The 60,948-nt window shown below is 41.7% G+C and overlaps 2 protein-coding genes across 2 annotated transcripts; both read right to left on the bottom strand.

The window, feature by feature from the left end:
* Positions 1 to 216: 216 nt before the first annotated feature.
* On the bottom strand, positions 217 to 40,154 carry LOC309569742 (high affinity immunoglobulin gamma Fc receptor I-like; the record flags this gene model as incomplete). The annotated part of the gene is made up of 8 exons (XM_082275728.1): positions 217 to 756; positions 3,936 to 4,211; positions 4,340 to 4,621; positions 16,992 to 17,267; positions 28,149 to 28,397; positions 33,235 to 33,495; positions 35,697 to 35,717; positions 40,124 to 40,154. The coding sequence occupies 8 exons, from the start codon at positions 40,152 to 40,154 to the stop codon at positions 620 to 622; spliced, it is 1,533 nt and encodes a 510-aa protein (XP_082131854.1). The 3' UTR covers positions 217 to 619.
* A 12,591-nt stretch (positions 40,155 to 52,745) lies between these two features.
* LOC309569741 (high affinity immunoglobulin gamma Fc receptor I-like) lies at positions 52,746 to 59,457 on the bottom strand. Its single transcript, XM_082275727.1, has 4 exons — positions 59,392 to 59,457; positions 56,224 to 56,505; positions 55,795 to 56,070; positions 52,746 to 52,935 (listed from the first exon to the last, which is right to left on the bottom strand). Exons 2-4 carry the CDS (start codon positions 56,477 to 56,479, stop codon positions 52,784 to 52,786), a joined length of 684 nt encoding a protein of 227 aa, XP_082131853.1. The 5' UTR covers positions 56,480 to 56,505; positions 59,392 to 59,457; the 3' UTR covers positions 52,746 to 52,783.
* Positions 59,458 to 60,948: the final 1,491 nt, after the last annotated feature.

The following is a 60,948-nucleotide window of genomic DNA, read 5'->3' as shown; positions in this document are numbered from 1 at the left end:
GTACCATCACGTTCTCTGCTCCTGGTCCTCAGTAGCACATTCGGTGCTGGTATTCTGGGTCCCAAGTCACCCCCCAGTCCACCAACGCTTGGGGATTCATTTCTTTGCTTGCCATCATGCTGATATTGGCCTGTCCTCATGTAAGTGCTCACTAATAAATTTTTGTTTTAATATTTTCTATTCCTGACCTGGCGCCGTTGTCTTCTTTTTTGGAAATAAGCTTTAATACTTGATATTTCACATAACCTAAATTGTTATCTTCAAAAATCCCCCATCCTCTTTGTTCCTGAAACAAGAGACTGCCAGAGCTACATATGAGAAATCACAGGTCATCAGACACAATGAAATTCAAGCAATATATTTTAACATGACGTTTGTTCATACTTTCATCTCTTATTTCTACAGAAAGTGCAGGGAACTACTATGTTAGTCTGTTAGGTCATTTCAGCTTCCGCAGTAGAATTGATGGAAAATTATTATAAGATATGTACAGACATTGCCTATAGCACAGTTTAAAAATAGCTTGTTATTCTTTAATTAAACTGGTGATCCAAGAAGATGTTACTATTGTATGTAGACGCAATCTGACAGTCCAGTTGGTAGTAAGCCATCATTCTTATCACAGTCTTGAAGACCTGGGTTCAAGAGATTTGATAAATTTTATGTGATAAAAGATGAAAAGAAAAGAAATTATCAACAGAAGTCCTGATAGTATTAGCCGGACCATGTTCTGTATCACTGCTGAATTATATTCTCCTAAAAAAAAAAAAAAAAAAAAAAAAGTTGAGCTCTCCAAAAATATTACCAAATAATAACTTGCACTTCGTGTGAATGTGATGTTTTTGTGTAACAGGAAATGAGGAGAAACTCTGCCAGATAGGCAACCAATCAGAAGCTGTAATCCTTGACCACCTAAAAAAAAAAAGTGTTATCTGTAGGTGAGCTGTAGACTTATATTGTCCATTATTCCACCTTTTATGACCAAATCTGGTATCATAATGTCTGGTGGCACAGAATGCAAATTTGCAGAAGGGGGCTGATTCCACATGCTGAAATAGGCAGCCATTTTGCCAAACTGGCACTAAGATCCTCGCCATGGGGGTGATTTGGCGACATTTTGTCCCACAACAGCAACAGGTATGTAAAGAAAAGGCCCCTTGCAACATGTCTGTGATCATGCTATCTAATAATTCTGCTGACTCCTCATTGCCATTCTGGGGCTATGGTAGGATTAACAGAAGAGAAGGAAGAAGAGAAAGGATTTGTCTGCCACTTCCTTACCTCCTGTGTGTCCTGTACTGTATAGTAAGGTCCCTTTGAAATACAAAAGACATGCTGTAACTCTAAAGATGCAGTCTGACCGCCTCTTTGTCCTGCAGAACCTGCTTTCTGCCAACTAGCTTCTTGTGTAGAACTTTGGTCTTTTACTTTAGACATGCATGACTTATTTTTTTAATAAAGGGGACTGCCTACATTTATTGGCAGCAAATGGTAAAGCGGGATATGTGGTGCATTGATACATACTACTTTGGTGCACAAGTATGCAATAAAATGCTGCAACAAAGGGCAACTGTATCACAACAACAAGTGTACACTATAGTCTTATAATAAAAAATATACAGCAAAATAGAAAAAGAAATGCCTAATTTGGCTATAGGAGGCTAGAGTTAATGTTTACTACTGTCTGCTCTTCCTGGTTGTAGGATTTCTCTCTTCTATTTGCTGCTGTCTGCCCTTCTCCATGCATTAAAGGAAGGGCATGCTTTTACCCTTCAGCCATGCCTTCAGTGCCCTGATTATAATGAAATTAATAAATAAAAATAAAAAGTAAAACCTACAAAACAAATTGTTTAGTGGAATCTGTCACTCCGGGGCAACCCAGGCCAGGAAATTCAGCCGTGCCTTCAGTGACCTGACTATAATGAAATTAATAAATAAAATAAAAAAATCAAACAAAACAAATTGTTTCTTGGGAATCAATCACTCTGGGGCAACCCATGCCAGGAAATTTCCACTGGATTATATAGGGGATGGGTTCAGTGCAAATAACTTGGACAAACTGGGGCAGAGACTGCCAGACTGATTAATAGTTATAGTGTATCTTTTTCTGTTTTGCCATCTGCATTGTTCAGTCACTGTACATCATTTGTGACTGTTGTCTCTCAAACAATACACACTAATGTCTATTTCAAAATAAAACATGTTTTATCTATCCCTCTTATATTGAGGCATAATCAAGCTGCTTACATAATGTCCAGCCACTGCACAGTATGTGTGGCTATTGTTTCTCAGATAATACACTCTAATTTTTATTGCAAGATAAAACCTTGTCTCCTTCTAACGCATAGCTGAAGTTTAAATTTTGAATATTTTTTGAATAAATGGGAAAAGGAGGGTGGGGGGAAGGTGAGGATTATGGAGTTGTGGTTGTAAAGTGTGTTTTGTGCACTCTGTTTTGACATTTTATTTATCTTTTAGGAAAATGCAGTGTGGGGCTATTAAAAAAGTAGATCAGTTCACATATGTGCAAATTGGATGTGTTTTTAACCACATCCGATTCATATAACATGTAAATCAGATCAGCTTTCAATGGAAACGGTTCACACATGTCTGGGGCAGCTGCGGTCTGTTTCTGAAAAGGGTCCTGCGCGATTTTGGGTCCAGTTTAGGTGCAAAATCAAATAAAAATTTGCACCTGAATCGCACCTAAACTGGTTAACAAAACCGCACTGGACTCCGGACTGCAAACCACAGCCAGACGTGTGTGTGAACATAAACACAAAAGAAGGGCGCACCAGCCTAGCGCATTATCCTCAGTAGGCTTTTTATTAATAAAAGATTAAAAAATGTCTACTCACAAACCTAGTGATGTAAACCAGCATATCAGATCCGACTAACAACGTCCATAGTATTGGAGTCCACAGTCTTAGTCAAGGTTATCGGCTGACACGTTTCAAGGCAATGCCTCTTCCTCAGAGCCTCACGTGTGAGTGAACCTAACATTACCCTGTTATGCCACTGGCCAATTTGTATGAAGTTGGGGGCTAAGCTTTATTTTTTTATGGGCGAACTTTCATATAGCCGTTAGATCTGTTACTAGCCAGCCAGCTACTTCCACCGGTCAATTCAGGCTTTTTACTGCTTGAAAACAAAAATCAAAACTATTCAAAAAAGAAAAAAAAAAACAACCTTTTTCTCAGGTTGAAATGAAGGAGAGGGGCGTGTTACTGCCGTATTTAAGCCAAGCTAAATGTAACCGGTAAATTAAAATCAATCACACATCCAAATTATATGATGCCAGAATATGGTGTCACTGATGCTGTCCATGAAAGTCGTACTGTTCTGTAACACCACAAAAAACGTACATACATCTCCCAAGCATGAAATTGAAAAGATTGGTGTTATGTTAAAAGGACCCCCCCCCCCCCCCCCCTTCCTCCATTCTAGGTATATTTAGAAGTGTTTTTTTTTGTGTTGTTAAATACTCCACATAGTAGTGCCAGGCTCTCCATGTCCTATTTGACAATAGCTTGCCTATTAGCCTAGAAATTGGTCAGAAATATCAAGATTCCACTCCCTTGGCCTTCAATAGGGTTTATAGTGAAGCTTCGGTTTTGCTGATCCTAGGAAGGATTCTATGGGCCTCAACACCACCAACCATGTGAATCAAACTCAGGCTGATTTGCTCTAATCCTTACTGTATTCTCATTTGCAAGTATGTAACATTTCATATAGATATTGCATATTTACCAATATGCAGCATGTTGTGCAGCTTCAAAAGATGGCTCATTCCACCTACTACCCTAAAAAGATTTGACCAATTTATTCATGTTAGCACCTCTATGCATGTTTTGCTTTCGGGATGGTGAGCACATCATGTATATACTGTAGTAAACCATTATTGAGGTCTCTATTTGAAAATAAGTTATGATCACCTTGTATTTTTAAAGGTAATTCCCCACTCTTCTTTTTCACATTCTTGGTTGAAGTTCTTACTTCACAATAATAATTACCGGAATCCTCCACCTTTGCCAATGGGGCTTCATACTGATGAGATGAACTGAATTCCTGAATTTTCTGTCCATTCTTGTAGAAAGCAAATTGCAGGTCAATGCCCTTTCTCATTACACTTGTTCTACATGTTAGGATTGTTTGATTGCGTTCCATGTCCACGTCTTGGATCAACTCAATTTCTGGCTGAGAGAAAAGCTCTGTATAGAAAAGTAATATATCTGTATGCATATCAGACAAGATCAGCATACAGAATCATATATGATTTACAAATGGACAGTATAGTAAATAGTAAACTTATTTAGACAGTGGCACCTGATCTGCTCACCTTGTATCTGGACGTATAACTCTTCACTGCTCCTGGTTAATTTGTTGTTTGAACTTCTCACTTCACAGGAATATTTCCCAGAATGGTTTGGCTGAGCAGACTGGACTCCATACTGATTAGCTAAATTGAATTCCTGAACATTTTTTCCATCTCTGTAAAACGCATATTCCAGACCTGTACCAGGAATGAGTTCACTACGTATTGTGTGACAGGTCAGGGTCATATTGTCTCCTTCTGTCATTTGATTTGGGGTCCTTATGATTTCTGGTTTAGTGAAGGGCTCTGAAGGAGAAAATAAAAGAAATAAAAACAAAATAGTTGTAAAATATGACCTATGAGAAAAGCTCACTTACATATGTTTTAGGGTTTCAAAAACAAAGTTTTAAAGGGGTTGTAAAGTCAGAAGATTCTTTATCTTAATGCATTCTATGCTTTAGGATAAAAAGCCTTCTGTGTGCAGCAGCCCCATTAAGCCCCCTAATACTTAACTGAGCCCCATGAGACACAGAAGTGGCACCATTGGCTCTCGCTGCTGTCAATTAAACTAAAATAGCCAATCAGGAGAGAGAGGGCGGGGCTGAATGACAGCTCAGTGTCTGAATTGACACAAGCAGCTGCAGTTCGGCTCGGGGGACCCCGTAGCAAGCGGCTTGCTGTGGGGCCACTCAAAAGGAGGGAGGGGCCATGAGAGCCAAAGAGGACCCGAGAAGAGGAGGATCTGGGCTGCTCTGTGCAAAACCAACCGCACAGAGGAGGTAAGTATAACATATTTGTTATTTTATTAGAAAAAAAAATAAGACATTGCAATCACTTGTGTAAATGTCTTGTGTAAGGGGCAACCAGATTTGCCTTTTATTTGTGTTTGAAGTGATTCTTGTCTAGCAAAATGTCCTGATGGTGCTTGACTCCTCATATGTTAGACAGTTGAGGAAATTGTAAAAATAGAACTGGACCCATAGGGTATTGTTATCTTTGATGTAAATGTAAATGTATATATTTTTTTTAGTTTAAGGTGATGAGTAGGGTTGAGCGGACACCTAGATGTCCGTGTTCGACGGGTTCGGCCGAACTTTAAAAAAAAGTCCGTGTCCGTGTCCCGGACTTTTACCGAACTTTTCCCGGACACCGAACCCCATTGAAGTCAATGGGGACCCGAACTTTAAGGCACTAAAATGGCTCTAAAACACCAATGGAAAGGGCTAGAGTGCTGCAAATGGCAGCAAAACGTAGTTAAGAGCATGGCAAGTGCTCTGCAAACAAATGTGGATAGGGAAATAACTTAAAACAACAAAAAAAAAACAGAAAAATAAAACAATGTTCTTCATCTCTGAAGGACGAGGCCCATATGGAGTAGGAGGGAGGTTGAGGTGGTGGTGGATGTGGCGGTGTCATAGGCGTGCGCACAGGGTGTGCCTGGTGTACCTGGGCACACCCTAATCACCTAGGGCACATAGCATTATCGCTCTGTTTGCCAGTGAGGAGATGGGAAAGATCTCCCTCGGACCTGCTCTGCTCTATTTCTCTTTGCCAGCAGGGAGAGTAATGTATCGGGGCCATGTACATGTAGGCAAACACATGCATGTGTATTTCAACTTTGGGGTGCACACCCTAATGCAATAGGCTGCGCACACCTATGGGCGGTGTAGGTGGAAGCGGCGGTGGAGGAGGACCAGGGCCGGATTAAGAGCATCATGGTCTTGGTGCTGAGGATTTTGAAGGGCCTTAAGGGCCGTGCCTTAGCATGCACCCAGAGGAGGAAGGGTGCAGCCATGCATGCCTAATTCAACATGGGATGCTGTCTCTGAAGCCCATAAACACATCCATGCATCGGCAACTGTCCCTCCTTGTCCGGCCTTCGCGCTGTGTGGGGAGGTTCTGAGGGTGCTGCCTGGGGAAGCAAGCATAGAAGCCAGACTTCTGTGTTTACAAGTGACAGAAGAGCGGTAACAGTGAATATGGCCAACCCGGGGCCTATATAAAAGGTAGGGGCCTGGAGCTGCAGCTCCAATAGCCCCTACATTAATCTGGCCCTGAGGAGGAGGACGAGGTAGCCAACACTGCTTCTTTTCACAAATTTTAAATGAGGGTACACCCCAAAAGAGTGAAAAAGAGCAAAAATGGAACAATGGGTGGGTAAGGTCGGTATCCATTGCTATTCTGCATAAGGTACGGAAAAGTCCCGTGGGATCCATGCCTGGTTCATTTTAATGAACGTGAGCTTGTCCACATTGTCTCTGGACAGGCGGCTGCGCTTGTCTGTTATAACGCCCCCAGCCGTGCTAAATACCCGTTCAGATAATACACTGGCTGCAGGGCACGCCAGCACCTCCAAGGTGTAAAGGGCAAGCTCAGGCTATGTGCCCAATTTGGAGACCCAGAAGTTGAAGGGGGCAGACCCCTCATTCACTACATGTAGGCGTGTGCACACATACTGCTCCACCATGTTGGTAAAATGCTGCCTCCTGCTAAGACGTTCCATCGGAGCTGCTGGTGCTGCTGTTTGTTGTGGCGTGCTGACAAAGCTTTTCCACATTTCGGCCATGCTAACCCTGCCTTCTGAGGTGCTGGCGGTGCCCTGGTTGCGTTGGCGACCTCCTCCTCCTCCTCCCCTGCCTTGTGCTTCCACTGTGGCCCCGCTGTCAGATGGGAATGCCAGCAGCATGGCGTCTACCAGCGTGTGCTTGTACTCGCACATCTTGCGATCGCGCTCCAGTGAGTGAATTAAGGACGGTACGGTACGTTCCAGCAGCGTGGCCACCCAGTAATCAGCACAAGTTAGAATGTGGGCAACTCGGCGGTCGTTGTGGAGACACTGCAGCATGTAATCGCTCATGTGTGCCAGGCTGCCCAGAGGCGACGAAAGGCTGTCCTCTGTGGGAGGTGTATCGTCCGTGTCCTCTGTATCCCCCCAGCCACGCACCAGTGATGGCCATGAGCTGGCCTGGGTGCCACCCTGCTGTGAACATGGTTCCATCTCCTCCTCCAGCTCCTCCTCCTCCTCATCCTCCTCATCCTCCAGAACTGTGCCCCTGCTGGACAATTGTGTCCCTGGCGTTTGTGTGTGCAGGAACCCACCCTCGGAGCCCCTTGAGAATGACTGCCCTGAAAGCCTTTGAAATGTTACCTCTTCATCCTCCTCCTCCTCATCCTGTGCCACATCCTCTTCCATCATCGCCCGAATTGTTTTTTCAAGGAGGCATAGAAGTGGGATAGTTAAGCTGAGAACGGCGTCATTGCCACTGGCCATGTTGGTGGAGTACTCAAAACAGCGCAACAAGGCACACAGGTCTCGCATGGAGGCCCAGTTATTGGTGGTGAAGTGGTGCTGTTCCGCAGAGCGACTCACGCGTGCGTGCTGCAGCTGAAACTCCACTATGGCCTGCTGCTGCTCGCACAGTCTTTGCAGCATGTGCAAGGTGGAGTTCCACCTTGTGGGCACGTCACATATGAGGCGGTGAGCGGGAAGGCCGAAGTTACGCTGCAGCGCTGCCAGGCGAGCAGCAGCAGGGTGAGAACGCCGAAAGTGCGCACAGACGGCCTGCACTTTCTGCAGCAGCTCTGACATATCGGGGTAGTTTTTAAGGAACCTCTGCACCACCAAATTCAGCACATGCGCCAGGCAAGGGATGTGCGTCAAACCGGCTAGGCCCAGAGCTGCTATGAGATTTCGCCCGTTATCGCACACCACCAGGCCGGGCTTGAGGCTCGCTGGCAGCAACCACTCATTTGTCTGCTGTTCCATGCTCCTCCACAACTCCTGCGCGGTGTGCGGTTTGTCCCCCAAACAGGCAAGTTGTAAAACTGCCTGCTGTCGTTTAGCCCTGGCCGTGCTGAAGTTGGTGGTGAAGGTATTACGCTGTCTGGATGAGGAGGCGGTAGAGGATGAGGTAGCGGAGTAGGATGAGTTAGGAACAGGAGGCAAACTGAAGCGCCCTGCAATCCTCAGTGGTGGAAGGACAGGCGCCAAATTGCTATCCGCCTCAGGCCCATCCGCCACTGCATTTACCCAGTGTGCCGTTAGGGAGATATAACGCCCCTGACCGTGCTTACTGGTCCACGTATCGGTAGTTAGGTGGACCTTGGCACAGATGGCGTTGCGCAGTGCACACCTGATTTTTTCCCCCACTTGGTTGTGCAGGGAAGGGATGGCTTGCCTGGAAAAGTAGTGGCGGCTGGGCACGACGTACTGTGGGACAGCCACCGACATAAGCTTTTTAAAACTGGGCGTCTAGCAGTAGCAGGCGTAGTGTCTAGGGCACGGCCGCTCCGCTTCTGCACCCTGCTCCCTCTTCTGCAGTGCTGGTGGCTCTGTGCGACCACCGCCTCTTCCTCCAAACTACTCAGGTCACCTGCATGACCTTCATTCCATGTAGGGTCGAGGACCTCATCGTCCTCCACATCATCTTCCACCCAGTCTTCACCCCTGCCCTCCCTGTCGGTCTCCACAATGCTGAACGCCGCAGCAGTTGGCACCTGCGTTTCGTCATCATCGGAGACGTGCTGTGATGGTCCTTCCATGTACTCATCTTGAGAAATAAGTGGTTGGGCATCGCTGCACTCAATCTCTTCCACTTCTGGGGCAGGGCTAGGTGGATGGCCCTGGGAAACCCTGCTGACAGAGTCCTCAAAAAGAATAAGAGACTGCTGTATGGCTTGGGGCTCAGACTGCTTGCCTGATTTGCAAGGGGGTGAGGTGAAAGACGGTTGGACATTGGCTGCAGGTGCCAACTCTGACCTTTCTGCAGTAGACTGGGTGGGAGACAATGTGAAGGAACTGGAGGCACTGTCAGCAGCAAACCAATCTACTATCGCCTCTACGTGTTCTGGCCTCATCACTTCTAGAGGCGTATGATGCCCTACCAAATACTGCTGCAGGTTCTGTCGCCTACTCACACTTGAGGAAGGTGTTTCACTTGTGCGTGTAGCTGGCACAGATCGACCACGTCCTCTCCTTGCAACAGGAGCTCTACCAGCAGCACCACGACCCAGGCCACGGCCCCTATTTGACGCTCTCCTCATATTTCTGTAATTTAAGATCTTGCCCTAGAAAGGTGTTTATTGAATAGCGGAACAAAAGAACAACAGTATCGCACGGGTGTATCTCACAGTCAAATATGCAAACTATGCCGCAATTTAATGTTTTTTACACCAAAAGTGTGTATATTAAATAGCGGAATAGGATAAAAAACTGTGTATCTCACACGTACAAACACAGACTAGGCCCGATTAAATTTTTTCCTACCCTAAAGGGAGGATGAGGAAGAGGAGTATGGAACAGGCAGCACCCTCAAATCTTCAGAAGTATGAGATGAACCTCAAAAACTTGGAAAGGTGGATCTCACACGTACCGACACAGACTATTCCGCAATTTAATTGATCCCCAAAGGTTTTTATTGAATAGCGGAATAGGAAATATGATCAAAAAAAAGTGTATGTATCTCACACGTACAGAAGCACACTAGGCCCCAATTACTATTGTTTGTACCCCTAAAAGGATGGATGAGGAGGAGGAGGAGTATGGAACAGGCAGCACCCTCAAATCTTCAGAAGTATGAGATGAACCCCAAAAACTTGGAAAGGTGGATCTCACACGTACCGACACAGACTATTCCGCAATTTAATTGATCCCCAAAGGTTTTTATTAAATAGCGGAATAGGAAATATGATAAAAAAAAAGTGTATGTATCTCACACGTACAGAAGCACACTAGGCCCCAATTACTATTGTTTGTACCCCTAAAAGGATGGATGAGGAGGAGGAGGAGTATGGAACAGGCAGCACCCTCAAATCTTCAGAAGTATGAGATGAACCCCAAAAACTTGGAAAGGTGGATCTCACACGTACCGACACAGACTATTCCGCAATTTAATTGATCCCCAAAGGTTTTTATTGAATAGCGGAATAGTAAATATGATAAAAAAAAGTGTATGTATCTCACACGTACACAACCACACTAGGCCCCAATTACTATTGTTTGTACCCCTAAAAGGATGGATGAGGAGGAGGAGCAGTATGGAACAGGCAGCACCCTCAAAGCTTCAGAAGTATGAGATGAACCCCAAAAACTTGGAAAGGTGGATCTCACACGTACCGACACAGACTATCCCGCAATTTAATATATCCCCAAAGGTTTTTATTGAATAGCGGAATAGGAAATATGATCAAAAAAAGTGTATGTATCTAACACGTACACAACCACACTAGGCCCCAATTACTATTGTTTGTACCCCTAAAAGGATGGATGAGGAGGAGGAGGAGTATGGAACAGGCAGCACCCTCAAAGCTTCAGAAGTATGAGATGAACCCCAAAAACTTGGAAAGGTGGATCTCACACGTACCGACACAGACTATTCCGCAATTTAATTGATCCCCAAAGGTTTTTATTGAATAGCGGAATAGGAAATATGATCAAAAAAAAGTGTATGTATCTCACACGTACAGAAGCACACTAGGCCCCAATTACTATTGTTTGTACCCCTAAAAGGATGGATGAGGAGGAGTATGAAACAGGCAGCACCCTCAAAGCTTCAGAAGTATGAGATGAACCCCAAAAACTTGGAAAGGTGGATCTCACACGTACCGACACAGACTATTCTGCAATTTAATTGATCCCCAAAGGTTTTTATTGAATAGGGGAATAGGAAATATGATCAAAAAAAGTGTATGTATCTCACACGTACAGAAGCACACTAGGCCCCAATTACTATTGTTTGTACCCCTAAAAGGATGGATGAGGAGGAGGAGGAGTATGGAACAGGCAGCACCCTCAAAGCTTCAGAAGTATGAGATGAACCCCAAAAACTTGGAAAGGTGGATCTCACACGTACCGACACAGACTATCCCGCAATTTAATTGATCCCCAAAGGTTTTTATTGAATAGCGGAATAGGAAATATGATCAAAAAAAGTGTATGTATCTCACACGTACACAACCACACTAGGCCCCAATTACTATTGTTTGTACCCCTAAAAGGATGGATGAGGAGGAGGAGGATGAAACAGGCAGCACCCTCAAATCTTCAGAAGTATGAGATTGTGTTCACTGTACCCCACAAAGATTGTGTTCACTGCACCCCACAAAGATTGTGTTCACTGCACCCCAAAAGGATTTTGTTCACTGCACCCCACAAAGATTGTGTTCACTGCACCCCACAAAGATTGTGTTCACTGTACCCCACAAAGATTTTGTTCACTGCACCCCACAAAGATTGTGTTCACTGCACCCCCACAAAGCTTGTGTTCACTGCACCCCAAAAGGATTTTGTTCACTGCACCCCAAAAGGATTGTCTTCACTGCACCCCACAAAGATTGTGTTCACTGCACCCCCACAAAGATTGTGTTCACTGCACCCCACAAAGATTGTGTTCACTGCACCCCAAAAGGATTTTTTTCACTGCACCCCACAAAGATTTTGTTCACTGCACCCCAAAAGGATTTTGTTCACTGCACCCCACAAAGATTGTGTTCACTGCACCCCACAAAGATTGTGTTCACTGTACCCCACAAAGATTTTGTTCACTGCACCCCACAAAGATTGTGTTCACTGCACCCCCACAAAGCTTGTGTTCACTGCACCCCAAAAGGATTGTCTTCACTGCACCCCAAAAGGATTGTCTTCACTGCACCCCACAAAGATTGTGTTCACTGCACCCCAAAAGGATTTTGTTCACTGCACCCCACAAAGATTGTGTTCACTGCACCCCCACAAAGATTGTGTTCACTGCACCCCACAAAGATTGTGTTCACTGCACCCCAAAAGGATTGTCTTCACTGCACCCCACAAAGATTTTGTTCACTGCACCCCAAAAGGATTTTGCTCACTGCACCCCACAAAGATTGTGTTCACTGCACCCCACAAAGATTGTGTTCACTGCACCCCAAAAGGATTGTCTGCACTGCACCCCAAAAGGATTTTGTTCACTGCACCCCACAAAGATTTTGTTCACTGCACCCCACAAAGATTGTGTTCACTGCACCCCCACAAAGCTTGTGTTCACTGCACCCCAAAAGGATTTTGTTCACTGCACCCCAAAAGGATTGTCTTCACTGAACCCCACAAAGATTGTGTTCACTGCACCCCAAAAGGATTTTGTTCACTGCACCCCAAAAAGATTGTGTTCACTGTACCCCACAAAGATTGTGTTCACTGCACCCTAAAAGGATGTTGTTCACTGCACCCCAAAAAGGATGTTGTTCACTGCACCCCACAAAGATTGTGTTCACTGCACCCCACAAAGGATTTTGTTCACTGCACCCCAAAAAGATTGTGTTCACTGAACCCCAAAAAGGATTTTGTTCACTGCACCCCAAAAAGATTGTGTTCACTGCACCCTAAAAGGATTTTGTTCACTGCACCCCAAAAAGATTGTGTTCACCGCAGCCCACACACAGAAAAATGGATGTGGATCACTGACACCTGCCTATCTCCTATCCCACACCACACAGCAATATCGATTGTAGTTTGTAGAACACAGTTTCCCTAAAATTCAGCAGCAGACTCTCCCTAACAGGATTGAGAAGAGATCGTAGATCGGGACTAAGTGCAGACCCCACACAGCAATATCGATTGTAGTTTGTAGAACACACTTTCCCTAAAATTCAGCAGCAGCCTCTCCCTAACAGGATTGAGAAGAGATCGTAGATCAGGATTAAGTGCAGACCCCACCCCACACAGCAATATCGATTGTAGTTTGTAGAAGACACTGACCCTATAATTCAGCAGACTCTATCCCTAAAATGCCTACAACTCGCCCTGCCTAAACACTCCGACCTGTCCCTCAATTCTATCCGGACACCAATTCATTTTCCCTGCCTGTCTTTCCCTAATCAGCAGCTAGCACGTATGTGTGCTCTGTCCCTGATCTAAGCAGCAGAATGACGCCGCTGCGGCTGCCTCGAACTTATAAAGACTTGGTCACATGCTTCAGACGGCCAATCACAGCTACTAAGACATTTGCAGGCATGGCTGGGATAGCTTAAGGCACACCAGTTAAACGATTGTTGATTGGCTGTTGAAAGCCCGCCATGAAAAGAGCGCCAAAACATGCAAAACCCGGAAATAAAACGACCGAACACGGATTTTTACCCGAACATACAGTAAAGTGTCCGTGTCCGTGTTCGGGTAACAAAAATCCAATTATTCGGTACGAACACGAATAGTACAGTCCGTGTTCGCTCAACACTAGTGATGAGTAGTTAGAATATCTTTCAGGTTTTAAAGTGGTTGTAAACTCCCATCGGTTAATTGTACCTAAACATGCACCGTTTAGGAGATATTTACTGCATATTCAGCCAAATACGTCATCAGCGCATGCACCCTGAAGGAAGGCCCACCCGTGCTATTCCTTCAGAGCCTTGTGCCATGACTGGCAGCTTCCGCGTGCATGCGTGGGTGTGACGTCACGCGGCTCAGGCCAGTCACAAAGCCGGAGTCCATGGACCCGGAAAGAAGATGGGTGAAAATGGATGCGGCCTCCTGCGAGGACATCGCATTGGTAGAGGGCATCGTATGCAGGTAAGTCTCATATAATGTGCGAGTATTCAATGCATATTAGCACATTATGCCTTTACTTTGCAGGTCAGAAAAAAAAAAAGCCAGCGATTTACAAACCCAATTCCAAAAAAGTTGGGACACTGTACAAATTGTGAGTAAAAAAAGGAATGGACTAATTTGCAAATCTCATAAACTTATATTTTATTCACAATATAATATAGATAACATATCAAATGTTGAAAGTGAGACATTTTGAAGCCAAGCCAAATATTGGCCCATTTTGGATTTCATGAGAGCTACACATTCCAAAAAAGTTGGGACGGGGGAGCAATAAGAGGCCGGAAAAGTTAAATGTACATATAAGGAACAGCTGGAGGACCAATTTGCAACTTATTAGGTCAATTGGCAACATGATTGGGTTTAAAAAGAGCCTCTCAGAGTGGCAGTGTCTCTCAGAAGTCAAGATGGGCATAGGATTACCAATTCCCCCAATGCTGCGGCAAAAAATAGTGGAGCAATATCAGAAAGGAGTTTCTCAGAGAAAAATTGCAAAGAGTTTGAAGTTATCATCATCTACAGTACATAATATCATCCAAAGATTCAGAGAATCTGGAACATTCTCTGTGCGTAAGGGTCAAGGCCGGAAAACCATACTGGATGCCCTTGATCTTTGGGCCCTTAGATGGCACTGCATCACATACAGGAATGCTACTGTAATGGAAATCACAACATGGGCTCAGAAATATTTCCAGAAAACATTGTCGGTGAACACAATCCACCGTGCCATTCACTGTTGCCAGCTAAAGCTCTATAGGCCAAAAAAGAAACCATATCTAAACATGATCCAGAAGCACAGGCGTTTTCTCTGGGCCAAGGCTCATTTAAAATGGACTGTGGCAAAGTGGAAAACTGTTCTGTGGTCAGAGGAATCAAAATTTGAAGTTCTCTTTGGAAAGCTGGGACGCCGTGTCATCCGGACTAAAGAGGACAAGGACAACCCAAGTTGTTATCAGCGCTCAGTTCAGAAGCCTGCATCTCTGATGGTATGGGGTTCCATGAGTGCGTGTGGCATGGGCAGCTTACACATCTGGAAAGGCACCATCAATACTGAAAGGTATATCCAAGTTCAAGAAGAACATATGCTCCCATCCAGATGTCGTCTCTTTCAGGGAAGACCTTGCGTTTTCCAACATGACAATGCCAGACCACATACTGCATCAATTACAACATCATGGCTGCGTAGAAGAAGGACTCAGGTACTGAAATGGCCAGCCTGCAGTCCAGATCTTTCACCCATAGAAAACATTTGGCGCATCATAAAGAGGAAGATGCAACAAAGAAGACCTAAGACAGTTGAGCAACTAGAAGCCTGTATTAGACAAGAACGGGACAACATTCCTATTCCTAAACTTGAGCAACTTGTCTCCTCAGTCCCCAGATGTTTACAGACTGTTATAAAAAGAAGAGGGGGTGCCACACAGTGGTAAACATGGCCTTGTCCCAACTTTTTTGAGATGTGTTGATGCCATGAAATTTAAAATCAACTTATTTTTCTCTTAAAATTATACATTTTCTCAGTTTAAACATTTGATATGTCATCTATGTTGTATTCTGAATAAAATATTGAAATTTGAAACTTCCACATCATTGCATTCTGTTTTTATTCACAATTTGTACAGCGTCCCAACTTTTTTGGAATCGGGTTTGTACTTCCTCTTTAATTGCTATCCATCAAACCATACTGCACAGACATCCATATGTAACCCTTGTGAAAGGTGGGTGCATGGCTTTACATTGGTACCATACAGAATCCAATGATGAAGAGAAAACCAGCACACCAAGCAGATTCTGAAGCAGGATTTACTGTAGTCCAATATCAGCATAAAAAAGAAAAAAATTACACCAACCTTTTAAAAGCACAGTGGTGACGAACTGTGTCTTAACTGTTTCTGAGGAAATTCCATTGTCAGTCCTTATATAAAGTATGCTTCAATGTTCAGCAAAGCTATTCCATACACATATGGAATAGCTTGGGGAATTTGTGATCAGTTTCTTTTTTGTGAGATGACATGTGAATAGCCACCATTATTAGTTAAAATGTTGCAAGAAATGAATAAATTATTTTCTTGAATATGTTTCTAATTATTTGATTATATAAATAACTGCTATAAGCATCTATTGAAAAAATACATGGTGGTTATATTTTGTTATGGCTGACACAAAATAAAGTCTACTTTTCCATGGGGAAAAAATATAAGGTGCATTGATAGGTAGTCTTGTGGGGTACGTATTAGATTTCAGATGGTGGTTTGACATCCCAGTGAAAATCCTAGGAAGCTTTTCAGAAACAAGTGTGCTCAACTTGACCAAGCATACATGTTTACACTAGTGGAGAAGTATGAAGAGAAGTGTCCAGAAGATCAATGGTGATTGGGCAAGATTTTTTTTAGAATTTTCTTTTTCTTCCTAAGACTAATCAGAAATTGGTAGCTTTTGCAGCCATAGAAATTAAAACATATTCAGATCTGTAATCACTCCTATTTTAATTTTAAGCTCAAGGAACCCAAATGTGATAGAGCTACTGTGGCTGCCACTGTTATCTTTCTTGAGGAAATTCTTGTTGCTTGGTTTTATGTTGATCTTCTTCATTTAATCAGTTCGAAGTGACTCAGAACAGTCGTATAAAGCTGCAGTTCTGGTTTCACTTGGTGCATACTTGGTGTGATAGCCAGGTGAATCGAATATTCAGATATCCATCAGGAATAGAAACCCATATATGTTCATTCTGGTAGGTGTCTTTTCAGCAGAGGACATTTCTTATAAAAAAATAATTGCTTTAATTTCCATAACTTGTGTTCTTGCCCAGTGGTCATATTCCTACATATTTACTATATACTTCCAAGCTGTCTATATACTGCTCTTAGAAAGTGTTTCTCTCTGGTCACCATTACCAAATTTTGGATATCTCAACATGTATTTCAATTTTTGATTTATAACAATGTTCAACTCTTCACTCCTCTTCCCAGTTATTCTGCCAGAAACTGTTCCCACATCCCAGTAATATATCCCAGAATCCTCCAGCTTAGCGGACTGGAATCCATAATGGTCAGAGGAACTGAATATCTGAACATTTTGTTAATTTTTGTGGAAAGTACTTACCATTTATTTCAATGTTCAACCCTTTACTTTTCTTCCTAATCATTCTTCCAGAAACTTCACAGCAATATCTCCCAGAATTCTCCGGCTTAGCGGACTGGAATCCATATTGCTCAGAGGAACCAAAACTTTGAACACTCTGTCCACCTTTGTAGAAAGCAAACTGCAGCTCTGTCTCTGGTCTGTATGGAGACACATTGGTGTGACAGGTCACAGTAACATTATCACCTTCCATTACCGGAAGCGGGGTCACTTTTATTTCTGGAGTTGTGAAGAGTTCTGAAAAATATAAATATCAAACAGTAAACCTCCATTATTTTACCAGCACACAAAGGAACCACTAGATTTTACAAGGTTGATCTGTAAATGATACTATTGAGAGATTCTGTACTTAATTTTTTAATTTTCTCTGCATATTTAAAATGCGATGTCGCTTTAAACGTCTTATAAAAAAGTGCAGCACAACTTTATATAAAAAAAACACATAAATGATAACCATAAATACTTATAAATCATATGCACATACAATAGTGATGATGTAAATTCTTAACTTATTGCACCCTAATAATTATGTCCATATGTACAGTCCCAAATTATGTGCAATACACCGCAGTGCAATCAGTGATTCATCAATCTTCTATCTTGTAGTGTGTCCAGTGACATCCACCTTTAGGAGAAAAACCTGCTGACCACTTTAGACCCCCACTACAGAGTCTCATTAACTTGTAACACTCCGCTCCTGCTCGGGCATTAGATGATCCACATTCCTCCTCCACCTAGGCAGCTCCTTAATTAATGCTTAGTAATCAGAGCAGCCCCATGATGAAGGACGCAAGAAGGAGAACCATAGTCCTCTCTATCTTAGCATTTATTCACAGTATAAATGGGATTAAAACCACTTAGAAACATCCGTAAAATAGCATGCATTCAATCATCCACAGTATCCTGTGTATGACATTACGGGCTCGGCTCCTTCCAATAACATGCCCCATGATCGGGCTTCCTCAGTAGGACAATTTGGTGGACTGGGAGTGTTTTGCGACTGGGAGTGTTGTGTGACTTACCAGGCTGTGCGACTGTGAGTGTTGTGCGACTGTGAGTGTCAAGTGAGTGTAGCGGAGTACCAGAGGGTGAGAAGGTAGAGTTAGGAAGCCAGGAAACAGCCACACAGTATAGACTTAAATTACTGAATCCCCATTAGATTAGATTAGTAGGTACAATGCCCAGCGGGTGTGGAGCTGCGATTCGGTGCACATCTTGTGATATGTATGTGTTCCTCGATCATGCAATCGAGGGCGAATACAAATCCGACAAAATGTAAGCACATTGCTTCCCTGGAAGCTCAGGTCCTGAATCTAGAGAAGCAGCTGGCAACACTGAGATGAATGTCCATACCGAAGGAGAGCTGGGATCGTACCCATCAGGTGCAGGCAGGGGCCTGCACAGAGGTGGGCGGAGTATTGGAGATGCAGGCATCAGAGCAGAGTAGAGGGGTGACAGTTAGGAGGGGTAGAAGGGAACAAGGCAAGGAGGCCGGTCCTGGGCTAGAGCACCCCAATAAATACGCCCCGTTGCGTGATGTTGGGGAAACCAGTCAGGGACCAGCATTGCTGGAGCAGAGCGACGCCCCTAGCTGCCAGGGGAAGAACTCCTCCAGTAAGGCCTGGAGAAAGGGAAAGGAAAGATAGGTTCTGGTGGTAGGGGACTCAATCATTAGAAGGACAGACAGTGCAATCTGTCACAAAGACCGTGGGGGCCGAACAGTCTGTTGTTTACTGGGCGCTCAGGTTTGGCACATCGTGGATCGGGTGGACAGATTACTGAGTGGGGCTGGGGAAGACCCAGCTGTCATGGTACACGTGGGTACCAATGACATAGGCAGATGAAGATGGAGAGTCTTAAACGATTTCAGGGACTTACACTAAGTTGAGGAGTAGGACCTCCAAGGTAGTATTTTCAGAAATACTACCTGTACCTCGAGCCACACCAGAGAGGCAGCGGGAGATTAGGGAAGTTAACAAGTGGCTGAGGAGCTGGTGTAGTAAGGAGGGTTTCGGGATCCTGGAGAACTGGGCCGACTTCTCAGTCAGTCACTGGCTCTTTGGTAGGGACGGATTGCACCTAAATGGGGAGGGTGCAGCCGTACTGGGTGAGAGGATGGCCTTAAAGTTAGAAGGGCTTTTAATCTAGGTGATGGGGGGAGGGTACAGATGTAGAATTAGCCAGTGGAGAGCAAGATTCAGAGGGCACAAATGGGGACATTAGCGGTAGGGTGTTCAGAGCTCCAAAACCCAAGGTGGGTATGGGGAAAAATCACAAAAGCAGCCTAAAAACATAAAATGAGGATATATGTAACCGGTCAAAATTATGAGGTTTGTATACCAATGCCAGAAGCCTGGCCAACAAGATGGGAGAGCCGGAGCTTCTGATGTTTGAGGAGGTTTTAGATTTTGTGGGGATAACAGAGACGTGGTTCGACAGCTCTCATGACTGGATGGTGACCATTCAGGGGTATTCCCTTTATCGCAGAGATAGAGAAGGTAAAAAAGGGGAGGGGTATGTCTGTATATGTATAAGAACAGTGTACAGGTAAATATGAGGGATGATATTAATAATGGAGCTATGGACAAGGTAGAATCCCTATGGGTAGAACTTCAAAGGGAAGGCACTGTGGGGAAGGTAATATTGGGCGTATGCTATAGGCCCCCCAACCAGAGGGAGGAGGGGGAGGCGGACCTCCTTTTACAGATAGGATTGGCAGCAAGGATGGGAAATGTCATTATAATGGGGGACTTTAATTATCCAAATATAGACTGGGCAGAAGGAACCGCGCATTCAGCCAAGGCTCGGCAGTTCCTACATGTTTTGCAGGACAATTTCATGGGTCAGATGGTGAATGCACCAACAAGAAACAATGCGGTACATGACCTACTGATTACCAAAAATACAGACCTGCTCACGGATATAGAAATACGGGGCAACTTAGGAAACAGTGACCATAGGTCACTTAGTTTCAGTATTAATCATAGTAATAGGAAACATAAGGGTAATATAAGAAGACTGAATTTCAAAAGAGCCAATTTCCCAAAACTGCGCTCTCTGCTAGAAAATATCAAATGGGTTAGAACCCTGGGAACAAAGAACATGGAGGAAAAATGGGAGTGCTTTAAGAGCATACTAAACAAAGGGATTGGCCAGTGCATTCCAAAGGGAAATAAATTTAAAAGAGCAAAACATAAGAAATGTAAAGACGAAATCAAGGCGGCTAAAATAGAACACGAGAGACATATAGCGGAAGAGAGTAAAAAAAGAACCCCAAGAAATTCTATAAGTATATAAACAGTAAGAAAGCGAGGCCAGAACACATTGGCCCTATAAAAGACGACAAAGGAGATTTGTCCACAGAGGACAGAGAAAAGGCGGTAGTGTTTAATTATTTCTTCTCTTCAGTCTTCACAAAAGAATTGGGGGGGCTACACTAACCCAGCTTGTAAGGCCAAACGAAATAATACACCTCAGGAAGTACCGCCATGGCTAACAGAAGTTAAAGTTAGAACTAAACTAGAGAAACTTAACATAAATAAATCACCGGGACCGGAAGGCTTGCACCCGAGGGTTCTTAAAGAGCTCAGACAGGTTATTGCCAGACCATTATTCTTGATCTTTAAGGATAGTTTACAGACGGGTATGGTGCCAGCTGATTGGAAAAAAGCCAACTTGGTACCAATATTTAAAAAAGGGCCGAGATTATCCCGGGTAACTATAGGCCGGTCAGCCTAACATCAGTAGTCTGCAAGATTTTGGAGGGGATGTTAAGGGACCACATACAAGACTTTAGTAATGAAAATGGTATTAGTAGTAATCAGCATGGATTCATGAAAAACCGTTCTTGCCAAACCAATCTATTAACCTTCCTACGATGAAGTGAGCTGCCACCTAGATAAAGGTAAGCCTGTGGATGTGGTGTATCTGGACTTTGCCAAGGCCTTTGACACCGTTCCCCACAAACGCTTACTGTTCAAAATAAGGAAGGTAGGTATGGACCATAAGGTGAGTACCTGGATAGAGAACTGGCTCTAGGGGAGAGTGCAAAGGGTGGTAATTAATGGGCAGTACTCAGATTGGGCGGGTTTGGAAAGTGGGGTCCCCCAAGGTTCTGTCCTGGGGCCAATCCTGTTTAATTTATTCATAAATGATCTAGAGGAGGGGATATCTAGTACAATCTCAGTATTTGCGGATTATACTAAACTAAGCATGCCAATATCTTCTATGCAGGATGTGGAAACCTTACAAGTGGACCTTAACAAAATAATGGGGTGGGCAACTAAATGGCAGATGAGGTTTAATGTTGAAAAATGTAAAGTAATGCACTTGGGTGCCAGAAACCAGAAAGCAAGCTACTCACTAGGGGGGGATCCTCTGGGTGAGTCTAGGATGGAAAAGGACCTGGGGGTACTGGTAGACAACAAGCTTGGCAGTGGCATGCAATGCCAAGCCTCTGCAAGCAAAGCCAACAGAATACTGGGATGTATAAAAAAGGGAATTCACTCCAGAAATAAAGAGATTATTCTCCCTCTCTACAAGACTCTGGTCCGGCCACATCTGGAGTATGCTGTCCAGTTCTGGGCACCGGTCCTCAGGAAGGATGTGCTGGAACTGGAGAGAGTCCAGAGAAGGGCAACAAAAACAATTAGGGGCATGAAAGACGTCAGCTATGAGGAAAGACTACAAGCACTGAATTTATTCTCTCTGAAGAAGAGCGATTGAGGGGGGATATGATATCAATGTACAAATACTGTACTGGCGACCCTAGAATAAGGAACAAACTATTCAGAGAAAGGGAATACAATAAGACACGTGGCCACTCACTAAAACTAGACGGTTTAACCTTAAAATACATAAGGGGTTCTTCACTGTGAGAGCAGTAAGGATGTGGAATTCTCTTCCGCAAACAGTCGTATCAGCAGGGAGCCTCGATAGTTTCAAAAAACTATTAGATGGGCACCTTAGAGACCACAACATACAGGGGTATACAATGTACGGTTAACAGCAAACACACATCATAGGTTGAACTGGATGGACTGATGTCTTTTTTCAACCTCACAAACTATGTAACTATGTAATTTTGTGTAAACTAATCAATATAAGCTTACTGGGATTTTTTTTACCAAAACATGTATGTGACGGTACTCACCGTCACTGGGAGGGAAAGACAGATACTTAATGGTTTGGATTGCTTCAAATGGGGTCTGTGTTTACTTATGATAATGTGTATTGAACTTCAATGTCAGAGACAGGCTCTCCCTATTGTCTGTGTATTGAGATGAGACATGTATTCTGTTAAGCTTGTCTGTCCCATTGTTAAATGTTAATGAACTCACATATTGTTCTGTCCAGATGGCTAGAAAATTAGTTCAGTTTAATTCTATTTCTGTATACAATTTCATCTGCATATGATAATGTAATCAGGCAACCCCTGACCTGTGTTTGGTAATCTGATCAGGAGGGGGATGTGCTCATGTGTGTATAAATTGAGTGTGAAACTGTTCAATAAAGTAGGAGAAGATTCCAGTACAAGCTAAGTTGTCGGCTAGCTTTGTATAGGGGCAGCTGGAAAATCTGATATCTATATTCACGTCTGGGAGGAAGCCGTATACTGACAGAAGTCCACAAGTACAGTGTGGGTTGCAGTTCCGTTACAATGTAGCAGAATACATATTGGCCTAAATTGATGAAGAAATTAGATTTTTAAAATTTTTGTTTTGTATATATTTTAAATCAGAAACTAAAAAATAGTAAACAATATTCTTTTTTTTTATAATTTTATTTTTTTGTTTTTTTTTTGTTTATAGTGCAAAATATTAAAAACGCAGAGGTGATCAAATACCACCAAAAGAAAGCTCTATTTGTACAGAAAAACCCACAAATTTTATTTTGGTATATCGTCGCCTGACCGTGCAATTGTCACTTAAAATAATGCAGAGCCGTATCACGAAGAATGGCCTGGTGAGGAAGAGGGGTAAATCTTCCAGAGGTCAAGTGGTTAAGAAGACACCTTCCAATGGCTTTAAGATTAATTGCTGCTTCTACTTCCCAGTCAAAACAGGTTTAATACTTAATAATTAGTGTAACAGAACCGCAACCCACACTGTACTTGTGGGCTTCCGTCAGTATACGGCTTTCTTCAGTCTTGAACATAGATATCAAATATTCTAGCCGCCCAAATACAAAGCTAGCCGACAACTTAGCTTTTACTGGAACCTTCTCTTTATTGAACAGTCACACAGAATTTATATACAGCATGGACATCCCCATCCTGATCAAATTACCCCATCAGGTCACATGCCTAATTACATTATCTTATACAGATGAAATTGTATACAGAAATAGAATTAACCTGAACTAATTATCTAGCTATCTGGACAGAAACAATATGTGAGTTAATTAACAATTAACAATGGGACAGACAGGCTTAATAAAATACACATCACACCTCAATGCACAGAAAATAGGGAGGGACCGCCAGTAACAGACTGTCTATCTCTTACATTGAAAAACATGGAACAGAGGTCAATGTGATTAGCTCTTTCAATGAACATGTTCAGAATCAAACAGACCAGGAATAGTCTTCACATATTTCTCGAGATACATGGCTGACAAATATTACTGTCCCACTTGAAGCAATCCAAACTATATTCTCAGTGTCCATTAAGTACCTGTCTTTCACTCCCGGAGACAGTGAGTCCCGTCAAAATTAGAAGGATGTGCCACTAATAAACCTGAAAAAAGCCCTTATTTTAAAATAAAAAATGAAATTAATCAGATTGGAGTGCTGTTGTGGTATGTAAGCCAAGTTCATTGACCTAAAAAATATTCAATTTCGAAGCCAAGAATGCTGTTTTTGAGACTTTTCCTGAAAATTCTGCTGTTCTGGTAATGCACAGTCAGCTTTAAGGCATCTCCCAATCTGTAGTTCAAGGGATTTGTGTACTTTCAATTATAAAATCCACCCCCATAGACTTAAAGTTTGCCAATTTTGAGCAAAACTCACAAAATTGTTTGTAAGCAGAACCCACGTAGGTTGGCTCATTCCTTGTCAGAGTACACCTAGAACCATCAAGTACAAAAGTAGGTTAATGTGTCCTCCTACTCTACTAGCTATTCAGGTCTAGATGTATGAAGTCAGAGAGGGTACATGTAAAGCAGATTTAAACTGAATCACTCCAGTTGTTGTCCTGTATTGTCAGCCTGTCTGGGTTTCCGACAGAGACTACAAGTGGCTCTTTCAACACTCATTATGCAGGCATGGCAATTGCTTATGATATGTGTGTTACCAAACTAATATTGGCCAGATATAGGTCATTTTTTTTAATGCAGCCACGGGGCTGAATGAAAAACATGAAAGGATTCCTCCATCCACACAAGCGAGGTGAATGGAGGAATTCCCTCTGTGGGGACTCTCCACTGTCATAATACAGTGATCGGCAGCTGCAGTTGATTGGCTGAAGGCCATGATGGACAAATGTTTTTGAACATTCTCCTTTGATTTCTTTTAAACAGGGATGGCCACACTGAAACAGCCAAATTTCAATCCACTTATGGCCACCTTTAACCACTTTACCGCTGCTCACTGAGCCTCTACTGCGGCAAAGTGGCTCGATAACGTCTGATGACGTAGACCTACGTCGCCAGATATTCCCCTCTCTCATCGGCACACGCGCGCCCCCGGAGGCTCGCTGCCGCTGTATTCAGTCACAGCGGGAGTCGGGTCAGGGGAGGAGTGGCGGTGATCACCGCCGCTCTTCCCCGATCGTCAGGGAATCGAGTGTGGCGATCCGCCCGCTTGTGTAAACAAAGCGGGTGGATCTCCTAAGTGACAGGCAGGGTCAGATTGCAGGATTCAGCATAGCTGAACCTGCGACCTGTCCCTGTGTCACTCAGTCACCTCCCCCCACACACGTTAGTAAGCACCAGGCATACATTAACCCCTTGATCACCAATAAAAATTAACCCCTTCCCTGCCAGTGTCATTTTTACAGTAACAGTGCATATGTATAGCACTGATTACTGTAGTAATGTCACTGGTACCCCCAAAAGTGTCAAAAATGTCAGTCAAGGGTCCGATCTGCCAGCCGCAATGTCGCAGTCCCGCAAAAAAAAAAATTGCGGATCCCCGCCATTACCAATTAAAATACGCTTATTGCGATTTTGTTTACCAAAAATATGTAGCAGAAAACAAATTGGTCTAAAATGATAAAACATTTTGATTTTTACATTTTTTTGGGGGGGAATTTCATATATTAAAAAATGTGAAAAATATTGTTATTTTTTCAAAATTGTCGCTCTTTTTTTGTTTACAGAGCAAAAAGTAAAAATCGCACAGGTGATCAAATACCACCAAAAGAAAGCTCTGTTTGTGGGAAAAAAAGGACGTACTGCGTTACGTTGGTGCGGCATTGCATGACCGCGCAATTGTCAGTTAAAGTCGCACAGTGACGAATCGAAAAAAGTGGCCTGGACGTAAGACAGCAAAATCCTCCGGTGGTAAAGTGGTTAAAGTGTTTCTAAAGGCTGAAGTTTTTTTACTTTTTTTTACCTTCACACATTCTGTATCCAGCTCTCCCCCCACCCCCATACTTACCTATGCCTGATCTTGATCCAGCGCTGTGTACAAGAGTAGCTGCTTTCTCCTCTTCCTCCGTCCCCACTGGGCAGACTGATAGCAGCAGTAGCCATTGGCTCTTGTGACTGTTAATCAAATCCTACGACGAGTAACCGTGGGGTGGGGCTGAGTCCTGCTTTCTGTGTCTATAGACACAGAGAGCAGAGCTTGGTAATGAGCCTGCATGAGTGCTCCCATAGAAAGCAGCTTTCTATGGGGACAATCACTAAAGAAGAGGAGCCAGGATCATCAGTGGGGCACCAGAGACACATTCAGACATTGATCAGATTGGGACCTGCAGTCAGTGACACATTCTGGGCATTATATGGCTATATGCCCCCCTGTTCATACCTTTGATAACATTGTATGGTAGGAAAGCCTTCCACCTTTGACTTCCTTTGCTGCTCTGAGATGTGAGGAAACTGAATGGCGAGCATTAAAAAGCCACCTGATGCTCCATGGCATACTTTGCATGGTACACTTTCTTTAACCCACAGAAATCTGTCAATAATATAAAAGCATCACTTAGTTGTGCTTGCCCACCCAGACCTCCCTAGGTCCCCAGTGCTCCCCTGTCCCTGGCAGTCCTCCAACTATTGCCCATCCCTTTAAATACTCACATATCAGCTGTGTGTGGAGCATGTGAAACTGGAGGCAAGGGCTGCTTGTAATGTCTGTCCTGGAAGCTATGGTAACAGGGACTCATAAAAAGACTGAGAGCGCCTAAATGGTCTCCCAAAAGAAAAGTATCTATAGTAGGTATGGGCTCCAAATCTGTAAATTAAAATAAATTGTATATAACAATGAATGTGTACCAATAGTATACTGATACTGATGACGTTAGAGTAGCCCATAACCAAATAGAGTAAAGGATATAGAACCTCTGTGGAAAAGCAAGTTGGACCAAAAAAGCTTGACCGTAGTGTGAGGAAAATAAGAAAGAGACTTATGGGAATAATATATATATTCCCATGATTCCCTGTCTTATTTTCCTCACACTATGGTCAAGCTTTTTTGGTCCAAAATTCTTTCCACACTGGGAATTGGGGGACAATTTAGGTGCTCCCAATCCTTTCATGAGTCCCTGTTACCACAGCTTCCAGGACAGACATTACAAGCAGCCCTTGCCTCCAGTTTCACATGCTCCACACACAGCTGATATGTGAGTATTTAAAGTAATGGGTAAATTTGTTCCCCCTACTCATATTTTTTCTCCAACATTTGGGTATATCAGTAGACCATATTGGTATTGGTATCTCCATGTCTCTTTGTAGATTATTGATGCATTCATCCCTGAAGAAGTGGAGTGAATCCATGAAACGCGTAGGGCCCATACAGATGCACCATGTTTTGACAGACAGTTCTACATGCCCTTTTCTTTCATTCAGCTTACTGTACATCATCCTGCTTTTGAAGTGCTTTCATGATAGTGAAATAAGGATAATTTTATATATATATAAACATTTATATATATATATATATATATATATATACATACTGTATATATATATATATATATATATATATATATATATATATATATAAAAAATATAATATATATATATATATATATATATAAATATATATAATTTTATATATATTTAATTTATATATAATTTGATATATATTTTATATAATAGGAGGATAATTTTCTTCATAATACTATGCAATGTGCTATGCTGCTATTTACATGTATATATGGTTTGCAACATGTCGTTGACATGTTTACAATCTCACGTAAGTACCCACTGCAATACTGTTCTGCTATCTAGTGTTCCAATTAAATAAACATTTTTAACATTGGCTATTTTGCTAGCCATGTCACACGTGCCTCATTTAAAGTCCCACCCACCTTTTCTTTATAACAATGATTGATTGGTACCACTGTGTTCATTTATAACTGTGTTTACTATGCTTCCGTTTATGAATGAACAGGAAGGCTGCGTAGAGCTCTTCCTGTCCATTCATTCTGTGCAGCTGAGACTTCAGATAGGAACCATGGAATGTGTTTCCTTAGTCCCTTTCTCTATCTCAAAAGTGAGACTTCAGGGGTCTAAATAGACCCCTGATATTTCACCCAGGCCCCCTGAAAGAAAAATAGTAAAAAATGTAAAACAATTTAAAAAAATGCAACAAATAATAAAAAAAGCACAAATAATCAAAAATCTCTGCATGTGTATATACTGTATATACATACACACACACACACACACACACACACGCATGTGTTTGAGCTTTGGGGTGCACACCCTATTGTAATGGGCTGCGCACACCTATGGTCTCTCTCTAGATGCTGCAATGTCTATTTCCAATTCTATATTATTAACATTTCTGTGTCACCTTTATTTTCCTGACTTCTCCTCAGGACGATGTGGAAAATCAAAGTAAGGAGCTAACCGAACTCAAAGCTAGAGAAGTAGAAGAGATCTCTGGGAATAATTAACACTGGAGGAGGTCAAATCTGCCCCACTCCACCCCAATCATGTGACAGGTCCTACCTTTTATGGGTATAGAAGCTTCTCCGCTGGACTCAGAATTCGAGACCTTTTTTGTACATTTATATCCTTTGGATTGCGCTAGGCTTATGTTATAAATATGTAACTCAGGATCAGATTCCCAATCTCTTATGACCGAATTGGCCTTGTAAAATATAGTCTGTCCTCCAGATAATCCGTGATAATGGTGACATCTCAGAGTCACATCGTCACCTTCATGAACATGGAGAGGAGCCTGCAGGATCACCCAGCCTGAAAAACAGAACCATAGGCAAAATGCGTTAGGGCAAAGATAACTAAAGAGTGTTCTACCCCTTCATGCAGCTCCCACCCTTTATATAAATCACCGCCTCCCAGAGGACTCTCCTGCCACACACTTAACTACTTCAATACCAGGCACTTTCACCCCCTTCCTGCCCAGGCCAATTTTCAGCTTTCAGTGCTGTCACACTTTGAATGACAATTGTGCGGTCATGCTACACTGTACCCATGTGACATTTTTATCATTTTTTTCACACAAATAGAGCTTTCTTTTGGTGGTATTTTTAATATAAAATAAGAAAAACTTTTTTTTTTTTTTTTTTTTATTTCTTACTAAAAAAGAAAAGAAAAAAGACAGAAAATTAAAAAGAAAAAAAAAAAAGTTTTTCTTATTTTCTGTCAGTAGTTTTTAAAATTATTTTTTTTCGAAAAATCACTGATGTGCGCTGTGAGGCGGCACTGATGGGCACTGATAGGCTGCACTGATGGGCACTAATGAGGTGGCACTTATGGGCACTGATGAGGTGGCACTGACGAAGAGGTACTAATATGCCGCACTGATGGGCACTGATAGGCGGCACTGATAGATGGCACTGATAGGCGGCACTGATAGGCGGCACCGATGGGCACTGAAAGGCGGCACTAATGGGCACTGATGGACACTGATAGGCGGCACTAACGGGTTGCACTGATGGGCACTGACAGGCGGCACTGATGGGCAGCACTGACGAGCACTGACTGGTGGCACTGATGGATACTGATGGGTAGCACAGATGAGCAGGTACTGATGGACACTGACTGGCAGCACTATGGGCAATGATTGTGAGCACTGATGGTGGGCACTGTGGGCACTGATGGACACACTGTTTTTTTACTTTTCTGTAATCAGGGCACTGATGATCAGTGCCTTGATTACCTGACCTAGACTCCCTTTTGAGGGGGAGCCGCTGATCGGCTCTCCTCGCCACACATTCTGACAGTGTAAGACAAGGAGAGCCGAATAACGGCACTTCCTCATTGACACAGCCGATCACATGGGTAAAGAGCCATGTCATTGGAACTTTACCAAGATTGGGGTCGCACCGTGTCCTAGCAACAGGATCGCTGCACTGCGTGCCCCCCGCAGGTGCGCCAGAGATGTCGTTCTTGGGCGCAGTCATAAGACGTTGTCCCAGAATGAGAGCCGCACCACTCCGCTGTCATTTGACGATGGGCGGGCGGTAAGTGGTTAAAGTGGTTGTAACCCTAAAAAAAAAAAAAAAAAAAAAAAGGAGATCTTGTTCCCAGATTAACCACTTGCCGACCACCATCAGTACATATAATGCGGTAGATCGGTTCTATTGCTCGAAACTAAATACATGTACAGTATGTCGTTTCATGCATTAGCCAGTGGGGGTGTGTGTCCGCCGGACCCGCTGATTGGCTCCCCCTCTAGCCAATCAGCGTGCTCGCCCCCACTCAGTGCTGGGACAAGGTCATATGGTGCACAGCGAAAAAAGAAGGGCAAAAAAGCCAGTTGGGACTTTATATGAGGTGTAATTGAACAGGACTAGTACGCCAACCCTGATGCAGCAAAAGACAGGGGCGTAACAAAGTACAAAATCATGTGCCACGTCCTAAAAATCTTGAATTGAGAGGAACAAAGGAAAAATTGACTTTCAAGGCACCATAAGTAAAAGAAGGGAAATACTTTATTATTGATTGACATAAAACCAAAGAATCTCATCAACCATCCCCTAGGGGGTGGAGACAATAAGTTAAAATGCAGGTGGCATAGTGAAATAAACCTTGCCAATAGAACATACAAGGTAACAAAATTGGCAAAGATAACAATCAAAATCACAATTGAATAAATGAGGACGCTATACGCTGCGATCGGGGAGTACCCAAAATCAAGGGCAACGCAGAGCGTCCTCAACAATATAATGCAACTTGCACAAAAGAACAGGTTCATGTAGCCAGAAGCTCTACATGTTTCGCCTGATGTTCAAGCTTCTTCCGGAGCTGATAGGATACACGTTCTGTATAGCAAGATGAATCATAATTAGTGGGACAACAAATATAACCATAATATTCATAATACAGATTTAATACAACCAGCTGGTTTACAAATATACACCATGTCACACAGCTGGGGGGGGGAGGAGAGGAGGGAGAGGAAAGACCTCTCCAACCATACCATGGCAATAGTGGATGACAAAGCAGTCACACATCCAAGGGCCCCATAGGACATAATGGGGTCAATGTGGGGAACAGGGGAGAAAATAAAAAGGAGAGAAAGACAAGCATAACGTTCAAAAGGATAAAATACCTACCCCTGTATATGTGGAATATCACTGGAGCCAGCAATGGGGCGCCAAGGAAGTAGCCAGGGAGTAGCATAAAGTGTTAGTAATCACGAGGGGCGACCTGCTGAGGCAACTCATGAGAACACGCTGCTGCAGCCATTTAGGGAGTATTGATTGTCATAGTAAGGGACAACTCAAATAATAACCTACAATAAAGGATAAGAGGAAGGCAACCAGTTAAATGAAGCCCCTGGTATAACCGCTTAGAGGGTCAGTCAGAGGGACAAACATAACGGGGTCATGGAACGCCGAGGGGTCATACAAATGAGCCCCCAAGCCAAGGTGCAAGTATTAAGAAAAGTTCCATGGGCTAAGTTATTTTTGGTTGTTTCCACTATAATGGGGACTGAGTGTTGCTAGGGTTTGAATATAGGCAGCCTTCCTCTATATGTACGTTTTCTAGTAATCTCTCCTACTCTGTTTATACGATGCCTGTAAATATCTTATCTTTGATCTCTTCTGGCCGGTCAGGTGACCCTCCAGCTGCTCCCCTTACCCCATCGGAGGGCTACAGCAGGAGGGGCTCAGTGGCCAGCACTGCAGTCACGTGTCCTCCCCAGCTGACGTCAAAGGGGATCTCTGCCCCGCCCGTTGTAGCCCATAGATCAGAGGAATAGAGTGGCCGGAGGTCACGTGAACGGCCAGAAGAGATCAAAGATAAGGTATTTACAGACATCGTTTTGAAAAAAACATTTACACTGTGTAGGAGAGAATAATAGAACAGAGGAGCTCCCTGTAATTGGTTCTTTACCTGTACAACCACTTTAAAGGAGTTGTAAAGGCAGACGTTTTTTTCATCTTAATGCATTCTATGCATTAAAGGGATCTAAGAGGAAATGGCATGGGACCTCTGCAGCTCTCCCTGGCAAGTAATCAATTAGACTCCCACTGACCACCAACATAAATAATAACCAATACACGTGGCAGAGAACCCTAATCACCAATACAAGCAGCCCAGACCCCCTAATCACCAATACAAGTAGCAGAGAACCCTAATCACCAATACAAGCGGCCCAGACCCCTAATTACCAAAACAAGCGGCAGAGACCCCTAATAACCAATACAAGCGGCCCAGACCCCCTAATAACCAATACAAGTGGCAGAGAACCCTAATCACCAATACAAGCGGCCCAGACCCCTAATCACCAATACAAGCGGCAGAGACCCCTAATCACCAATGCAAGCAGCCCAGACCCCTAATCACCAATACAAGCGGCCCAGACCCCCTAATCACCAATACAAGTGGCAGAGAACCCTAATCACCAATACAAGCAGCCCAGACCCCCTAATCACCAATACAAGTGGCAGAGAACCCTAATCACCAATACACGTGGCAGAGAACCCTAATCACCAAGACAAGCGGCCCAGACCCCGAATCACCAATACAAGCGGCAGAGACCCCTAATCACCAATACAAGCGGCCCAGACCCCTAATCACCAATAAAAGCAGCCCAGACCCCTAATCACCAATACAAGTGGCAGAGAACCCTAATCACCAATACAAGCGGGCCAGACCTCTAATCACCAATACAAGCGGCACAGAGCACTGGCCAGCAATACAAGTGGCACTGACCTGCAGCAAAAAGGGCACAAACCACCGGTCACCGATGAAAAGGGCACAGGGCATTAACCACAAATAAATGGTGCAAAGACCACTTAGTAACAATGTAATAAGGAACACAGAGCACCAAAGTAATAAAGAGCACTGACCACTCAAACCAATAAAAAATGGTCACTCACCATTAAAGAGTAGTGTAAGGATGCACTTAGTCCTCACCACTGCATCCCATAGTCCTTACCCCTGCACTGTAGAAGATATAGTGGATGTTACATTGTCCAAACCCCCTGCACTCAATATCCTATATTGTATGTTACATAGTCCTGACACTTGCATTCTATATGCTGTGTTGTTTATTATATAGCCCTGACGATGGCACTCCATTGTTATATGGAACATTACAGAGTCCTGACTGCTGCTCTTCATACATTGGATTGTACATTACATAGTTCTGACCCCTGCATGATAAATTCTATGATGTACATCACACAGTCATGACCACTACACTGTATAGAGATGATAGATAAAATCTGTGTTTTGTTCCCTTTAAAATTTTTCAACCTGAGACAAACACCTTGTGCTCTCAAATAAAAATCACCATCAATAATGTAAAGACCATTAAATAAATATACAATAATGTGAAAATAAAAAAGATAAATAAGCAGTAATCATTGCGTTTTGCCAGCTGGGAAGGCTCCCTATCGGCATAACACAATAGCTCCACGGGACGGATTCCACCATCAACACTGACTGTGTCGATGAGGAAATCCAGCGATTTTCTTTCCTGCAACTCGTGGTTGCAGGAAAGAAAATTGAATAATCTATGGTCTGCCTAAGTAAACCACCAAATGGAAGGACCTTTAATAATATCGTTTGTACCTATATGTAATCTTATGGTGGGTAAAATGCTGGAATTACTTACCAAGAATGACATCCAGTCTGACAGGGTCACTTTTTTCCGTTTTGGTGCCTTCACACTGGTAATTCCCACTGTAATCTGTTCTTGCATATCCAATTACAAAGCTTTGTCCTCTGTGTTTCTTCTTTATATTATCCTTGTACCAGGTGTAGCTCATATCTGCTGGAATAGGTGACCTCACATTACAGGTCATTGTTAGAGACTCAGCTGTGAAGATCTTGTCCCAGTTTGGGTTGAAGATCACCACAGGTCTCACTGAAGATCCTACAAGATAGAACATTGTACATGGCTATTATTAGTGACAACTAATAAAAAGATTTAATTTTCAGATAATAAAATGAAGTCTTACTGCCTATGATTTGTCAAAGTTTCTGCACTGGTAACCCTTGGTTCTATTAGTTTCCCCTTGTGCTACATTGCTTCCTTAACCACTTCAGCCCTAAAAGGTTTACCCCCTTCACGACCAGGCCATTTTTTGCGATTCAGCACTGCGTTACTTTAACTGACAATCGCGCAGTTGTGCGACGCTGTACCCAAATAAAATGAATACCCTTTATTACCCCACAAATAGAGCTTTCTTTTGGTGGTATTTGATCACCTCTGCGATTTTTATTTTTTGCTCTATAAACAAAAAAGTTTTGCTATTAAACACACCTAAAAAAAAAATCAAATGTATTCATCATTTTAGGCCAATATCGATGGTGCTATGTATTTTGGTGAAAAAAACCCCAATAGGTGTATAATGATGGGTTTTTGCAAAATGTAAAGTGTCTACAAACTATGGGATATTTTTAGGAATTTTTTCTCTCCTAGTAATGGCTGCGATCAGCAACTTTTAGTGGGACTGTGACATTGCAGAGTACAAATTGGACACCTAACTGACACTTTTGACACTTTTTTGGGGACCAGTGACACTAATACAGTGATCAGTGCACTGTCACTGTACTAATGACACTGGCAGGGAATAAGTTAACATCAGGGGCGATCAAAGGGTTAGGTGTGCTCCTAGGGAGTGCTTTCTAACTCGGTGGGAGATGGCCTAACTGGAGGAAGCCAGAGATCTGTGTTCCTGCTTAGTAGAAACACAAGATCTCCATCTTCCTCTCAGACTGAACACTGTTCTGTCTCCCCTGTGATTGATTGGCAGGTCCCGGCTGACATCCCATCCGCGGGACCCATTGGTTGGCTCCCCCTGTGTCCAATCATAAAAAAAGCTTCAACCTACACCTATGGTGCAAGTGCATACTCCTATCTCCTCATTCCCAAATCATGTGCTTGGTTTCCTCTAGTGTAATTATTCAGAGTAGTACATAGTTATAGTATAATTACACCCCCCAGGTTGGGTTCACACCAGAACTCTCGAACATTCCAAAAGTTCTGACCTGAACCACAAACCCTAAAAAAGTCTATAGGACCGGAACTCCAAAAATCAAAAGTGCCCATTTTGAAGGCTTATATGCAAGTTATTGGTCATAAAAAGGGTATGGGGGGCTCGGGTAGTGTCCTGGGGGACATGTACAGTATCAATGCAAAAGTTTTAATCAAAAAAAGTTTTTACACGTGCAGTGATGGATGGAACTCCATGCAGTACTAAAAGGGCGTGGAGTCCCCCCCAAATCCATACCAGACCCTTATTCAAGCGTGCAGCCTGGCAGATCAGGAAAAGGGGGAAGGATGAGTGAGTGCCACCCCTCTTGAGCCATAGCAGGCCACATGGCATCCAAATTTTAATAAGCCCCCTGTCCGCAGATCCCCATAACCGCAGCCTCAAGTTGTTGGAAAGAGGCCCTTGCAGAGCCCCCTCCTGCTCTGAGAGGGGAGGGGGCTTTGCAAGGGCCTCCTCCCGACAACCGGGGGCTGTGGTTGTGGGGATCTGTGGGCAGGGAGCTTATCGGAATCTGGAAGCCCGCTTTAAAAAGGGGGCCATCAGATTCTGACTCCCTCCCTATGTGAATAAGTATGGGGTAGATCCATTGTCAATCACGACTCCCCCCGCCCCCCCCCCAAAAAAACCTTCAAAAAGCTCCACCGCAACCAAGGCTAACTGCCGAATGTCTGTTCCGCTGCTTGACAGCTCTTAAATAAGTAAGGGGCAGGGCCACCAGGTGACATCACCTCCACTTGTGACGTCACCGACCAAACATTCCGCCGAGCGCCCCACAAATACAGGTGTTTGCCGATGTTCAGGCCAAACTTTTGCTCAGTTTGAACTGTTCGCTGAACTTTATTTATAATTTATTTTTTATTTCTTCATAAAATAAAGATTTGTTAAAATCAAAACAGCAATATCCAATGACACATGACAAACATACATTTATTAAATTTAACACCCAAAAACGTACATTTACAGACTAAATAAACCTACTGATTATACAGTTGTACAGTTGCAATATTTTAAATATGTCATTATTGACGTATTTTAAGTTATTACATCTTTTATTGTCTTCCAAAGAAAGATCACTTACCTGCTTTTTCCAAAATAATCACTAAAAAAGACAAAAGAGAAAGGTAATATAACATTTTATGTTTACATTACAAATTAATACATGTATGATTTTTTTTTTTTCCTCTTCATCTCCTGTCCCCGTCCCCAAGATTACAAAAGCCTTTGAATGTTACCTCATTTAAGATTCAGCATTTTATATTTTTAGAATAATGAATACGGGAAAACATAAAGTAAATGCAAAAAAAAAAAAAAAATTAAATCATAACTATAGCACATTATTATCCTGCTTGTTTAAAGTTTAAGGTCCAATTTTAGACCAAACTTTACTTTAGCTTTGGTAATTTTATGAGATTTTTATTGTTGTCTGTCCCGGTAACACACATACAGTAATATAGCACTACATGCATTTGACTAGTGAATCATCCAGATACCTCATCATCATCAAATAATTATCTACCAGACAGACATTTATTTACACCAGGGACTTTTCGGATGTCAAATTAACATACAGAAATTCAAATAACATTCAATTAAATCTCTTTTATTTGGGTTATTATTTCAAATAAATATCAAATGCTTGTTATAAGGTTAATACTAACTTGTGTATTAGGAAAAACATACTGTACGTTATATAAATGTCCCCATACTTATACCCCCAAACACAAACTAATCAGTAAAGGGAGTTGTCTTTACAGCTTTTAACGTACAGGGGGTTTGTTCCTTTCTTTGACGGAGGATCATTAGAGATTCTGGTTAATCTTTGAAATTTCTTCCTGTGTGGTCTCCATTACCAGGAAATTACTGTAGATATGTTAATGTAGTTTCTAAAGTTGATGTAACGCACAGCTTAAAAACTAGGTGAGGAACAATTGCTAACTGGGGTTTCATTTGAGCTTTGCCTATAGCAGCCCCATTTCAGCCCCCTTTGCTTTAGGTGAGTCTATGGGTAATTGGTTGCCCCCAGGTCTTAGAACATGATACTACAGCTCTTGCACAGAAGCCACTGTAGACCTGTAGCCCTGAGGGTGATCATGTAGTAGACAGCAGCTGGTAGCAAAATCCTGGGGCAAGCCAAGGTTAGGGCAGGAAGTGAACAAGCATAGTCAGAAAACAATTTCAAGGTCCGAGCTGGTAGAAAGCAAGATTAGTCCAAAAACAGTTCCCAGAATAGGGCTGGTAAAAAGCAAGCATAGTCCAAAAACAGCATCAAGGCCAGGGCTGGTAAAAGGAGACATAGTCCAAATACAGTTCCCAGATCAGGGCTTGTAGAAAGCAAGCATAGTCCAAAACAGTATCAAGGCCAGGGCTGGTAGAAAGCAAGCATAGTCCGAACACAGTTTCCAGATCAGAGCTTGTAGAAAGCAAGCATAGTCCGAAAACAGTTTCCAGATCAGAGCTTGTAGAAAGCAAGCATAGTCCAAAAACAGTATCAAGGCCAGGGCTGGTAGAAAGCAAGCCTAAGCTTGCTTAGTTCCAAGATCAGGGAACCATTTTAGGCAGTAATCCAAGAAGTAATCTGGTTAAGGCAAAGTGTCAGGGATCCACTGCCATGCGCAGGTGCACTGGCGCCGCAAACCGGCAAATGCCTATGCGCATGCGCGTACAAAGAGGCACCTTAGAATAGCTTGAGGCTACCATACAATAGCTCGAGGCTACCTTGTAATAGTTCAAGGCTACCTTGGCATAGTCAGAGGTTACCTTGGAATAGTCAGAGGCTACCTTGGAATAGTTCGAGGCTACCTTCGAAAAGTTCGAGGCTACTAAATTGGCGCCAAAACGGCCTATTTAAACACAGCAGTCACTCCAGGTAATTGCTGTGTTATCATCAGCTCTCCTGTATCCTGTGCCTGTTTATATTCTGCTGTTCCTGTTTACCTGACCCAACTTGTCTTTGGATTCTGATTACCTGCTGCCCGCCCTGACCTTGGCTTGTACTGACTATTCTCCTGCTTGATCCTGATCTGTTTATCCGCTACCGGCTAATGGTCCTGGACCTGCTCCTGGCTCAACCAGGGAATCCGGGGGATCGCGACCTGGTGTTAGCAAGCAGCCAAGTCCATCCCCACCATCTGGGGCCCTGGTGAAAACCGGCTAACACTTAGACTCCGCGCCTCTGGTGAACCTGTGCCACCCAAGTTACCCGGTAAGCCACTCCTCTTACGTCAGGCTCTGCCACGTTACCCCGTGACACAAAGGTTGGGAACAAGAGTATCCAAGATCATAGCAGAGCTGGGTAAGCAAAACAGACAGGGAGCTAGGATACAAACACTATCACAAGCACAGAGGCACAGGCAAATGAGGTTTAAAGGCATCTCCTGAGCTAAGAACCAATCCAGTTTGGGGACATGTGGCTAAACCCCACAGCTGATGAAAGTAGCTAAGGAGACTAAGGAGACCCTTTACCCTTCTGTATTTTAAATTTTTTGTTTTCAGTAAAGTAGAGAAGATTTAGAACCCTGTCAAAGGGTTGCTGTCTATGTCTGGTTGGCAACATTTCCCTTCAATTTGTGTCCTGGAGACAAAACAGTAAATAAGATAAAACCTCTCCAAAGTGATCCCTTTCTAGAAAGTTGGCAATCTAAATGTCCTGATGACGTGAGCCCTGACGAAACGCGTAGGACAGGACAGTGCGTCATTTTGTTACTTCCGCTAGTGTGGTTCCTACTCGAGGAACGCATCCGCAACCCGGAAATCCGGTACGGACGCTGTACAACACAGCTTATCGCACAGAACTTTACTTGTGAGTGGATATTTTTCGATTAATAAATAGTTTTTGCAATATTACGCTATGGCCTATCTACTTTCTCTATATGGGGTAATATTCGAGTGAAGCCCACGGGATCCCAGCAGTCAGGCTCTCTGTGTGTTGGACACACACATCCACCAGGGACAAGGAGGGGTAGTTCATCCATTAACGCCCAGAGGGATACGTAGGACCGTCCAGATACCCACTAGCTGTGCAAGGCTCGTTACCCCTTTATGGGGAAAGAATTGCGGTGAGTGCAACTACAATAGGGGAACAGAGCAGCGCACCGAGCACAGCAAGGATTCAGATCAGCACCAGCACCCAATATACTGTATCTTCTTCTTTGGCACAAGCATAAAGCACAGTTTCTTCACTATATAATTTATTGGATTTTTAATTTAGGGGAAATTTTCCCTTGCACGTAGCACCTTATCATATTGTATTACACTGGGATCGTCAGCAAATTTTTTGGACTTGATATTTATTTATTTATATATATGGGACATTTTCCCTTGCACACAGCACTTTGGTTCACAAAACTGTGATATACAGCACTTTATATGGATTATAATATTGGAAAGTTTTTTCATTGATGGGATAATTATTTATTAATTCACTATAAAGCACTGAGACACTTTTCAGTGGACTTAGGCATTGGTCCACTCACCCACTAATTATTACTCTGCATAAATTATTTAGCTATTGTATTTATTTACTGTGTATATTAATTCACCCACCCACCGGTTTGTCACCCAGCACTGATTTCTTTGAATATTCTATTGCATTTTTTGTATATTTTTTGCATTTTTATTGAACTGAGATATTGATATCATGCGTTATTAAGAGAAGGTATACACCACATTACCTGTCTATATAGACAAGGACTTGATTTCCAACTATCTATATCCATGGTAGCGCCATAGCCCACATACACTCATCCCATCTAGACATTTGTGCCTGTTGGAAAATTACGCTATTATTACTGTTCTGGTGAAACTTTAATATTTTGTATTTTAAATCCCTTTCTGCCTTGGTGAAAATATCACCAGAATAAATAGAGAAGGCAAATATTTCCAATGGGGACACAGACACAAGGGTTCTAACCCTTCCTATGTCTATCCATAATAAAAAAAACATTTTGGCTTTAAATAAACTTTAAGAGCCCATTCAGACTAGCGCGACACGACTTTGGGGGGCGACCTGTGAAGTCGCGTGCACCGCGACTTCGGCGCGACTTGCAGAGACTTCACATAATGGAAGTCTATGCAAGTCGCTCCGAGGTCGCCCCAAAGTAGTACAGGACCCTTTTTCTAAGTCGGAGCGACTTGTGTCGCTCCTATTAGAACGGGTCCTGTACTACTCAATGGACCGCGACCGAGCGTGACTTGTCCGGCTGACAAGTCGCCTGACAAGTCGCGCTAGTCTGAATGGGCTCTAAGACAATTCATTGTGCTGGAGTCTTTTAGCTAAGCTGGCTTCCATCATGCAGTTCAAAAAGTAGCAAACATACATAATTACCTATAACACCCAATTAGATTTTCCTTTGATACATTTAGTGCATTCCTAATGATGATTGACGATTGGTTATGGGTTATGATACATTGTCCTATGGTTTTTGCCTTAAAAATTAAACCATCACTATATAAGATCATAGATTTACTTATACTATAATAAGAAAAAAATAAATGTAATTTACTTACAGACCAACAGCACAGAGAATTCTGGACTCATGTTGACTAGAAAATGTGAATATAAGAAATGATGAATGTTTTAAAAGAAGAAAACCAAAATCTTAGCGTTCTTCCGGTATTTACAAAGAAGAGGAAATCAAACGTGTCAAAACTTCTTTTTTTTTTTGACAGTTTTGCAATCTACAAACTATTTATAAAAAAGCTGTTCCCTAATGTCAGATTATATACAGTAGATACATATTTTCTTTTACTAGTTGGCTTAAGTAGAAGATAAGATTTCAGTATTATTGTCTTCGTGGGAAAAGGAAGGAATTTTTATTTCCCTCACTGAAACATATTGGATCATGCCGAACAACAGGCTGCCAAACAACAGCTTCCCCACAACACCAGCACCAAACCACCCTCCTCCAGGGCACTTCCCCAGGAGAAGAAGATGGATGAGACCTCTCCACCCATCGTACCTGTCTAACCTTACCTCAGAGCAAGTTGCTACATTCATTATTGCTAAATAAATTTATGCTACACTAAGCCGGCGCCACTCTTTCCTGCCTTATAAAATTAATTGAACTTGAGTTGCCATTAGTCGTTATATCTCTCAGTGTATGAATCCCTAGGTATGGTTTAAGAAGACATTCCCATCATATCTCTTCCCCAGTACTTTAAATTAAACTCACTCCAAGGATGAGGTCACACTGAGTGGTTAAGTTCCCACTTTAAGTTCATAGCCTATCAAGAATTAGGTCAAATGGAGCGAAGCCAGGGGTAGCTAGCCTGCATCCCCAGATCTTATTGAACCGGGTCGGGCTGCCTCTATGCTGATATATCAAGCGCTCATATCTCAAATAGGGATGATCGAAATTTTGAAAAGTTCGGTTCGGCCAGGACACCCGAACTTCTCGAAAGTTCGGTTCGCATTCCAGAACCCCATTGAAATCAATGGGACCCGAACTTCTAAATCAAAAAACACAATTTTGAAGCCCTAAAACCCAATAAATGCCCCTAAAAAGTGCCTAGGGTTCTGGGTCATGCCCCAGGGACTATTAATCACACAAAAAAAAGTTCTTAAAATTGTCATTTTTGATAGAGAGCAAATTATTGAAAAAATTATTGAAAAAAAAAAAGAGATTTCTATGGATTTAGTGTCGGGGGGGTCTAAAAAGTGTACCTGTGAAGTGTCAGCTCTGTAGCATGTACAGAACCAGAATTATAGCATGCCAAACCTTCAAAAATGACTTTTTTGCTTTACCGTGCCTTTCTTGAAGCCCTAAAACCCAATAAATGCCCCTAAAAAGTGCCTAGGGTTCTGGGTCATGCCCCAGGGACGATTAATCACACAAAAAAAGTTCTTAAAAATTGTCATTTTTGATAGAGATATATATATAAATATATGTGTATATATATATATATATATATATATATATATATAGAATCAAAAAACACCATTGGGAAGCCCTAAATCCCAATAAATGCCCCTAAAAAGTGCCTAGAGTTCTGGATCATGCCCCAGGGACTATTAATCACACTAAAAAAAAGTTGTTAAAAATTTTCGTTTTTGATAGAGAGCCAATTATTGATAAAATTATTGGGGAAAAAAATGACATTTCCTTGGATTTAGTGTCTGGGGGGTCTAGAAAGTGTACCTGTGAAGTTTCAGCTCTGTAGCATGTCCAGAACCTGAAAAAAAAGATAATTTTTCTTAGAATTTCAGTAGCGCAGGGATGGTGTTACCCTCCTTTCGCACCTATATGTGTGTATGTGTATATATATATATACAGTAAAACCTTGGATTGCGAGCATAATTCGTTCCGGAAGCATGCTTGTAATCCAAAGCACTCTTATATCAAAGCGAATTTCCCCATAAGAAATAATGGAAACTCAGATGATTCGTTCCACAACCATTTATTCATAAATCCTTCAGTTTATAGTCCATAAAAAAAGATTATAGCATTGCGATAGGTTGTGTAACCATAAAATGTCCATCCACAAATAGCCGCTTCCACAAGGGGATTAGAAGCAAAATCCAGTAGGAGCTACAGAGTATCAAAGAGAAGAAAGGCGCCTCTAAGTGTAGCAATATGGTTCCATTTAATGAAGGTACAACATTTAGCAACTCACATGGTTGATGAATAAAACAGGCACATCTAAGTATGCAGGCATCCGGGGTAAAGCTGTCCACAGGGACTATCTTCTGCACCGCCGGCTGCCAGTCTGTAATCCTGACCGGGAAGACCACCCTGCAGTAAAGCGATCTGAAAGCGAGGGGCAGCATGGAAGGGATGACGTAGATGGCGGTGTGGAGGACGGTCTATGTGGACAGCTTTAGCCTGGATGCCTGCATCCTTAGATGTGCCTGTTCCAATCATCAACCATGTGAGTTGCTAAATGTTGTACCTTCATTAAATGTAACCATATTGCTACACTTAGAGGCACCTCTCTTCTCTTTTATACTCAGCTGTGACTTGAGGCTACTTGTATATCAAGACATCGCTTGTAAACCAAGTCAAAATTTATTTGAAAATTTTGCTTGTCTTGCAAAGCGCTCTTAAACCAAGTTACTCTCAAACCAAGGTTTTACTGTATATATATATATATATATATATATATATGTGTGTGTATATATACCCCTATACAGAAGTTCAGATGTCATGCCTGCCTCCAAAGATGCCCAAAAAACGCCCAATAAACGCCTGAAACAAAAACACCCAGGTGTGAAAGGAGCGTAACCCCATCCCTGCGCTACTGAAATTCTAAGAAAAATTATCTTTTTTTTCTTTTTCTGGACATGCTACAGAGCTGAAACTTCACAGGTACACTTTTTAGACCCCACAGACACTAAATCTAAAGAAATCTCATTTTTTCCAATAATTTTTTCAATAATTGGCTCTCTATCAAAAACAACAATTTTTAAGAACTTTTTTTTTGTGTGATTTATAGTCCCTAGGGCATGACCCAGAACCCTAGGCACTTTTTAGGGGCATTTATTGGGTTTTAGGGCTTCAAAATTATGTTTTTTGATTCCATATATACAGTATATATATATATATATATATATATATATATATCTACATTACGGTCACCCTGACATGGATGAGTTCGGTCACCCTGGCATAGCAAAGTCAGTTCACCCTAAACTACATTACGGTCACCCTGACATGGATGAGTTCGGTCACCCTGGCATAGCAGAGTCAGTTCACCCTAAACTACATTACGGTCACCCTGGCATAGTAGTCAGAGTCAGTTCACCCTAAACTACATTACCCTGAAACTTAAAACTTTCCCTACAGAAACTAGATTATTTAATCTAACTATAGTGGTATATAGTACCCTAACTACACTGCATATCCCTTTCCTCACACTAATAATTGCAAAATGACACTGGAGCAGCAGGAGTAACAGAACTGCTTCCACTCTATTCCACAGCCTCTCTATTACAGTGCTAGAGATTTGGCGGGGCTATGTTATATACTGGGGGGCGTATTCACTACTGATTGGCCTCTGGACCCCGTAGTCACTCCAATCCCATTCATAGCAGACTCCTGCCCCCTCAATTGGCTTTTACTCACGTTTCTGGTCCAATCACGGGCTTTTAAAGCCCAGTTCCTGTCCCATTGCGTTTTGGGCGGTTCTGGTGGCCAAATTTCGAACTTTTACCGCAAAAAGTTCGGAATTCGGCCGAATTTCAAACAGCCAATGTTCAGGTCGAACCGATGGTCGACCCGAACCGTTCGATCATCCCTAATCTCAAAGTTTATCACATGTTGGCTAACCACATCTGTAAAGTTGGAGAGGTTTGAGAGATCCAATGTTGCAAGATCAGCTTTTGAGCTTGGAACAGTGCTCTGGACACCGCCTCTCTGACATATATGTCCATTATCCTTTTCCAGTTTACCCAATAAGCAAGGTTTAGGGTCAAGAAAGATGGTTACTTGAAAAGTATTGTTCAAGTAAACAAAAATGGTGTTTACTATGCCAGTCCAAAAGCGGTACCACTTTGGGCACCGCCAAAGGAGATGTATCAGGTCCCCCTTAGCTCCTTTGCATCTCGTACACAATGGGTCTGTGTAGAGTCCAAGAGTAAACAATTTAAGTGGGATATGAGAAACCCGCAAAAATATATATAGTTGGGACAGTCTTTGGGTTGCATTTAAAGAACAGCCGTGGGCAGATTTCAGGGCCTCCGACCCATCTATTTCACCCACATCCTTCATCCGTTTTTCCATAGCCATGTTGGGAACATTCTCCAGGTACTCTGGCAGCAGCATTGCATAGCACTTGGAGATAAACCCTTTAGTGGATGTGGAAATAACAATGTTTTAATTATTTATTTTTTTTACAATAAATTCAAGAATGTTTTTGAAAATTGTCATTGTTTTCTAAATTATTTTTATTAAAAAAAAAGTAAACTTCCATCTTTAAGTTTTACCTATAGGTAAGCCTATATAAAGGCTTACCTATAGGTAGTTTAATTATCTCCTAAACATGCATTGTTTAGGAGATATTTACTGAGTTAGCAGCCAGTTGCATCATTGGTGCATGGGCTCTGAAGGAACGGCCACCGGTGCTGTTTCTTCAGAGCAGTGTGCCGTGACTGGCGGCTCCAGTGTGCATTCGCGGGAGTGATGTCTTCTTGGCTCTGGCCAGTCAGAGAGCCAAAGTCGCAAACCCGCAAGGAAGACCGGGTAGATATAGGCGCTGCCTCCAGCGATGGCATTGCATTGTTGGAACGCTTCATTTTAAGGTAAGTTTAGTATAATGTGATAGTATGCGATGCATACTAGCACATTATTCATTTGCCTTGCAGGTAAGAAAAAAAAAATGGAATGGTTTACAAACGTTTCAAGGCTTTTTTTGCAGTTTTACAAGTAGACACCAAAACACAATAGATCAAGATTACACTTACTTTTTATTTTAAATAGTTTTTATTGATTTTTTAAACATACAAATGGGTATACAGGTGTAGAGTATAAAGAGAGAAACATAAGACTACAGTGTTTATATAGTAATATTTTCATTACATCCAATCAATGCTTTGACAGTTAATAATTAACAGTTCTAGATCATCCAGGAAGGATACGTTGGTTAAACAGGGTTATTTACCACTGATGTTCTTATAGTACCAAGCGTTCCATGAAGATCAAGCTGGGACTTCTCGCTGGTATGTCTCTCTATCTTTAGATAGAGTGAGTTCATAGGTATAGTGGGTGTGGATTAAGTTGACTTTATTCAGGAGTTTTGGGGGATTGTGGGTTTTCCAAAGTCGTGTCACAGAGAGCCGAGGTGCTAGTAGAATATGTGTCGCTACTTTCTGTGATTTTGGGGGAATTTGGTCTATAGTTAGATTAAGTATGGCTAGGGCGGGGTTAGGTGGGATGGGGTAACCTATAAGCTGTCTAAGATCTCTTCTCAGAAGGCTTTAAAGCGGAGAAAATTCCACATTATGTGTAGAATTGTTCCCGTATCACCGCACCTTCTCCAACATAATGGGGTCTAAGCTCTTCTGAATTTGGCAAGGAGATCAGCAGTAGGGATGATCGAACGGTTTGGGTCAACCATCGGTTCGACCCGAACATTGGCTGTTCGAGGTTCGGCCGAATTTAGAACTTTTTGCCCCAAAAGTTTGGAATTCGGCAACCAGAACCGACCAAAATGCAATGGTTCAGGAAATGGGCTTTAAAAGCCAGTGATTGGACCAGAACCATCAGTAAAGGCCAATTGAGGGGGCTGGAGAATGCTAGGAATGCGATTGGAGTGACTAGGGGGTCCATAGTCCAATCATTAGTGAATACGCCCCCCAGTATATAAGATAGCCCCCGCCAAATTCCTAGCATTCTTATACAGGGACATGGAAGAGAGTGGAATGCTGTTCTGTTACTTTATCAATTTTTAGTGTGAGGAAAGGGATATCTAGTGTATTTAGGGTGCTATTTTCCACTATAGTTAGCTTTAATTTATTCAGTTTCTGTAGGGAAAGTGTTAAGTGTAAGGGGACCGTAGTGTAGTGCAGTGGTTCTCAAATCCGGTCCTCGGGACCCACTAACAGGCCAGATTTTAAGTATTACCTTGGGGGATGCAGACTAGAATACTGCAATCACTGAGAAGCAAATGAGATCACCTGTGATGTAATTTAGTTATCTTGCAAACCTGGCCAGTTGGTGGGTCCCGAGGACCGGATTTGAGAACCACTGGTGTAGTGTAGGGTTAACTGACTGTGACTGCTATGGAAGGGTGACAAAACCCTTCCATATCAGGGTGACCGCTATAGAGAAAAGATTGTTTCTCTTGTGTCACTTTCAGAGCAGGGATATGGCTCCGCTCTTGTCAGCATTCTTTTTGCTGCAGGCGTTGATAGTGCTTTTTTGAGGACATGTTTGGAGTCAGGCATGACATCTGAACATGTCTATAGGGGTATATATATACACACACATGTCTGTATATATACACCTGCACATATATAGGTGTGAAAGGAGCAGAATACTATACTTTTGCTAATGAAATAATTTGCACTAATATGGCTCCGCTCCTAACACACCTATATATGTGTAAGTGTAAAATACATACAAGTGTGTGTGTATATATATACCCCTATACAGAAGTTCAGATGTTTTGCCTGCCTCCAAAGAACCCCAAAAAATTCCCAAAAAAACACCTGCAAGAACAAACCTGGGCATTTTTTTTTGGCGCTGGCATTTGTTTTTGCATTTTTTTGGGTTCTTTGGAGGCAGGCAAAACATCTGAACTTCTGTATAGGGGTATATATACACACACACTGATATGTATTTTACACTTACACATATATAGGTGTGTTAGGAGCGGAGCCATATTAGTGCAAATTATTTCATGAGCAAAAGTATAGTGTTCTGCTACTTTCACACCTATATATGTGTAGGTGTGTATATATACCCCTATACAGAAGTTCAGATGTCATGCCTGCCTCCAAAGAACCCCCAAAAAATGCCCAAAAAAAACGCCTGCAAGAACAAACCTGGTAATTTTTTTGGCATTTTTTGGGGGTTCTTTGGAGGCAGGCAAAACATCTGAACTTCTGTATAGGGGTATATAAAAACACACACTTATATGTATATATACCCATACACATATATAGGTGTGAAAGGAGCAGAACACTATACTTTTGCTAATGAAATAATTTGCACTAATATGGCCCCGCTTCCAACACACCTATATATGTGTAAGTGTAAAATACATATAAGTATGTGTGTATATATATACCCCTATACAGAAGTTGAGATGTTTTGTCTGCCTCCAAAGAACCCAAAAAAATGCCCAAAAAAATGCCAGCGCCAAAAAAAAAATGCCCAGGTTTGTTCTTGCAGGCATTTTTTTGGGGTTCTTTGGAGGCAGGCAAAACATCTGAACTTCTGTATAGGGGTATATATATATATATATATATATATATATATATATATATATATACACACACTTATATGTATTTTAAACTTACACATATATAGGTGTGTTGGGAGCGGAGCCATATTAGTGCAAATTATTTCATTAGCAAAAGTATAGTGTTCTGCTCCTTTCACACCTATATATGTGTATGGGTATATATACATATAAGTGTGTGTGTATATATACCCCTATACAGAAGTTCAGATGTTTTGCCTGCCTCCAAAGAATCCAAAAAAATGGCAAAAAAAATGCCAGCGCCAAAAAAAAAATGCCCAAGTTTGTTCTTGCAGGCGTTTTTTTGGGCATTTTTTTGGGTTCTTTGGAGGCAGGCATGACATCTGAACTTCTGTATAGGGGTATAGATACACACCTACACATATATAGGTGTGAAAGTAGCACAACACTATACTTTTGCTAATGAAATAATGTGCACTAATATGGCTCCGCTCCTAACACACCTATATATGTGTAAGTGTAAAATACATATCAGTGTGTGTGTGTATATATATACCCCTATACAGAAGTTCAGATGTCATGCCAGCCTCCAAAGAACCCAAAAAAATGCCAGCGCCAAAAAAAAAAAAATGCCCAGGTTTGATTTTTTTGGGCATTTTTTTGGGTTCTTTGGAGGCAGGCAAATCATCTGAACTTCTGTATAGGGGTATATATATATACACACACACTTATATGTATTGTACATTTACACATATATAGGTGTGTTGGGAGCGGAGCCATATTAGTGAAAATGATTTCATTAGCAAAAGTATAGTGTTCTGCTACTTTCACACCTATATATGTGTATGGGTATATATACATATAAGTGTGTGTGTATATATGCCCCTACACAGAAGTTCTGATGTTTTGCCTGCCTCCAATAACCCCCAAAAAATGCCCAAAAAAATGCTTGATACTAAACCGGCAAGGTGTGAAAAGAGCGGAGCCATATCACTGTTCTATAAGTGACAAAATCCAATTTTTTTTATGGTTCTGGACATGCTACAGAGCTGAAACTTCACAGGTACACTTTTTAGACCCCCAGACACTAAATCCAAAGACAAAATCAAAAAATCTCTTTTTTTTTTAATTTTTTCAATAATCGGCTCTCTCTCAAAAATGACAATTTTTAAGAACTTTTTTTGTGTGATTAATAGTCCCTGGGGCATGACCCAGAACCCTAGGTACTTTTTAGGGGCATTTATTGGGTTTTAGGGCTTTAAAATTGTGTTTTTTGATTACCGAAGTTTGGGTCCCATTGATTTCAATAGGGTTCTGAAATCCAGGCCAAACTTTCGGGAAGTTCGGATGTTCTGGCCGAACCAAACTTTTCAAAAGTTCGATCATCCCTAATCAGCAGTCAGGTACCAATGTTGGGTCAGTTTCTGGGTTAATTCCCATAGTGTAGAGCATGAGGTGGCTTTGTATACAGCAGATAGAGCCATTTTCCATTGGGATTCGGAGTATTGATGTTGTATGTCCCGTTCCCATTTACATAAGGGAGACATTTTTGTGAAAAAAGTTTTCTCTCCAAGACACTTACTTTTTAATATCCAAAAAATCTGCTGTGCTCCACTCCTAAACATATTTATTGGACAAGACTCTGTGCAATGCCCAAGGCAGTATCATGGAGAAGCCTGGTTGCCAAATTTTAGGAAATATTAGGGGGTTCCCTTCACCAGTTATTTAGACATGAATATCTCAAAGCAAGGCAGTACATATAAGTCATATTCAGCAGCAGAGGATGTTACATATGTGGATTCCAAATTGTGCTAATAGAAAAATGTCTATATTTACCTTCTTTGTGCAAAATAATTGCACAGAGTGGCGCCAATCCTCCTCTACTCGGGTCCCCTGCTGGTGCTCCTGGCTCCTCCTTCCTTGCTGGTGCCCCAATAGGAAACCGATACTGATGGGGGGCACACGTGCAGACTCACTCCTGGGCCCTGCTGCAGCGTTTATTGACACAGTCAGTGGGACTTGGCCCCATTCCTTCGAAACTGGAGCTGATTGACAGGAGTGGGATCCAATGGCACCCTCTGCTATCAATCTGCTCAATGAGGAGGGAGACCACGGAGAAAGCTTCTGCTCTCCTACACGTCACTGGATTGGGCTCATGTAAGAATGGGGGGGGGGGGGCGGGGGGGGGGGATTGGGCTGGGGGGCTCCTGCAGCAGAGAAGGTTTTTTAATCTTAATGCAAAGAATGCATTAAGGTACAAAACCTTGAGGCTTCAGAACCACTTTAATATAGTTCTTTTCCACTGACCCCAAAGTAAGGGTGGAACTTCTACACTGACTAACAATGTAAACTGGTAAATTTCCACTGACCCCAAAGTAAAGGTGGAACTGCTATATTGACCAATAGTGTAACATGGTACTTTTCAACTGACCCCAAAGCAAGGGTGGAACTTCTACACTGACTAACAATGTAAAATGGTAATTTTCCACTGACCCCAAAGTAAGGGTGGAACTGCTATATTGACCACTAATATAAGATGATACTTTTCCACTGACCCCAAAGTAAGGGTGGAACTTATACACTGACCACTAATGTAAGATGATACTTTTCCACTGACCCCCAAAGTAAGGGTGGAACTTCTACCCTGACTGGTACAACGTGGCCCTTCTTTCATCAAATATCATTGCAATATGATTGGGTAACCTGAAGGGTAAGATTCTGCTTTCTGAATCTGCAATTATTTTTCATGAGACCTTAAAGGTGAATTCCAGGTATAGATATACAGTATTTGCATAGTTAGATTGGTTCAGCTTCGATAAATGTAAGTATGCATAATCCATGAAGAGGCGTGACATTGACATATGTTCTTCCATTTTGTATGTTCTTACATTCTGTTCTATTACTGCATCCATTTTGAATACACACTTTGTCTAAGATAGTTTTAACAGATAATATCACACATATTTTACATTTAACACATTTTCTAAATATACACTTGCGCTTCCTGTAGACATTGTACCCCTAGTTCCTCTTTTAGAACTTGAAATCAGTATTGCTTAACTTTCATGTTTAACCATTTATTTGCACACACAACCTACCCTAGACACCCCCCCCCCCCTTTTATTGTGCATCCTGTATTCTTTGTATAAGATCTCTGGATATGTATTAAACAGACGAGAATTCCTTTGACCTGCACACAGACTACTTGTGTTTATTCCAGTGGCAAAGGACTCTTCCGGAGGCTCCGCTCTTACACAGAACAGATTAGACTTGACTATAGTGAGGGACTATTTAGAGTATTAAGAGATGGGGATTGACCCAAATCACCAACAATCCATATTTTGAAGATCCCTCTGGAAGGTGGAAATCTTTGCGGTATGACCACTTCTTTAGTGATCACCACTAGCTTCCAATTCCTATGTCAAGCAATTTGCCCTGCAAACACAGGAGGACACCTGCTCAGCATGGGCACCATTCAGGGAACACTTTTGCAGTTTCTCAATGAATGCAAAGTGCTCTCTGATTTGATGAGGTGAAGATGGTACATTGCCACCCCACCTCATCCAATCAGAGAATACTCTCAGCATGGGATCTGGAAGCTAGCAGTAATCACTGTGGTAGCAATGCCTATTACAGTGATTCCCAATTTCATGAGGTTCTTCCAGGTATGGATCACGCATACTCACATTGGAATAAGCTGGAACAATGAAAATATGCAGATATTCCTCGAACTGTCTACCACATTTTCCTTGCGGCTGGTACTTGGGGGCTCCCCGTAACATACGTGCGTGGAGTAACTCACCGGAATGTTAGTGTATTGTTTTGCGTTCTGTCAGTGACGGGGGGCGCCTTCTCCTAGAAGTCTGTGCTTTATATGAGACGCTTAAAGTATAAGATTGTCGATACTTCACTGCAATTTCTTGCTTGATAATGTATTACTGTACTGTGATGCCCGTGGCGGCGGGTCCCCCGCTGCCGTATGACTATAGTCTATGCCACTCTAACTAGGCCTTTTGGGACTTGGAGACTTCCTCGTCTGTTTTTGTCTTGTAAGTTTGGTTTTGGTTTTGTATTGTATGTGAAAAAGTTTTTTTTCAATAAAAATTATCTGATTAAAAAAAAGAAAATATGCAGATATAGCCATACCTGGAATTCAGCTTTAATTTGCAAGCACAAAAAATACACCGACCTGAGTCAGTGAATGAAAGTACCATAAATGTGATCATACAAATAAATGAAAATAAATCAACAAGAAGATCTCAAATCCAAAACCTGTACATGGATATAATACCCCGGTGTTGATCGTCCAGGATGGGTTGAGATACAATAGTCTCTGATGGAAATGGTGAAAAAAGTCCAAGAAACATATGGGTGCAACGACCAGCAGATCCTAGGTGAGGTAAGGGATCCCTCTGAACATGTAAACAAAAAAGAAGACAAGGGCGCCAGGTCAGGAGTAGAAAATATTAAACCCAAAATTTATTAGTGAGCACTTACATGAGGACAGGCCGATATCAGCATGATGGCAAGCAAAGAAATTAATCCCCAAGCATTAGTGGACTGGAGGGTGACGTGGGACCCGGAATAGTAGCACCGAATGTGCTGCTGAGGGCCGGGAGCAGAGAACGTGATGGTACAAGGCAAGGTCCATCCTCACCTCCCTCAGGACATCAGCAGTGGTGCGGACGGACCCTGCCTTGTACCATCACGTTCTCCGCTCCCGCTCCTCAGTAGCATATTCGGTGCTGGTATTCCAGGTCCCATGTCACCCTCCAGTCCACCAACGCTTGGAGATTCATTTCTTTGCTTGCCATCATGCTGATATTGGCCTGTCCTCATGTAAGTGCTCACTAATACATTTTGGTTTTAATATTTTCTACTCCTGACATGGCGCCCTTGTCTTCTTTTTTGGAATTCAGCTTTAATATTTCACATAACCTAAATTGCTATCTTTGAAAATCCCCCATCCTCTTTGTTCCCGAAACCAGAGACTGCCAGAGCTACATATGAGATATCGCAGGTCATCTGACACAATGAAATTTAAGGAAAAATTGCTATTTTAACATGTCGTTTGTTCATACTTTCATCTCTTATTTCTACAGGGAACATTTCGTGCAGGGAACTACCATGTTAGTCTGTTAGGTCATTTCAGCTTCCGCAGTAGAATTGATGGAAAATTATTATAAGATATGTACAGACATTGCCTATAGAACAGTTTAAAAATAGCTCTTCGTTATTCTTTAATTAAACTGGTGATCCAAGAAGATGTAATCTGACAGTCCAGTTGGTAGTAAGCCGTTATTCTTATCACAGTCTTGGAGAACTGGGTCCTTTATTTACAGGTTCAAGAGATTTGATAAATTTTATGTGATAAAAGATGAAAAGAAAAGAAATTATCAACAGAAGTCCTGATAGTATTAGCCGGACCATGTTCTGTATCACTGCTGAATTATATTCTCCTAAAAGGAAAAAAAAATAGTTGAGCTCTCCAAAAATATTACCAAATAATAACTCTGTAGGTGAGCTTTAGACTATATTACCCATTATTTCACCTTTTATGACCAAATCTGGTATCATAATTTCTGGTGGCACAGAATGCAAATTTGCAGAAGGGGGCTGATTCCACATGCTGGAATAGGCAGCCATTTTGCTAAACTGGCACTAAGATCCTCGCAATGGGGGTGATTGGGGGACATTTTGTCCCACAACAGCAACAGATATGTAAAGAAAAGGCCCCTTGCAATGTGTCTGTGATCATGCTATCTAATAATTCTGCTGACTCCTCATTGCCATTCTGGGGCTATGGTAGGATTAACAGAAGAGAAGGAAGAAGAGAAAGGATTTGTCTGCCACTTCCTTACCTCCTGTGTGTCCTGTACTGTATGTAAGGTCCCTTTGAAATACAAAAGACATGCTGTAACTCTAAAGATGCAGTCTGACCACCTCTTTGTCCTGCAGAATCTGCTTTCTGCCAACTACCTTCTTGTGTAGAACTTTGGTCTTTTACTTTAGACATGCATGACTTATTTTTTTAATAAAGGGGACTGCCTACATTTATTGGCAGCAAATGGTAAAGCGGGATATGTGGTGCATTGATACATACTACTTTGGTGCACAAGTATGCAGTAAAATGCTGCAACAAAGGGCAACTGTATCACATCAACAAGTCTACACTATAGACTTATAATAAAAAATATCCAGCAAAATAGAAAAAGAAATGCCTAATTTGGTTATAGGAGGCTAGAGTTAATGTTTACCACTGTCTGCTCTTCCTGGTTGTAGGATTTCTCCCTTCCATTTGCTGCTGTCTGCCCTTCTCCATGCATTAAAGGAAGGGCATGCTTTTACCCTTCAGTCATGCCTTCAGTGCCCTGACTATAATTAAATTAATAAATAAAAATTAAAATTAAAAACAGACAAAACAAATTGTTTCGTGGAATCTGTCACTCCGGGTAACCAAGGCCAGGAAATTCAGCCGTGCCTTCAGTGACCTGACTATAATGAAATGAATAAATAATAAAAAATAAATAAAATAAAAAAAATCAAACAAAACAAATTGTTTCCTGGGAATCTATCACTCTGGGGCAACCCAGGTCAGGAAATTTCCACTGGATTATGTAGGGTTGGGTTCAGTGCAAATAACTTGGACAAACTGGGGCAGAGACTGCCGGACTGATTAATAGTTATAGTGTATCTTTTTATGTTTTGCCATCTGCATTGTTCAGTCACTGTACATTATTTCTGACTGTTGTCTCTCAAACGATACACTCTAATGTCTATTTCAAAATAAAACCTGTTTTATCTATCCCTCTTATATTGAGGCTTAATCAAGCTGCTTACATAATGTCCAGCCACTGTACAGTATTTGTGGCTATTGTTTCTCAGATAATACACTCTAATTTTAATTGCAAGATAAAACCTTGTCTCCTTCTAACGCATAGGTGAAGTTTAAATTTTGAGTATTTTTTGAATACCTGGGAAAAGGAGAGGGGATTATGGAGTTGTGGTTTTAAAGTGTGTTTTGGGCACTCTATTTTGACATTTTACTTTTGTTTTGACATTTTATTTATCTTTTAGGAAAATGCAGTGTGGGTCTATTAAAAAAGTAAATTACAAATGATACTATTAGGCTCAGTTCAAATATGTGCAAATTGGATGTGTTTTTAACCACATCCGATTCACATAACATGTGAATCAGATCAGCTTTCAATGGAGCCAGGTCCCACATGTCTGGGGCAGCTGCGGTCCATTTCTGAAAAGGGTCCTGTGCGATTTTGGGTCCAGTTTAGGTGCATAATCAAATAAAAATTTGCACCTGAATCGCACCTAAACTGGTTAACAAAACCGTGCTGGACTCCGGACTGCAAACCACAGCCAGACGTGTGTGTGAACCTAGCATTACCCTGTTATGCCACTGGCCAATTTGTATGAAGTTGGGGGCTGAGCTTTTTTTTTTTAAGGGTGAACTTTCATATAGCTGTTAGATCTGTTACTAGCCAGCCAGCTACTTCCATCGGTCAATTCAGGCTTTTTACTGCTTGAAAACAAAAATCAAAACTATTCAAAAAAGAAAATAAAAAGCCTTTTTTTCAGGTTGAAATGAATGAGAGGGGTGTGTCACTGCTGTATTTAAGCCAAGCTAAATGTAACAGGTAAATTAATATCAATCACACATCCAAATTATATGATGCCAGAATATGGTGTCACTGATGCTGTCCATGAAAATCGTACTGTTCTGTAACACCACAAAAAGCTTACATACATCTCCAAAGCATGAAATTGAAAAGATTGATGTCATGTTAAAAGGACCCCCCCCCCCCCCATTCTAGGTATATTTAAAAGTGGTTTTTTTTTGTTAAATATTCCCCGTAGTAGTGCCAAGCTCCCCATGCCCTTTTTGACAATAGCTTGCCTATTAGCCTAGAAATTGGTCAGAAATATCAAGATTCCCCTCCCTTGGACTTCAATAGGGTTTATAGTGAAGCTTAGGTTTTGCTGATCCTAGGCAGGATTCTATGGGCCTCAACACCCCCAACCATGTGAATCAAGCTCAGGCAGATTTTCTCATCCCTAATGCTTACTGTATTCTTATTTGCAAGTATGTAATATTATATATAGATATTCCATATTTACCAATATGCAGCATGTTGTGCAGCTTCAAAACATGGCTCATTCCAACTACTACCCTCAAAAGATTTGGCCAATTTATTAGTGTTAGCACCTCTATGCATGTTTTGCTTTCTGGATGGTGAGTACATCATGTATATACTGTAGTAAACCATTATTGAGGTCTCTATTTGAAAATAAGCTATGATCACCTTGTATTTTTAAAGTTAATTCCCCACTCTTCTTGTTCACATTCTTGGTTGAAGTTCTTACTTCACAATAATAATTCCCGGAATCCTCCACCTTTGCCAGTGGGGCTTCATACTGATGAGATGAACTAAATTCCTGAATTTTCAGTCCATTCTTGTAGAAAGCAAATTGCAAGTCAATGCCCTTTCTCATTACACTTGTTCTACATGTTAGGATTGTTTGATTGCGTTCCATGTCCGCGTCTTGGATCAACTCAATTTCTGGCTGAGAGAAAAGCTCTGTATAGAAAAGTAATATATCTGTAAGCATATCAGACAATATCAGTATACAGAATCATATATGATTTACAAAATTTCACAAATGGACAGTATAGTAAATAGTAAACTTATTTTCCTCTTATACGATGAGACAGTGGCACCTAATTTGCTCACCTTGTATCTGGACGTATAACTCTTCACTGCTCCTGGTTAATTTGTTGGTTGAACTTCTCACTTCACAGGAATATTTCCCAGAATGGTTTGGCTGAGCAGACTGGACTCCATACTGATTAGCTAAATTGAATTCCTGAACATTTTTTCCATCTCTGTAAAACGCATATTCCAGACCTGTACCAGGAATGAGTTCACTACGTATTGTGTGACAGGTCAGGGTCATATTGTCTCCTTCTGTCATTTGATTTGGGGTCATTATGATTTCTGGTTTAGTGAAGGGCTCTGAAGGAGAAAATAAAAGAAATAAAAACAAAATAGTTGTAAAATATGACCTATGAGAAAAGTTCACTTACATATGTTTTAGGGTTTCAAAAACAAAGTTTTAAAGGGGTTGTAAAGTCAGAAGATTCTTTATCTTAATGCATTCTATGCTTTAGGATAAAAAGCCTTCTGTGTGCAGCAGCCCCATTAAGCCCCCCAATACTTTCCTGAGCCCCATGAGACACAGAAGTGGCACCATTGGCTCTCGCTGCTGTCAATTAAACTAAAATAGCCAATCAGGAGAGAGAGGGCGGGGCCGAATGACAGCTCAGTGTCTGAATGGACACAAGGAGCTGCAGTTCGGCTCGGGGGACCCCTTAGCAAGCGGCTTGCTGTGGGGCCACTCAAAAGGAGGGAGGGGCCATGAGAGCCAAAGAGGACCCGAGAAGAGGAGGATCTGGGCTGCTCTGTGCAAAACCAATCGCACAGAGGAGGTAAGTATCACATATTTGTTATTTTATTAGAAAAAAAAAACAAGACTTTGCAATCACTTTAAGTGTAAATGTCTTGTGTAAGGGGCAACCAGATTTGCCTTTTATTTGTGTATGCTGTGATTCTTGTCTAGCAAAATGTCCTGATGGTGTTTGACTCCTCATATGTTAAACAGTTGAGGAAAATGTAAAAATAGTGCTGGACCCATAGGGTATTGTTATCTTTGATGTTAATGTAAATATATATATTTTTTTTAGTTGAAGGTGATGAGTAGTTAGAATATCTTTCAGGTTTTAAAGTGGTTTTAAACTCCCATTGGTTAATTGTACCTAAACATGCACTGTTTAGGAGATATTTATTGTATATTCAGCCAAATACGTCATCAGCGCATGCACTCTGAAGGAAGGCCCACCCTTGCCATTCCTTCAGAGCCTTGTGCTGTGACCGGCGGCTTCCGCGTGCATGCGTGGGTGTGATGTCACGCGGCTCCAAAGAACCCAAAAAATGCCAAAAAAATGCCAGCGCCAAAAAAAATGCCCAGGTGTGTTCTTGCAGGCATTTTTTTGGGAATTTTTTTGGGTTCTTTGGAGGCAGGCAAAACATCTGAACTTCTGTATAGGGGTATATATATACACACACACTTATATGTATTTTACACTTAAACATATATAGGTGTAATAGGAGCGGAGCCATATTAGTGTTAATTATTTCATAAGCTCAAGTATAGTGTTCTGCTACTTTCACACCTATATATGTGTATGGGTATATATACATATAAGTATGTGTGTATATATACCCCTACACAGAAGTTCTGATGTTATGCCTGTCTCCAATAACCCCCAAAAAATGCCCAAAAAAAACGCTTGATACTAAACCGGCAAGGTGTGAAAAAAGCAGAGCCATATCCCTGTTCTATAAGTGACAAAATACAAATGATCTTTTTTTTATGGTTCTGGACATGCTACAGAGCTGAAACTTCACAGGTACAAAATCTCTTTTTTTATTTTTTTTTTATTTTTTCAATAATTGTCTCTTTATCAAAAATGACAATTTTTAAGAACTTTTTTTTGTGTGATTAATAGTCCCTGGGGCATGACCCAGAACCCTAGGCACTTTTTAGGGGCATTTATTGGGTTTTAGGGCTTCAAAATGGTGTTTTTTGATTACCGAAGTTCGGGTCCCATTGATTTCAATGGGGTTCTGAAATCCGGGCCGAACTTTCGGGAAGTTCGGATGTTCTGGCCGAGCCGAACTTTTGAAAAGTTCGAACATCCCTAGTGACAAACTGTATCTTAACTGTTTCTGAGGCAATTCCATTGTCAGTCCTTATACAAAGTATGCTTCAATGTTCAACAAAGCTATTCCATGCACATATCTAGCTCTAGTTCGAGATGACCGAGGACAATGCCTGATGTCCTCAACCATCTTTGTGAGGAAGTTGGGTCCACCTCGGACTGGTTGGGGAATTTGTGATCAGTTTATTTTTTGTCAGAAAACATGTGAATAGCCACCATTATTGGTTAAAATGTTGCAAGAAATGAATAAATTATTTTCTTAAATATGTTTCTAATTATTTGATTATATACGTAACTGCTATTAGCATCTATTGAAAAAATACATGGTGGTTATATTTTGCTATGGCTGACACAAAATGAATGTCTACTTTTCCATGGGGAAAAAATATAAGGTGCATTGATAGGTAGTCTTGTGGGGTACGTATTAGATTTCAGATGGTGGTTTGACATCCCAGTGAAAATCCTAGGAAGCTTTTCAGAAACAAGTGTGCTCAACTTGACCAAGCATACATGTTTACACTAGTGGAGAAGTATGAAGAGAAGTGTCCAGAGGATCAATGGTGATTGGACAAGGTTTTTTTTTAGAATTTCTTATTCTTCCTAAGACTAATCAGAAATTGGTAGCTTTTGCAGCCATTAACATTAAAACATTCAGATCTGTAATTTTAAGCTCAAGGAACCCAAATGTGAAAGAGCTTCTGTGGCTGCTACTGTAATCTTTCTTGAGGAAATCCTTGTTGCCTGCTTTTGTGTTGATCTTCTTAATTTAATCAGTTTGAAGTGACCGAGAAAATTGTATAAAGCTGTACTTCTGGTTTCACTTGGTGCATACTTGGTGTGATAGCCAGGTGAATTGAATATTCAGATATCCATCAGGAATAGAAACCCATATATATTCATTCTGGTAGGTGTCTTTTCAGCAGATGACATTTCGTACAAAAAACAATTGTTTTCATTTCCATAACTTGTGTTCCTACCCAGTGGTCAGTTTCCTACATATTTACTATATATTGTACTTCCAAGCTGTCTATATGCTGCTTTCAGGAAATATTTCTTTCTGGTCACCATTACCAAATCTCTGATATCTCACCATGTCTATCAATTTTTGATTTATACTTACTATTTATAACAATGTTCAACTCTTCACTTCTCTTCCCAGTTATTCTGCCAGAAACTGTTCCCACATCACAGTTGTAGGGGAAACCCCAAAAATCATGGGTTTCAGTAACATTTTGACTGTTGAAGCCAGATTGAAAATTATTTATTAGACAAACATGTAGGGAGACAGCCATGTTTGGAGAGCAACTCAGTTACATTACATTCTGTTGGTTTGATAAATATTGCTCTAACTTCCTGGGGACTTGTATTTCAATTTATACATTCTGAAGTGGGTGGCACCTAGCTAACTAAATTCTTTTGAAGTCCAATTTGAGTCTTTGGTGACAATCTTTGATATGTGGATGGTCATTAACATAGACATGTCACTTCCAAGGCTTGTTGGCTAAACAGGTCTTCAAAGGTCTAGAGAGCAATCTAACAGCTGGAGGTGTAAATGGCTTTTGAACACAACCGCTGTTATACAATATGACTTCTCACAACATATACATCCAATATATCTGCCTAATCATAAATACATATTTGATAATCATAAATAAATATTGATAAATTAAATGGCTGTTCCCTTTTCCCCATCACAGTAATATATCCCAGAATCCTCAAGCTTAGCAGACTGGAATCCATAATGGTCAGAGGAACTGAATCTCTGAACATTTTGTTCATTTTTGTGGAAAGTACTTACCATTTATTTTAATGTTCGATCCTTTACTTTTCTTCCTAATCATTCTTCCAGAAACTTCACAGTAATATTCCCCAGAATTCTCCGGCTTAACGGACTGGAATCCATGTTGCTCAGAGGAACCAAAACTCTGAACACTCTGTCCACCTTTGTAGAAAGCAAACTGCAGCTCTGTCTCTGGTCTGTATGGAGACACATTGGTGTGACATGTCACAGTAACATTATCTCCTTCCATTACCGGAAGTGGGGTCACTTTTATTTCTGGAGTTGTGAAGAGTTCTGAAAAATATAAATATCAAACAGTAAATCTCCATTATTTTACCAGCACACAAAGGAACCACTATATGTTACAAGGTTGATCTGTAAATGAAACTATTGAAAGATTCTGTACTTAATTTTTAAATTTTCTCTGCATTTTCTAAATGTGATGTTGCATCTTATAAGAAAGCGCAGCGCAACTTTAAAAAATAGACCACATGGGTTTACCTGACAGCTAAGAACGTTGTATTCTGTGGCTGAAGGTACATTAGGCATTCACAGGATACAGAAGTAAGTGTCGGCAAGTATGGGCCCCAAAAATTAGCCCACATGGGTTTACCTGACATCTAAGAATGTAGTATTCTGTGGCTGGAGGTACATTAGGCATTGACAGAAAAAGATATAGTCGGCCATGAAAGGCCCCAAAAATTAGGCATTCAATGGACATGAAATGCCTTTTATCCCGCTGTATTTAGTGAAGACAAGGACCAGGAAATGTTGTGGGTGGATGGCGGTCTGGCAGATATTTGTGGCCTGTCATGAGGAATTTAAATGAAACATGGTCTACTGGTCACATGTGTTAAATTCCGCAGAGATCCATGCCTCATTCATTTTTATAAATGT

This window comes from Pelophylax lessonae (assembly GCF_965119305.1).
Source record: "Pelophylax lessonae genome assembly, chromosome: 13".
In the NCBI taxonomy this organism is placed as follows: Eukaryota; Metazoa; Chordata; class Amphibia; order Anura; family Ranidae; genus Pelophylax; species Pelophylax lessonae.
Note: the sequence above shows the minus strand (reverse complement) of the source record. Positions and strands in the feature narration are given on the sequence as shown.

Excerpts from the sequence above, each read along its gene's own strand:
- LOC309569741 (XM_082275727.1), bottom strand. The coding sequence starts at position 56,479 with ATGACCCCAAATCAAATGACAGAAGGAGACAATATGACCCTGACCTGT. Across the intron at positions 56,071-56,223 it reads GTTATACGTCCAGATACAAG|AGCTTTTCTCTCAGCCAGAA; the intron begins GTGAGCAAATTA and ends TTTTCTATACAG. Across the intron at positions 52,936-55,794 it reads ATTAACTTTAAAAATACAAG|GAGAATATAATTCAGCAGTG; the intron begins GTGATCATAGCT and ends TTTTCCTTTTAG.